This window comes from Pristis pectinata, chromosome 35, assembly GCF_009764475.1.
Source record: "Pristis pectinata isolate sPriPec2 chromosome 35, sPriPec2.1.pri, whole genome shotgun sequence".
In the NCBI taxonomy this organism is placed as follows: domain Eukaryota; kingdom Metazoa; phylum Chordata; class Chondrichthyes; order Rhinopristiformes; family Pristidae; genus Pristis; species Pristis pectinata.
The window spans coordinates 9,415,964-9,479,905 of NC_067439.1; the positions used below are offsets into that span (position 1 = coordinate 9,415,964).

General features: G+C 43.7%; 2 protein-coding genes across 2 annotated transcripts; both read right to left on the minus strand.

Annotated features, from left to right (window-relative positions):
• Positions 1-4,877: 4,877 nt before the first annotated feature.
• ech1 (enoyl CoA hydratase 1, peroxisomal) lies at positions 4,878-32,205 on the minus strand. The gene is made up of 10 exons (XM_052044171.1): positions 32,100-32,205; positions 25,384-25,558; positions 23,758-23,846; positions 21,835-21,962; positions 16,597-16,645; positions 13,494-13,558; positions 11,484-11,554; positions 8,030-8,101; positions 6,604-6,754; positions 4,878-5,128 (listed from the first exon to the last, which is right to left on the minus strand). Exons 1-10 carry the CDS (start codon positions 32,134-32,136, stop codon positions 5,024-5,026), a joined length of 942 nt encoding a protein of 313 aa, XP_051900131.1. The 5' UTR covers positions 32,137-32,205; the 3' UTR covers positions 4,878-5,023.
• Positions 32,206-39,755: 7,550 nt separating this feature from the next.
• Positions 39,756-53,410, minus strand: LOC127586462 (heterogeneous nuclear ribonucleoprotein L-like). The gene is given in 14 exon segments (XM_052044444.1): positions 39,756-40,732; positions 41,726-41,821; positions 42,702-42,759; positions 43,200-43,401; positions 44,066-44,187; positions 44,412-44,638; positions 44,641-44,697; positions 45,467-45,526; positions 50,589-50,661; positions 51,054-51,080; positions 51,082-51,151; positions 52,147-52,192; positions 52,195-52,230; positions 53,169-53,410. Coding segments are annotated over 14 exon segments (1,365 nt in total). The 5' UTR covers positions 53,401-53,410; the 3' UTR covers positions 39,756-40,673.
• Between the last annotated feature and the right edge of the window lie 10,532 nt (positions 53,411-63,942).

The following is a 63,942-nucleotide window of genomic DNA, read 5'->3' on the forward strand; positions in this document are numbered from 1 at the left end:
TGCAGATACTAAAGAATGTCATGTGGAAGGGAAATAATAGAAACAAGAATTTTATCACTTCTTGCAAAGTGTGGAGCAATGCCGCGTTCAGTAAAAGATTGCTATCAGATACATTCATTATCACACAATATACAAGAGAAACAAAGGACTGCGGATGCTGGAATCGAGATGAAAAACACAATGATGCTGGAGGAACTCAGCGGGCCAGGCAGCATCCATGGAGAAAAGCAGGCGGTCAATGTTTCAGATCAGGACCCTTCTTCAGGACTGAAGAAAGGAAAAGGGGAAGCCCAATATACAGGAGGGAAAAGCAGAGCAGTGATAGGTGGACAAAAGAGGGGAGGCGGGGTGGGCACAGGGTGGTGATAGGTAGATGCAGGTAAGGGATAGTGATAGGCAGCTGAGGAGCGGAGAGCAGATCCACCCAGGGATCTTTTTTTCCATCTCTCTTCTTACCTTTTCCCTCCCGTATATCGGGCTTCCCCTTTCCCTATCTTCAGTCCTGAAGAAGGGTCCTGACCCGAAACGTTGACCACCTGCTTTTCTCCACGGATGCTGCCTGGCCTGCTGGGTTCTTCCAGCATCATCGTGTTTTTCGTCACACAACATACACATTGACATCTTTCAGAGACACCCCACGAGACAGACAACACCTACTTGAGCACAACCAAGCCAAGGAAAACAACGTGAAGCAAATACAGAGAAATTCAGATCTGCTCCATTAGATCCTGGGGATACAGTACTTGTGGAATGCAATTAGTTCATGGACAAGCAAACAATTGTATATGACATACAGCCATTTGAAGTGATCACCATGAAAGGATCATGGATCACGTATCACAGGGATTACAAAGCATTGAACTAATGCATCATCCTTCAAAACAGCCACTGCTGGTGAAACCCAAATGGATATGCTCAAGATAGCAGAAGAGCCTGAGCAACTCGGCTGATGGAACAGCCAATGCCCTCATGTTCAGAAGTCATTGAGCATCATGCAGTAAGTGTGCAGAAATCTCTCAGTTTGGTAACATGGATAAGCAGCCACTGATTACACTTGGATCAGCAGTGAATTTGTATAATTAATCGTAGGGGCTGTGCAACAATTAGTTGTTGCCTCACATCTCCACCTGACCATAGGTGGTGTGTGGAGCTCGTAACTTCTCCCTACGCATGTGCGGATTTCCCTTGGGATGCTTCAGTTTCCTCTCATATCCTGAAGACATGCTGGTGGTACTGCAAATTGCACCAGTATGTGTAGGTGGGTGACAGGAGAATTCGGGCGGCAAGCTGACGAATATGTTTGATAGGATACAGGGAAACGCATGGGGGATTGGATTCATGGAATTGCTCGGAGAGCTGGCATAAAATTTAATGCACTAAATGGCATTCTTTTATATTGTCAGGAAATAAGAGAAATATCTAAAAGACTTTATAACAAAGGGATGAAAAGACCAAGAAAATCATTTTTTTTAATTAGGAGGGAATGGAGATAGTATTGTTGTATAAATTTCCCCTTTGAAGCTGTGTCTAGTTCTGAGTATGCCCAATATCTCTGGTGTGGCATTAAAGAAAAAGCAACCATTGTTTCCACTATGATCAGCCGTGAGCGTGTCTTATCATAGAGGCAGGTGGCTACGTAACTGCAGTTTCCACGTTAGTTCCGCTCTGACAACACCAAAAAGATGATACCCAACTCATGTTAAAGTGATTTCAACAGCTTGATTTTGTAATGTTATCTCTGTGAGAGGATAGGAAAGTAACCCATTTTAATAAATTTCACTCTGAGAAATAAGCAATTGGTAACTAGATTAACACACTCAATTTCCTCATCAATCACATCCCTGTCAGCAGAAAGTATTGTACCTTTTAAGGGAAATAAGTAAAAGCAATATGCACCAAGATTGAACCATTCATGACATCAACAATCCCAACCCAAGAAATTCCTGTTTAACTGCATCATCGGAGTGTGCTCACCACAAGGACTGCTGTGGATCACCATCATTTCTCAAGGACTTTGAGAAATGGGACTTGCCAACACACCCACATCGCAAATTATAAAAGTGGCATTTCATTGCCATGGAGAGAGAGGATGTGGGATTAATTGGAAATTAATACAAGGCTATTGGGAAGGATTAGGACTGTGGAATTAGTTTGAAATTAAAACAGGGTACTAGTCATAAGAGCAGGGCAGGGCGATTATATGTTCAGCTGACATACAAAGAGCTCAGGATAACGGGATTAATATTGGATAAATACAGGTTATTGGAGAGAGAGTGAGATACATTTTAAATTAAAACAGGATAATGGGAGAGAGTGGGAAATTGAATTACTTGTACTCTGGCAAACATTTGGGTTAAATGATATTGTGCTCTAAACTTGCAAGGTTCTCTCTAACATAATTTTAACTACAGCTTTAAACATTGCAGAGCTGATTTTGGCAAAAACAATGAAGTGGAAGGTGAATGTTAGCACAATATGATATATTCAGTTATACATTAAGTTCAGGAGGTAGCTCTTTCACTTCGGTTTCATGTGCTACCCTGCTAAATGTGCCATTTACTAGATAAGATGTTAAACCAAGGCCCTGTCTTCTTCCCCAGTGGAAATTAAAGAAACCACAGAACCATTTCAAAGACGGCAGGAGAGTTATCCCTGGTGTCCTGACGATGTTTTTTCTATCAATCGAAATTGTTCATTCAAAAAACAAATTATCAACATCACATTACAGTTTGACACGGAAGGTATGAAAAAAAACAGAAGGAACATTTTTTTACAAAAAAACGTGACAAGTATACGGAACAGATTACTGACACAGTGGTGGAAAAGAACATTAGCTTCCGAGAAGGAATTCGATAGTTTCTCTCAATCAGTTCAAATTTAAGGTGTTTCATCTCTGAAGATACACTGCTGGTGGTGGACGGGATGGGCTGACGGTTGGGCCTTAGATATTCAGCCAGAGTTTCTCAAGTTCCTGCTCACAGCTGTTTGCCAATGGATAATAGGTTCCAATGACAGCAGGATGAAGCTTGTTTTTTGATGCCCACACTAATAATTAAAGAAACATTTAGTCCAATTCACCAAAAAAACACTTCCACAAGGTGGCACACTAGCATAGCCTGTGAGTTCAGGAAATAAAGTATTAAAACTGGGGCAAGAAGATGATAAAACATTACACTGGGGCTGCTAACCGTCCACATAGAACCATCAACATCGTCCCCAAAGACTAAATCCCCAAATAGGTCTCTAAACAAACTGGGTGATAAATGATGAGGCATTAAAAAGATTTGTGCATTTGCCCCATTCCAACATTACAACTACAATTCCAAAATACTTTATTGACTGTAAAATCAATTTAAGGTACTCTGATGTCCAAAGGTGCTCTGGGAATGAAGGAACATTTTAAACCAATTTAAGTAGGGCATAAAAAAAATGGGGATTATACAAAAAATTTATTCTATAAACATTTTCAAAGCAATAAATATGGAGACATTATTGGAACCAGGAAGCTGAAGAAACTTATTATGTTCTAAGGAATTTAAAACATGACTACTCTCAGAGTTAGTAACAAAGTTCCAAGGAGTAGCAATTAACTGGAACACATCCCCAAATGAGCCACACACACACACACACACACACACACACACACACACACACACACACACACATTACATCACTCCATTAGCTCAGGTGTATCATGTCTCTAATGAAGGGCAAAACGGCTCTTTGAGAATATGGGATATTTCCTGAGTGCCTTGTTAAAAGTTCCATAACACTGTATCCCCAGCTGTGTACATTTGGGAGAGCTCATCTTTCTCTGCCAAAGACACCAAAGTAAAATAGCAGGAACCGTAATCAACAGGAAGTCACATGACCAGCTCATCCAGCTGTTTCTGAGCAGGAATCCTTGTGTTCCTGAACAGAGTCTCTTAACTTGTCCCTGCCAGATGTTTCTGACTACAGGAGCCATTATGTTCTTTCTGCCAGCTGTGTCAGCTTCAATGACCCACTTCTCCCACTGCCAGACATGTTCCTGTTAAACGGATCCTCCTCCTTCAAGGACCCTTACACCTCTTTCCAGATGTTTCTCAGCTGCAGGAACCCTTGTGCTCCTCCTGCAGTTATTCTGGCCTGTAGGATCACTCATTCCTTCTGCTAGATGTTTGATGGTCAGCATGGACTCAGTGGGCAGAAGGGTCTGTTTCCATGCTATATAATTCCATGACATTGCTATGCTCTCTCCAAATGTTTCCCAGCTGCAGAAACCCCCGTGACGAAGTGTCCCGAACCTGAAAGTTCACTGCTTCTCTTTCCACAGATGCTGCCTAATCTGCTGAGCGTTTCCAGGACTTTCTGTTTGCAGGAACCCCCATGTTATTTTCACCAGGTTTTGACAGACTAGACTGGCCACAACCAGCAGCCAATTTTCTCCCATAATCAGAAGATAAAAGCCTTCACCTCACCCCACCTGATGCACAAAAGAGGCAAAACCATACACACCAATGACTGGTGTCGGGGTAGTATCTAACCTTTAACAACTGTTGTTGGTCAGAATATACTCAGCAAGCTCTTGCATTTCCACAGGGCTTTCATAAGCTCAGATCATCCCGAAACAACCAACAGCCAATTAAGTTTTTTGTTTGGAAAGTTGTAATATAGCAAAAGCCAACAGTCAGTCAGCACACAGCAAGTTCCACAAACTGCAAGCAAATAATAAGCAAATAAATATCAGCCAGGTCGTGGAGTGACAATGCTGATGGACTGCCAGGACTTAACGTTTACTTTGCTAAACAAACTGAGCTGTACAAAATCCCTGTGGTAGGTCAGTAAATCACAAGCTGAAAGCAGGTGACTGAGAAGGTCAAAGGATGCAAGAATGAGCCAATGTAATGTTTAATTACAGAAATATTTTTTGGTAAACAATTAGTTCTTTTCTTAAATAAAATTCATCAAAGTAGTAAGAGTATAGTACAGGATCTGGATGGGAGAAGGATTACAATTGGAAATATTCAGAGATTTGGTTCCATTAGAGTTTTGAGTAAGTTACATCTCTAGGAGACTTTTTCTCCATTGCAGCTTGAGCTGACTTTCCAATGTCCTCTGTTTGAAGCATTGACATGTTCCATGTGGCCTGAAGGAAAATAAGGAGAAGGTTTTCGTTAATCCTGTTTGATGTGTGTAGGTTGGGTGGTGGCCACAGAGGTTGTGAGGCATATTGACACATTGATTTATTTATCTAGCTTAGGGACTGACACCACACATGAATATCATGTAAAATGTGCACATAAGTATGTAACTTTTCTTCGTCTTATATCTGGTGACAATTGCCAAAAGACAAGCACATCAGAGGAAGGAAATGACCCAGAGGACTATGAATATAGATGAAGTGCATCTTGAGATAAAGGTAGTAGATTAGATGAAAAATAAAAAGTGGCTGAGAAGCCAATATTTTAGGATCGTTCTCTTTAAATATCTATTAATGTTTGAGAGTTTCTTTCACAATTCTGTCATTCTGCAACATTGAAGCCGTCAAAAAGGTGCACTTTTTATTTTAAAATGAGTTGTAGTTGAAAACTTGTGAGCACCTGAAAAATTCACGTTTAACTCACACAGCAATTGAACTCTGAGTGATCTCACAATCTACTTAAACCACTTCACAATGGGAGTGACTGAGCAATGGCCTTTAACAGATCAGCAGCTAAGCTGAACAACTATGGTCAAAACTCAGAAGTATTCATAAGCCAAGTCACAGAAGATCAGCTAACGGTGCTGACTGACATTAACATGCTGAAAATTGCCACTGTGCTCAAAATGTGTGAATGCTAGTTCGAGGGAGTACAGAATTTCCTGGTTCCATTAAAACCAGACAAACTTCACAGGTGTAACTTCACCAGGTTTATGAAGAAGGACTTGTATTGATGTTCTAACTCTCACAGTTACAAAGTGCTTTACAGCTGATAATAGATCTTTAAAGCATACTTGTTGTCATAATGCAGAAACACAGTAAGTTCCGGGTCTTGCAAACGACAAAGTGACAATGACTGAGTAAATCTGTTTTTTTTAGTGATGTGGGTTGAGGGAGAAGTTCTTCTTTAAAATAGTGGAATCCACCTCCACCAAACAGGGATCGTCGATGACTAACGGGGACTCACTTCACTAGAAATGAGTGAAGATGGGGAGAACAAACAACAAAGGGGATTCTCTCATCCCTCTAACACTAAAAGTTCACTGTGGTTTCAAAATATACACTGTGCATTTGTCCATGTAACTCAAACTATACAGCCAAGGAACTCTGCAGCTTTCTCTTGTTATAGAGGAGTTGGTTACAGTCACTGCATATATAATGGAGCACGGTCAGCCTTTACTCTGAGCCCCTTGCAGAGATTTTATCTAGCAACACTAATTATTGAGTAGAATTAACTAATTTATGATATTCAAGGCAACATACCTTTGATATTGGAGTGCCATTGTAATACTTAATGGCACAGACACTCTTGTCAAAGCAGATGTGGGGGGGGGGGGGGATGGGTAGGGGGTGGTGATGAGACATCAAGTTCTTTGCCCTGCAATTTGCCACATCAACCTCAAGCATGTACTCATACTCACAATGTAATTCAGGCCTTCCTTAACAGAGTGTTCCCGGGAGTAGATCATGTTCAGCTTGCTTCCCTGCACTGCCAAAGGGCTCTTGCTGGCGATCTCAGTTGCCATATCAAAGGCACCTTCCAACATGGTTTCCTTGTCTTTGAAGACACGACTTTGGACAAAAAGAGAGAAGTTAAGCTTGTCACGGTCGGCCTGGTTGTGGAGGGCAAGATCCAACAGCTCATGCCGATCCTCCGGTGCCCATTCTTATGTCAAGTGAGAGAGGGGGGTAATCAGTGCTGTCCAGCCTCAATCTCATTAGATACCCAGCCAGAAGGGAATAATGCGAGTCAGCTCTTGGTACCTGGTCAAAAAGGCCAGGCTGCCATTCTAACTCACTGGACACGTCCACCATTCCATCTCACTGTAGGTCCCCTGGCCCCTGTCTGCTGGGTGTAGATGGGGAAACCGGACCTATCACAGTCTACCAAGTTGTTGCTCTTCAAACATGAGGCAGACGAGCTACCAGTGAGCTAGATGTGATGATGCACATGGAATTTCAGCAAAATCTGAACACGTACACCCATACTGATCAGGAGTGCAAACCCTTTCCCAATATGGCTACTGAAGATATCTACAGTCCCAGCTGAAATCAAGTAGCCCAAGAAAGCAATGGCATACACTCTGGGATGGAAATCACAAGCAACCTGTTCACTGGCAGATGGACTATCAGGGTCCCCCAGTGATGTGCTACATTCACTCTTCACTCATCGTTCAGTCTGGGTGAGCCTTTTACTGCTCACCATCAGTCTGGAATGTGGACTGCATCCAACAGACAGAAAGAAGTAGCATTTGTTCAGTGACATTCCTGACTCCAGGACTCGGAAGCCCTTTCCTGTCAATAATGTACTTGTGGAGTTATCATTGTCAGTGGGAAATTCAGTGCCCTGTTTACACACAGCAAGATCCCACAAACAGCAATGTGACAATGAGCAGATAATCTGGCTGAGGGAAAGAATTTGGCCACAGGAACTCAGGTAGAACCCTCCTCACCTCTTCAAAACGGTGGAGAAGGATCTTCCACAGGAGCCTCTGCTCAACGACTCACCAGAAAGACGGCACTTCTGACAATGCAGCACTCCCCTAGTACTGCAGCCTAAGTGTTTCACTCAGGTCACTGGGGGAGGATCTTGAAGACCGAGTGAGAGAGCTGCCAGTGAGCCACATATAACAATAACATGGGTGGTGATTTGGTTCACCCTCCTGTCCTCATCGAGTAGGAACATGGGTACATCTGGGCTCTGGATTCAAGCAGTAGCAGTAACAGGCCTGTTAATATGGTCATGGTGAGATGAAGCGGCCTCTTCATCCCATAACTCAGTGCCTCAGTGACAAAGGAGTAATGGTTCTCAAGGAATCAGACGTAACATCAATGGAGAGCGATTACCTCACCAGGCCACACCTCATTGCTTCATCTGCCATCATCTTCCTTGCTGTGTAAACAAGCTCACTCACCAGGCTACAAAACACAAGCAGGAGAACACGGTGACACAAGAGATTCTTTCAGATGCTGAAATCTAGAGCAACGCACACAAAATGTTGGGGGAACTCAGCAGGTTCCTGATGAAGGGTCTCGGCCTGAAACATCGACTGTTTATTTCCCTCCATGGATGCTGCCTGACCTGCTGAGTTCCTCCAGCGTTTTGTGCGTGTTGCAGAACATGGTGAAGCCATTCTAAGATGCTATCAAGTTTCACAAACACCCTCAACCCTCCCACACAATATATATGCAGTTAAAAGTATTAATGAGCCATCAGATGATTCTGGAGTATAACGTCAGTCTGAGTCTCAGCTACACACTGATTAATGAGGCTAGCTGAATCTCAATCGAGTTCAGTCCCATCAACAGTTAGTTTGAGTGCAGGCACAGCACGGGGCATTTCTCTGGGGGCAAAGCAGTGGGGAATTATTGGAGAACCCAACAGGCAGCCTGCTGCACCCTACACCCTCTTTGACTTCAATGGTAAAGAATATCATGCCTGGTGTGCCTTTTGCTGGGGCTCTCGCCTTCAGTTGCAGTTGGGAAGATGAAAGAATGCTCAGAGATGCTTTCAACTCGGCCGATGTTCCCTCCACCTTGCCGTGCCTTGCTGAACCGATTAACATTTATTCACCAGAACTCATAGGTCCAGTCCAGACCACCTTGTTTCATAGAATCACAGGGCACGCAAACAGGCCCTTCGGCCCACTGAATCACAACCATTTACTTTAATCCCATTTTACTCTCCCCACATTCCCTTCAATTCTACCACTCACCTACACACCCGGACAACTTAAGTCACAATTAACCCACCAACCCGCACATCTTTGGGACGTGGGAGGAAACTGGTGCACCCGAAGGAAACCCACAGAGCAAACTTCCACACAGGTGGTACTGCAGGTCAGGATTGAACCAGGGCTGCTGGAGGTGAAAGGCAGCAGCTCTATTGGCTGCACCGCTCCTCCGCCCTTCAATTGCTCACCAGCCACAACCAGTTTTACTCTCTGTACCGCTCACACCCACGGTGCCGAGCTTGGAAACAGGTGCTCCGATGAGATAAGGTGGGCTGGTAAAATTACCAGATAAAGGAGAGGGGCAGTGGGATTCATACCATACCGTAGGGAGAGAGCAAGCTGGTAGGATTAGTTTGGGATTGATACAGAGTTATAAGTAGCAAACCGAGTAGTGTGATAAATCTGTGGTTATTTGAGCAAAGAAACAGCATGACCATTCACTGGTCACATCTGGAGAGTTTTAAGGGTAATAAAACTTGAAGTTGATTGGATTAATCTATACAGGAAAGAGGGTTCTGATGAAACTGGGATCTAGTAAATGTTTAAACCTTACCAGGTTTAAAGTAACTTTAAAAGTAAGGTTAAAAGTAACTTTTCAATCCTTAACGTAAACCGTGGAAGCAAAGTTTTCTCAAGCGAGCATGCTCCGAATGGTAGATCTGTCCCACCGTTACCAATACAATTATAGTGTGGTGTTAGTTTGAAACCTGCTTCAGGTTTGTGGGAATTGGAGGAAGGTTGGGGAGGAGGGGGGGGGGGGGGGTGGTGGTGGCTGCCGTAATAAAAACCTGGATGCTTATAAATGTTAGTCACCAATACATCCTACAAGGGATTAAGGAACCACGTGTTGAGGATGTGGAACGGGAAGTGGGTGGAGGTTATAGCATTGATGCATTTACAAGGAAGCTTAATGAGCAATGAAGGAGAAAGGAATTGAAGGTTACACTGATAAAGTTAGAACAAAGGCTAGGAAGAGAGTTGTGTGGAGCAGAAACACCAGCACAGATGTTGGGCTGAATGTAAACTCAATGTAACTTCTATAACACTTTCACACAAATAAAAATGTGTAGTTTAAAACAAAATAAAGCTGGGCATTGACACGGGAGGCTGGGTATAGGAATGAGAGAGTCAAGAGGGCAGAGAAGGGAATTGGAATTGGTTTATTATTGTCACATGTACCGAGGTACAGTGAAAAACTTGTCTTATGTACCATTCATACAGATCAATTCATTACACAGTGTATTGAGGTAGTACAAGTCAGCAGAGTAAAGTGTAACAGCTACAGAGAAAGTGCAGTGCAGGTAGGCAATAAGGTGTAAGGTCATAACGAGGTAGATTGTGAGGTCAAGAGTCCATTTTATCATACTAGGGAACTGTTCAATAGTCTCATAATAGCGGGATAGAAGCCTGGTAGCCTGGTGTACATGCTTTCAGGCTTTTGTATATTCTGTCCGATGGGAAAGGGGAGAAGAGAGAATGTACAGGGTGGGTGGGGTCTTTGATTATGCTGGCTGCTTTAATAAGCATTTAATAAGCATGCAAGAAATATAGACAGAGTCCATAGAGGGGAGACTGGTTTCCGTGACCTGCTGAGCTGTGTCCACAACTCTCTGAAGTTTCTTGCAGTCATGGGCAGAACTGTTCCCATACCAAGCCATGATGCATCCAGGTAGGATGCTTTCTATGGTGCATCAATAAAAATTGGTGAGGGCTGACAGGGACATGCTAAATTTCTTTAGCATCCTGAGGAAGTAGAGGCACTGGTGAGCTTTCTTGGAAGTGGGAGCTTTCTTGAGAGCACAGTGACAATGGTGCACAAAGGAGGGTGAGCACACAGTAAAAGGCAGGACAGCACCGTGGAAAGTCTGGACTGAGAACACTGAAAGTTGCCTCACAGGTGGATAGAGCAGTTAAGAAGGCCTATGGGATGTTAGCTTTCATAAATCGTGGGATTGAGTTTAAGAGCCACGAAGTGATGATGCAGCTTTACAAAACTCTAGTTAGACCACACTTAGAGTACTGAGTTCAGTTTTGGTCGCCGCATTATAGGAAGGATGTGGAGGAGTTGGAGAGGGTGCAGAGGAGATTTACCAGGATGCTGCCTGGATTAGAGCATATGGAATATGAGCACAGGCTTAAGGTGCCAGGGCTTTATTCACTGGAAAGGAGGAGGATGAGAGGAGACATGATAGAGGTATATAAAATATTGAGAGGGATAGATAGAGTAGACAGCCAGTGCCTCCTTCCCAGGGCACCAATGCTCAAGACGAGAGGGCATGGCTTTAAGGTTATGGGTGGGAGGTTCAGGGGAGATGTCAGCGGGAGGTTTTTCACCCAGAGAGTGGTTGGTGCATGGAATGCACTGCCTGGGGTGGTGGTGGAGGCAGATACATTGGACAGGTTCAAGAGTTTGTTGGATAGGCACATGGAGGAATGTGAGACAGAGGGATATGCGGGAGGAAAGGGTTAGATAGTGTGAGGGTGGTTTGATGGACGGCACAACATGGTGGGCCGAAGGGCCTGTTTTGTGCTGTATGGTTCTATGGTTGCCGATGGCAAAAGACTACCTGGCATTTCCCATTACTTTGGGAAGTCGCTGCAAAGTTCCCACATCGGCTGCCATTCCGATATCCACCTCCTGGGCAGAAACAGAAGGATTATGTTTGAATGCACACTGATCTATTTTACAAAGTTCTGGCAGACTAAACTTTAAACAACAGCTCACAACAAATCCCAAGTAGGGGTGTATCCCAAAAACTGATCAACATTCAAAATTTTAACTTCTGTCACATCTTTCCACTCCCAAACTCACTCACAACCAATGAAGTGCATCTGTCATTACTGCTGTAATAAAGGAAACACAGCCACCCATTTGTACAACAAGGTCCCACAACAGCAATATGACAATAGCCTGGTAGTCTGGTTCAGTGACATGGATTGAGAAATTAATATTAGCCAGAACACCAAGGATATTTCCAGTCATTTCTTCAAAATATTGCCATGAGGTATTTCCATGCGCTATTAGAGGAGGACAGACAGGGTCTCAATTTAACATCTCACCAAAACTCTACCAGAACTGGACAAGTGTTAGGCCACATTACACAGGTATACTTTTGGAGTGAGGCTTAAACCCAAACCTTCCAGCTCAGAAGCCAATCAGATACCAGGCACAGTAGTGTAGTGGTTAACGTTTCCTCCGGGTGCTCCGGTTTCCTCCCACATTCCAAAGACATACGGGTTAGGAAGTTGTGGGCATGCTATGTTGGCACCGGAAGCGTGGCGACACTTGCGGGCTGCCACCAGAACACTCTACACAAAAGATGTATTTCACTGTGTGTTTCAATGTACATGTGACTAATAAGGAAATCTTATCTTAAAAAATTGAAGGACATTGAAGGAGTATCTATCCTCACAACCGACGGTCATGGTAAGTTCTCTCCTTCAGGAAGTTCTAGTGAATGATTTTGATGAAGCATTCTGACAACCGTGTTTAGTATTGAGAAAAAATTTCAGAGTTGGTCCTGAAGATGAAACTGAGATCTAGTAAATGCTTAAACCTTACCAAACAGATTGCTTTAAAAAGGTGTATAAGATTATGAGAGGCATAGATAGACAGCCAGCACCTTTTCCCCAGGGCAGCAATGGCCAATACCAGAGGACATCAGTTTAAGGTGAGTGGAGGAAAGTTTAGGGGAGATGTCAGAGGTAGATTTTTTACACAGAGTGTGGTGGGTGCCTGAAACGCACTGTCGGGGGTGGTGGTAGAGGCTGTTACAATAGGGACATTTATAAGGCTTAGATAAGTACATGGATGTAAGAAAAATGAAGGGTTATGGGCTGTGTATGAGGGAAGGGTCAGATTGATCGTGGAGTGAGTTTATATAGGTCGGCACAACATTGTGGGCAGAAGAGCCTGTACTGTGCTGTCCTGTTCTATGTTCTATGACCTTGGTCCTTGTTTGGAACTCCATGCTCTCCCAGGTACCCTTCAATGGAGATACAGTTTATTATGGACTTAACCATATTTTCAGATGCTGTCTCCATGAGTCTTGAACATGAAGACACACGATCAAACGTGCTGTGCCACAGTGGTTGGGGAAGAAACACAGTTGGAAAATGTTACCCGGAAACCATAACTGAGACACATGGTCCTTTATTGAGGCTAAGGCAGCTGTTAAATGACTAGGTATAGTAATGGCCTAGTGGTGGCACCCTTGCCTCTCTGTCAGAATACAGTGAGTTCAAGTCCCTCTCCAGGAACTGTAATACAAACTGCAGGCTGACACTCTCATTGCAGTACTGAGCAAATGTTCTACTGTCAGAGATGCCATCTTTCAAGGCTCCTGTTTCCTGGTACCTGTGCGAGTGGAAATAACCCACTGTACCCACATTGATCAGTGATTCCTGTGAAGAGACTGTTGCTGAGATAATGTATGGGGTGTCACTTAAAAAAATCACCTCTCACTGTGACCCAGTCTCTCTCTCTGTGTACGGGATGTAAGCGTAAAAGTCCCTCTCCCAGTCTCCACATCACAGAAAGCTGCTGAGAATGTAATTCATTAAACAGAAACCCTCACCTTCACTTGGAACCAGGCATCTTGTGAACACAGTCGAACATCACAGGCTGTAATCAGATCCATACCTGGGAGGGAGGGAGGGAGGGAGGGAGAGAAAGAAAAAGGAAGGGAGAGAGAAAGAGGGAGAGAAAGAGAGATCACACATCTCACTGCGTGCAAGATTGTATTTCTGGAATGGCCTGCAATGGGCACCAGACGGCTCCTTGAACCGGTACAGATTTGGAAGAACAATTAGCCTGCTGTATCACTAGTCACTGAGACACTCCTGAGGCATTGGCAGGGCAGATATTGAGAGGTCGTTTCCGTGGACTGCAGAGTCTAGAACTAGTGAGGCCTGTGTCAGGATAAGGGGCTGGCCATTTAGGGTGGAGATAAAGAAATTCTGCCTCATTTAGAGGGTTGTAAGCCTTTGTAATTCATTACCTCAAGGTGCATGGGGGAGCTATCACCTGAGCTCACCCCGTCACCCCAAAGTCACACACTGCAATTTGCACAGCCCCTCTTACAAAATCAGGATTTACTGCCAATGAAGTACTTCTTTGTGGTTTCTTTTTATTATGGTGTTGGATCACAGTATCAACTTGCGCACAGTAATATCCCACAAGATATCCATGGCTTTTCTTCAAAATAATGCTGTGGAATCTTTTATCTCCAACTGGGAGGATAGATGGGGATCAGCTTAATGCCGCGTCTGAAAGAAGCCAGCTCCAACAGTGCCCCACTCCCTCAGTGCTCTCACTGGGAGTGTCACATTCCTTACATTTTCTTACAACGTGGAAGGCGGCCATTTGACCATTGAGTCCACCTAGAACTTGTGCTCGGGCTTCCAGAGCAGGATCGTGACCAGGAACATGTCCACACAATAAAGAGAGTCACCAGCTTTACACCTACACCCCCTAAAAATCGAGTTTACCAACAATGCCCGCACCCTGAGAATGAAGATTAAGCTGGAAATTGAGCAACGGCCTTGGTAAACTGATGCTTGAACTCAGGAGTCTGCATTAAAGCCTCTGAGGGGGACCCACAGGTATAGGTGACCCCTAAAGCTCACTCCTTTAAAAACCACAGGAGCAGAGAGGTGCTCATGTGACTGGAATTGGAATTGGAATTGGTTTATTATTGCAACATGTATCGAGATACAGAGAAACATTATTGTCTGAGTGCCATCCAGACAGACCATTCCATACATTAAGTACATTGAGGTAGTAAAAAGGAAAAAAGAATGCAAAATATATGTGACAGTTACAGAGAAAGTGCAGTGCGGGTAGTCAAATAAAGTGCAAGGGCCATGACGAGGTAGATTGGTTGATCAAGAGTTCATCTTTTAGCATATAAGAGGTCCAATTCAAGAGTCTGATAACAGCAGGATAGAAGCTGTCCTTGAGTCTAGTGGTACGTGCTCTCGAGCTGTTATATCTTCTCCCCGATGAGAGGGGGGAGAAAGAGAATGACCGGGGTGGGAGGGGTCCTTGATTATGAGGGATTTAGTCCCTGTGTAATGAAATGTTGCTTGTTGGAATTCTTAGTGGAGATAGTGTAGATGACAGCTACAAGACACTGCTGGTGCAGGAGAATTATAGTTATTAGGAGAGACTGGCTAGACTGGAGTAGTTTTCTTTGGTACAAAGGAGACTAGAGGAAGTTAACTAAGGTTATGAGAGGTCCAGACAGGGATAATAAGGAGGGACTCATTTCCCTTGGTAAAGCAATTAATAACTTGGGGATAAAGATTTAAGTTAAGGTTAAAGATTTAAGCTTTAGAGAGGGTGCAGAGGAGATGCTGGCTGGATTGGACAGCATGCCTTATGAGGATAGGATGAGTGAGCTAGGGCTTTTCTCTTTGGAGAGGAGGATGAGAGGTGACTTGATAGAGGTGTACAAGATGATGAGGCATAAACCGAGTGGACAGTCAGAGACTTTTTCCCAGGGCAACAACGGCTAACACGAGGGGACATAATTTTAAGGTGATTGGATGAAGGTATAAGGGGGATGTCAAGGGTAAGTTTTTTTTACACAGAGAGTGGTGGGTGCGTGGAACGCACTGCCGGCAGAGGTTGTGGGGGCAGATACATTAGGGACATTTAAGAGACTTCGATAGACACATGAATGATATAGAAATGGGGGGCTATGTGGGAGGGAAGGGTTAGATAGATCTCAGAGCAGGATAAAATGTCGGCACAATATTGTGGGCTGAAGGGCCTGTACTGTGCTGTAGTGTTCTATGATTAATTGCTGGAAGTATTAGGGAAAGGGGAAAACTAATTTCCCCAAACAGTGGTGGGTGTCTGGAACTCACAGCTGAAAGGGTCACGAGGCAGAGAGATGGAAAGTGGGAGTGACCTAAAGAATCTAATTTTTCGTTGGAATTGAGATGATGGGCCGAATGAACCTCTTCTGACATGTATATTTAGAGTCACACAGCACGGAAACAGGCCCTCCGGCCCAACTGGCCCATTCTGACCAAGACACCCATCCAAGCTTGTCCCATTTGCCCACGTTTGGCCCATATCCCTCTAAACCTTTCCTATCCATTTAGCTGTCCAAATACCTTTTAAATGTTGTTATTGTACCTGCCTCAACCACTTCTTCTGGCAGCTCATTCCATATTACAACCACCCTCTGGGTGAAAAAGTTGCCCCTCAGGTTCCTAGTAAATCTCTTTCCCCTCTCACCTTAAACCTATGCCCTCTGGTTCTTGATTCCCCAACCCTGGGAAAAAGTGTGCATTCACTCTATCTATGCCCCTCATGATTTTATACACCTCTATAAGATCACCCCTCATTCTCCTACGCTCCAATGAATAAAGTCCCAGCCTGCTCAACCTCTATCCATAAGCTAGTCCCTTGAATCCCAGCAATATCCTTGTAATTCTCCTCTGCACTCTTTCCAGCTTAATGGCATCCTTTCCTATATCAGGGCGACCAAAACTGAACACAATATTCCAAATGCAGCTTCACCAACATCTTGAACAAATGTAACACAACATCCCAACTTCTATACTGAATGCCCTGATTGATGGAGGCCAGCGTGCCAAAAGCCTTTCTCACTACCCTGTCCCTGAGTTCTACGATTCTCTGATGATTAAAGTGAATGGAGCACTCACCTCCCCCGATGCAGGCACTGTGAATCGCTGCAATGACGGGCTTCGGGCACTGCAACAGAACACAAGGTAAAACTACACTCAGTGGGTGGGAAGGAGCAGATGTTCCCACGCCGTCGGGAGGAGCTACTATCCGTACTTCCCGGCAGACATGACAGAATTCTCCTGTGGTCTGAAGAGGGACCAGAGTAGGAGAACAGCTCCTGCACTGATCTGTGAGCAGCACTAGTCCAGGAACAGCAGCCAGAGCAATAGAGCAGAAAAACAACAAGAATAACAGAATTACAAATATCACTTCAAAGGTGCAACACTGCACTCCAAAAGGAGGTTGGACATTTTCTTTTAGACCAAGTGGCAACAATTTATAACTGAGCAGTTTGCTAGGTTTAACAGCGACGCGGGACTGGAGTCACCGCAGGGCCAGGCCGGTGGTCTGTTCTCTCCGGAGGGAATCAGTTAGGTTTTCCATTCAGTTTTGTGATTTGCCATGTTGGGATGTGACCTCCGGGTTGCTGGTGCAAGGTCATAAGAACACTAATGTCAATCGCACGTCGATGTCACAACATCACGGGGAAGAGGCCATTTGGGCCATCAAGTCCATGTCAGCCGTATGTAAAAGCAGACTGGGCAGACCCACCCCTGTACCCTCCCTGTGGTCCCGCAGTTTTTCACGTTCTCCAGTTCCCTTTTGATTTGTAGGTTGAACCTCCTTCCACTACATACCTGGCGGTTCACTTCACACTCGAGTCAGACACTGTGTTTACTGGTCATCTTCATTCCTTGTCTCTCAGTTAATAACCCTAACACCAATGGGGGCAGTCTCTCAATCCCCTCTCTCTCCACCCTTCATAGTTTTAAGTACTTCTATCGTTAGACCTCTCTCAACCTTCTTTCCAATGAAGAACCCCAGCTCCTCCAGTCTAACCAAGTAACCAAAGTGTCTCAGCCCTGGAACTTTTCTTTAGAGTATAGAGTAATACAGCACAGAAACAGGTCCCCCTTTGGCCCAACTCCAAGATGCCTTCCTGAGCTGGTCACATTTGACTGTGTTTGGCCCATATCCCTCTAAACCTTTCCTATCCATGTACTTCTCCAAATGTCTTTTAAATGTTGTAGTTGTATCCGCCTCTACCACTTCCTCTGGCAGCTCGTTCCATATACTCACCACCCTCTGTGTGAAGAAGTTGCCCCTCAGGTCTCCTCACCTTTAACCTATCCCTTCTCACCTTAAATCTATGCCCTTAGACTCCCATACCCTGGGCAAAAGACTGTGACCATCCAACTTATCTATACACCTCAAGATTTTATAAACTTCTATAAGGTCCCTCCTCAGCCTCCTCCACTCCAGGGAAAACAGTCCCAGCCTATCCAGTCTCTCCTTATAACTCAGACCCTCCAGTCTCGGCAACATCCTTATGAATCCTTTCACCCCTTCCAGCTTAATGACATCGTTCCTATTGCACGGTGACCAGAACTGCACACAATATTCCAGGTGCGGTCTCACCAATGTCTTGCACAGCTGTAACATTATGTCCCAATTCTTGTACTCAATGCCCTGACCAATGAAGGCAAACACGCCAAATGCCTTCTTCACCACCCTGTCTACCTGTGTCTCCACTTTCAGGGAACTATGTACATGTATCCCTCGATCCCACTGTTCTACAGCAGCCCCCAGGGCCCTGTCATTCACTGTGTAATTACATAAGAATATAAGAAACAGGAGCTGGAGGAGGCCATCTGGCCCGTCGAGCCTGTACCACCATTCAATAAGATCATGGCTGATCTGGCCGTGGACTCAGCTTCACCTATCTGCCTTTTCCCCATAACCCTTAATTCCCCTATGATGCAAAAATCTATCTGAGTTTTAAATATATTTGATGAGGTAGCCTCTACTGCTTCCCTGGGCAGAGAATTCCACAGATTCACTACTCTCTGGGAAAAGCAATTTCTCTTCATCTCCGTCCTAAATCTATTCCCCCAAATCTTGAGGCTACGTCCCCTGGTTCTAGTCTCACCTACCAGTGGAAACAACTTTCCTGCCTCTATCTTATCTACCCCTTTCATAATTTGATATGTTTCTATAAGATCCTCTCTCATTCTTCTGAATTCCAGGGAGTATATTCCCAGGCGACTCAATCTCTCCTCATAGGCAAACCCAGTCATCTTTGGAATCAACCTGGTGAACCTCCTCTGCACCGCCTCCAAAGCCAGTATATCTTTTCTCAAGTAAGGAGACCAGAACTGCACGCAGTACTCCAGGTGCGGCCTCACCAGTACCCTGTACAGTTGCAGCATAACCTCCCTGCTCTTAAATTCAATCCCTCCAGCGATGAAGGCCAGCATTCCATTTGCCTTCTTGATAACCTGTTGCACCTGCAAACCAACCTTCTGCGATTTGTACACAAGAACTTCAGTAAATCATTTCTGCACCCCAAGGCTTTGACATCTTTCCTACAGCATATTGCCCAGTGCTGGACAAACCAGTGCCACATAACCAGTATTTTATAAATGATCAGCTTGGCCTCCTTGCTCTTTCTCTCTGACACTGTTTATAAAGCTCAGGATCTTGAATTTTTTTCATAACATAAAAGTAGGAGCAGCAGCATTCGCCCTTCGAGTCTGCTCTGCCATTCATGAAGATCATAGCTGATCTTCTACTTCTATCCCATTTTCCAGCCTCAGATCCCTCTTTTCCCTTAATATCCTGGATTTCCAATAAGCCATCCTACCACAGAGTCACACAGCATGGACACAGGTCCCTCAACCCACCAAGTCAACACTAACTATCAAGCACCTGCTTACACACATCTGACATTAATCCCATTTTATTCTCCTCAAATTCCCATTAATTCCCCTCAGATTCTACCAGTTACTGAAATATTTACAGGGAATTTACGGCAGCCAATTAACCTACCAAACCACATGCCCTGGGAGTGTGGGAGGAAACGGGAGCACCCAGGGAAAACCCATGTGGAGAAGATGCAAACTCCACACAGACAGCACCCAAGGTCATGAGGCAGCAGCTCTACCAGCTTCACCACTGTATTGCCCCTGATTAAGCACATTTATCCCAGATTTCTGTTACATTGCCACACCTAATTCTTCCTACCAGATCGTGGCATTTCGTGTTTGTCTGTGTTAAACTTAACCTGCCAGCTGATCACCTGTTCCACAAGCTCACAGTTCACAACAATTCCAAGTTTTGTGTCATCTGCAAATTTAGAAATTGTGCTTCTACACTCAGGTCTGAGTAACTGATTTGTATTAAGAAAAACATTGTCCTGTTCTGACCCTGGGAAACACCACCGTACGCTTCCCTCCAGAATAAGACCCATTCACTATTGCTGTTTCCTACCACCAGACCAATTTTCCATTTTAATTTACATGGGCTTCATTCTTGATAAACCCAGCACAGTAAAACTCTGATAATCCGGCATGCTCAGGACTTGGTGGTGCCGGACTGGTGGATTTTTCAGATGATTGGATATTAATACCACAACACACTTTTAATGTTACACAGTAGTATAATAAATTTCTCATGGTACCTGGTGAGTTTAAAGGGAGTGCAGGAAGGGGGGGGGGGGGGGCCGTGGGTTTAAAGGGAGTTCAAGAAATCCGGTGAGCCAAATGCTGAGTTTTAATCAGATAGAGTAAAACTCCATGTGGCAACTTATCAAAGTCCACTGACATCACTTCACCCTCATCAACCCTCTCTGTTACCTCAACAAAGATCACCATCATGTCAGTTAAACACAATTTGCCTTTCACAAGCCATACTAACTTTCCTAAATCAATCCACATATTCAATGACTGCTAATTCTGTTGCTGATTATCATTTTAACTTTGGCCCCCAACACAGTTAAACTGACTGGGCTGTAGTTGCTGGATTTATCCTTAAACTCTATTTTGAACAAGGACATAATATAATTAATCTCCAGTTCTCAGGCACTGCTCATCCATGTTTGTTGGGAAGATTATCACCAATACTTCCACAACTTCTCTCTCCCTGTCTTTGCAGCACAGAAACAGACACTTTGGCCCATGTCCATGCTGACCGTAAACTACATTTCTATTCTAATCCCATTGACTAGCACTTGATCCATAGCCTACCATGCCTCGCCAATTCAAGTGCTCACCCAGTGACAGTAGCTGCCTCCACCTTCTCAGGCAGGGTGTTCCAGATTGCAACCACCCTCTGGTTCTTTAGACTCTCAGATCCTCTCTAAACCTTTTACTCTGTCTAGCAATCTCCCTCAGCAGTCTAGATGCATCTTATCTGGACTGGGCAGTTACTCCACATTAAGCACATCTCCTTATCAATGTTTAACCCATTTATCAGCTCAGCTTCCTTCACTGTGACTTCCAACAGCTTCCTCCTCTACTGTAAGTTCTCATTAAAACATCAGCTGCACTCTCTGCTTCCATGAACAACCTTCTTCTTAGTCTCAAATTGGCTCCAACTCTCCTCTTATAACCTGCTTCCATCCCCCAGAAGAATTTTGGATTCCCCTTTACAATCCTGCCAGTTTTGTCTCATACTCCCTCTGTGCCACTTTTCCTTATTTCCCCTTCAAATATTCTATAATCAAAGTGAAAATCCTTGCAGTCAATGAACTGAAGAATTTCATTTCTAACTCTTTCCAATTCTGATTAAAGGTCTTCAACCTGAAACATTAACTCAGTTTCTCCCTCCGCAGATGCTGCCTGACCTGCTGAATGTTTCCACCATTTTCTGTTTTTATTTCAGATTTCAGCGTCTGTAGTATTTTACTTTTGGATTTCACTTTACATTCCCTTTCTGGGTCACTGCGGGTTAGAAAGTAAGTAAGTAAGTAAGTAAGTGTGTGTGTGTGTGTGTGTGTGTGTGTGTGTGTGTGTGTGTGTGTGTGCGCGCGCGCGCACGCGCGCACGCACGCACGCGCGCCAGTACTTGCATGTATGGAAGTCGTGTCAGTACATAGGTGTGGACTTTGCATGCCACTATGCAAATGCACAGCGTGTAAACATGTGTGCCTGTGTAAATGTTTTCAACTGTGTGTAATGTGCACATGTGTATAAGGATGTGGAGTGACACAACCGGTTTACTGCACTTGCCAGTGTGGCTTGTGCTGTTTTCCAAAGGCACCTCTAGTTACCTGAACTGTTGACATTATGAGCCCTCTTCCCACTGTTCACTGTGACTCAGCTGTCAGGGAGAGTGGGTCAGGAAGGATCCTTATTAATGGCGATCAAAGGTCCTACCTTTTCTATCACATTGAAGCTCTCCTGGTATTGGAGGATTTTGTTCCGCAAGTGCCATGCCTTTCGGGCTGCGTCAGCAGTGTCTTCCAACTGCAACACATCTCCGGCCATGTCCATCAGGTCAATTCCTGCACAACATTCACACAATTACTGACTCTGATCTGCTGGGCTTCATTAACCAGTCATCTCCCTAGCCCCACAGCCCAACTCTCAGCCCCTCCAACATCGGAGGTGAGAAGGGGAACGTTTAAAGGAGATGTGAGAGGCAAGATTTTTACACAGAGAGTGGTAGGTGCCTGGAACACTATGCGGGGGGGGGAGGGGGGGAGGGGGGATGGGGCGGGTGCAGGCAGAGGCAGATTCAACAGAGATTCAACAGCAACGTTTAAGATCCACTTAGACATATGAACAGGCAGGGAATGGAGGGATACGGACCATGTGCAGGCAAGATTAGTTAGACTGGCATCACATGGTTGGCACAGACATGGTGGGCCAAAGGGCCTGTTCCTATGCTGTACTGTAGTAATTTTTATCACTCCACAGTCATTCAGCACAGAGACAGGCACTTTGCCATGTCGAGTCTGTGCTGAACATCAATCACTGGCAGAAGTGACATTTTTCAACTGGAACATTAACAGAAAGCAACAAACAATCTGCTGGAGGAACTCAATGGGTCGAGCAGCATCTGTGGGGTGGGGGGAATCATCCACATTTCGGGTTGAAACCCTGCATTAATTCCTCTCCCCCTACAGATGCTGCTCGACCTGCTGAGTTCCTCCAGCAGATTGCTTGTTGCTCCAGATTCCAGCGTCTGTGGTCTCTTGTGTCTCCATTAACAGAAAGCATCCATCTGTTCTCACAAGAGAACCCAATGACCCAGCAGCACTACCGTAAAAAAAAAGTGGGGCCTTCTCCTCCCTCTCCTGGCCAGTATTTGGCACCACCATGAAGATTATTTGAACTTTGATCACATTGCTCTGGGTGCTGGCTTGTGCAAATTGTGATTAGATTTCATTAGTTAGAAAGCCCGGGATTGTGAAATATGCAGTTTAAATTTTCTTTTCTAACTGCGGCCTTTCAAACACCGTAAGGAATTTGTCACCTGCTCTCCTGGTTAAACCCCATTCCTCTTGTGCCCCACTGGAGTTCTGCCAGTGTTTTAATTCAAAAACATGGGAGTCTCCTTAAAAGGTCCCAAAACCTCTCCAAAGAGAAAGAAAATCCATATATACAGAAAAAAACCCTCTCAACCAACCAGTTCACCCATACTATAATACAGAGACTGTATACTTGAAATAGGAGGCTGCTCAAGCCATCAAATCTATCTAAAGCAATCCCCTTCCCCCACATTTCCCTGTAACCTATTCTCTTTCAAATGCCCATCAAATCCACCCTGACTCTCCCACTCTCCTACACCACATCATTGGGACGTGGGAGGAAACTAGAGTGCCCAGGGGGAACCCACATGGTCACAGGGAGAATGTGCCAACTCCACACAGACAGCACCCGAGGTCAGGATTGAACGCGGGGTGGCTGGAGCTGTGGCAACAACACTGAACCTGCAGGAACCTCGGGGTTCTGGGCTCTGCCGTCACAGCTCCTCTGGGGCAAAGCTCTCGTTGGCAAGTGGATGACATACCTTTCTTTACACAACACACAAAAAATTTACATCAGGCAATAAAATCATATTCTGCAACTTGGGTTAGCAGGGTGTTAACAGAGACTGAATTAGCCATTTAGTTACAAACAAACTACGATGTACAAAGGCCACTCAGCCCATCAATCTGTGCGTACCTTCTGTGGAAAACCAGAGGATTAATTAAAACCAGTTACCATGATTAATGTATGCCACAATAAGCATGAACTTTCACACATTCCTCAGTGGTCTCATGTGTCTTGTGCAGCTTTTGAGGCCACACTTACCTGCAGTAAACATTTTTCCAGCTCCCGATATCACCACGACTCTGAAGTCGCTGTCCTGGGCTATTCTGTTAAAGCATTCCACCATCTCTCTGTTGGATCAAGACAGTGTTGTTATTGCTGTGTTGAATTTCACTCCAATCCACTGAGAGGAAAGACACTGAGTGATTTAAAACAATTACAGTGAATGTCTTGGGATTCTCCTCTGCTGAAGGTTACAGGTACAGAATCTTAGCAATCCCTGGAGCAGCAGAGTTTATCCCGCAGTAAATCACTCTTGTCATCAAATTATAGGGCAGGTTAAAGTGTAAAGGATTAAACTACCTTTGCAAGGGCATGCGACACACACAGACACAGATACAGACAGACAGACAGACAGACAGACACACACACACACACACACACACACACACACACACACAGAGAATATCTTCTCACTCAGTGAGTAGTGTACATGGTGAGTGATAAATATTAAGTTTTTATCCCAAACTCAGGTCAAATTTCAAAACCCTTCTTTTAACATTGCGATGCCCTCAGAGTGAACTTCCAACAGTTATGGGAACCACATCAAAACAAAATCCTGCAGATGCTTAAAATATGGAATAAAAACATAAAACGATGGAAATGTTCAGCAGGTCAGGCGGCAGCTGTGTAGAAAGACATAGTTAATGCTTCTGGTCAATGAACTCTCATCAGAAATGGGAAATGGTAGACATATAAAAGGTTAAGAGTCTCAGGTGGGGATCAGTCTGATCTTTCCCGCCCCACACTGTGTGTTGTGACACTGACTATGACCCTCGTACAGCCGGTCCGGGTTAGAACAGTCGGCTGGACACAGGATCAAACCTACTGCTCAGTGCAATTTCATCTTATGTCCAGAAGTCCCTTTAACCTGCATGTAACCAGCACAGTGCTATAGCTCTCTTCAAACAGCAGGTAATCTGTGCTGCACCGAGGTTCCTTTAACCAGTGATTCACTGAGTGCCCTTTACACAGCAAATAATTAGGTAGACCATGAGGTCTCTTTTAAGTAGTGAGTGATTAGTGTTACACCAATTAAACAGCAAATAATCAGCATTATGCCACACTGCTGATGACAGTGAAGGCCAGTGTTACATGTTACAGTTTAAACAACAGATAATCAACACTACATCAAGGTTCCTGTAAGCAGTGGGAGGTCAGTTCCATCAGCACTATACTGAGGATCTATAAACAGTGGGTGGTCAGTGCTACACTGAGGTCACTTTACACAGGACTAAATTATGAGGAGGAATATCTTCAGCCAGAGGGTGGTGAATCTGTGGAATTCATTGCCACAGAGGGCTGTGGAACCCAAGTCATTGGGTGTACTTAAGGCAGGTTCTTGATGGGTAAGGGGTTATGGGTTACAGGGAGAAGGCAGGAGAATGAGGTTGAAAAAAATCAGCCATGATTGAATGGCGGAGCAGATTCAATGGGCTGAATAGCCTAATTCTGCTCCTATATCTTATGGACTATACTGAGGTCACTTTAAACAGTGCTATGCTGAGGTTCTATAAGCAGTGGGTGGTCAGTACTACACTGAGGTGCTCTAAGCAGCAGGTAACCAGATTCTTTTCCTCAAACACTGAACAATAGACAGAAGGTGACCTCCAAAGGGTTTTGTTCATCGCGTTCCTCTTCTCCGGCCTGTTCAGTTCCACGTGCAGCACGCTGTCTCTCACTCCTGTCACACGCAGGCTCTCGAACCTGTACGAGGGCGCTGCATTCTGAGCCTCCGCAGACATGCTCCGTGTCAGTACATGAAACGCTCGCAACAGTCGGCCTTCGGGTTAAAGGACAGAGAAAGCAGAATGAGGTGAGAGGGCAGCAACCCAAGTCCACAGGACAGACCAGGGACTGGGATTGGGGGTGGGTGCAGTGCAGGGGGGGTAGGGGTGGGTACCCCAGGTGATGGAAGTGGGGGTCTCACTGCCCAAGGTCACCCCACCCCTTACCTTCCCAGACATTGTATTTCCACGTTGCAGTCAGTTACCAGATGAGCAGTTACCAGGAGGCGCTGCCTCAAGAAGGCAACATCCATCATCAAAGATCCCCACCATCCGGGCCATGCCATCTTCTCACAGCTACTGTCAGGCAGGAGGTACAGAAGCCTGAAGTCCCACACCGCCAGGTTCAGGAACAGCTACTGTACTTCCCTTCAACCATTTGGTTCTTGAACTGCCTTGCACAACCCTAATCACTACCTCAGCAACAGAACACTACAGACCACCTCGTGAACTACCATGGACTTGTCTCTGATTGTGTCTTTTTCACTAATGTCTTCTTTTAAACAGTTTTTTTTCACCGTCAAAGTCGAGTTTATTGTCATATGCATAAGCACATGTGTGCACAGGTGCAGTGAAAAACTTGCAGCAGCAGCATCACATGCACAGAGCATCAAATACACAACATTCACAAGAAAAACATAAATTATACACAATTTTTACAAGAAAGAGCACCATTAGAACAAAAAGAAAACAGTCCATTGTAGTGCAAAGTGATCAAAGTGGTCATAGTGTTGCTAAACTGTAGTGATTAGGGTTGTGCAGGTTGGTTGAAGAACCAAATGGTTGAAGGGAAGTAGCTGGTCTTGAACCTGGTGGTGTGGGACTTCAGGCTTCTGTACCTCCTGCCCGATGGTAGCTGCGAGAATATGCCATGGCCCGGATGGTGGGGATCTTTGATGATGGATGTTGCCACCTTGAGGCAGCGCCTCCCGTAGATGCTCTCGATGGTGGGGAGGGATGTGCCCGTGACGTACTGGGCAGAGTCCACTGCTCTCTGCAGCTTCTTACATTCCTGCACATTCGAATTGCCGTACCAGACCATGATGCAACCAGTCAGGACACTTCCAACAGTACATCTGTAGAAGTTTGTTAGAGTGTTCAGTGACAAACCAAACCTCCTTTACCATCTAAGAAAGTAAAGACACTGGCGCGCCTTCCTTGTGATTGCATCTATGTGCTGAGCCCAGGACAGGTCATCTGATATGTTAACACCAAGAATTTAAAGCTGCTGACTCTCTCCACTGTCTGGTATAATTTATGCATAATTTATATTCTGTGTGTTGTCTGTACCTACGTGCCTGTGATGCTGCTGTAAGCAAGCTTTTCATTGTACCTGTACCTCACCATACTTGTGCACGTGACAATAAGCTCGAGTTGACTTGACCACTGTACCCGCTGGCTCCTCTGACTGGGTTGACAGAGCTCTCAGCTTCACCAGCAGATGGATCATGACAGTTCCCCATTTCTCACAGCTGGCAAAGGGCACTGGGCTGCCCTCCACACGTGCAGAGCATACCAGAGGTACAGGCACTCTCATCAGGAACACACTGACCCTCTTGCAAAAGGACCTATCCTGGATACACCTTCCTGCCCATCAGAATTCCCTAGAACTCCCACAGGAAGCAGACTAACTGATGGGAGCCCAGCACAAGCCACTCTTCACGTTACTAACATTGGGGAGGAGATACAGGAGCCTGAAGACCCACACTCATTGTTTCAGGAACAGCTTCTTCCCCTCCACCATCAGATTTCTGAACGGTCTGTGAGCCCATGAACACCACCTCGTTATTCCTCTTTTGCACTATTTATTTGTTTATTTATTTATTTTTGTACCTTATAGTAACTTTTATGTCTTTATGCCTTGCACTGTACTGCTGCCACAAAACAATAAATTTCGTGACATATGTCACTGATAATAAACCTGATTCTGATTCACTTGAAGATTAAACCTGGTAATTAAACACAACGCAGAAAGAGTAACCCCCTCTTCCAAAAGCCTCCCATTGAATCCAGAAGGCTTTGTCAACCGTTGGAGATTCAGGATTAAAAATGCTCCGGGGAATTGAGCTGAAGAGTCAGGATGGGCTGAAGGACTTCTGCCTGAATCCATGGCGTCCTGTGGGCACTCAGGAAGGTCACAGTCTGCTCCCCTTTCAGGCCCACTGCTCTTAGAACTGGTAGAATCTGAAGATTGCACAGAGTATTGTGTGGAGTCTGGTCACCCCATTACAGGAAGGATGTCGAGGCTCTGGAGAGAGTGCAGAAGAGGTTCAGCAGGATGCTGCCTGGATTAGAGGTCATGAACTACGAGGAGAGGTTGGACAAACTTGGGTTGTTTTCTCTGTAGCGTCAGAGGCTGAGGGGAGACCTGACAGAAGTTTATAAAATTATGAGAGGCAGAGATAGGGTAGACATTCAGTATCTTTTTTCCATGGGGAAAGTTCAAAGGAAATGTGTGGGGCAAGTTTTTTTTTACACAGAGAGTGGTGGGTGCCTGGAATGAGCTGCCAGGGGTGGTGGTGGAGGCAGATACGATAGTGGTGTTTAAGAGGCTCTTAGATAGACATACGAATGTGCAGAGAACGGAGGGATATGGATCAAGCACACTGGCCGTCATCAGTCAGGGCATTTAGTACAGGAGTTGGGATTTATGTTTAATTTATGTTTTTCTTGAGCTATGTGCCTATGATGCTGCTGCAAGTAAATTTTTCATTGCACCTGTGCATACGTGTACTTGTGTAAATGACAATAAACACGACTTTGAGGTTGCGTAGACTATTCCCTGGAACATAGAAGATTGAGGGGTGACCTGACAGAGGTGTATAAGATCATGACGGGCACAGACAGGGTGAAAGCGCACAGTCTTTTCCCCAGAGAGGAGGTGCTAAAAACAAGAGGGCACAGGTTTAAGATCAGAGGGGAGAGATTTAAAAGGGACATCGGGGCAGCTTCTTCACGCAAAGGGTGGTGCGTATTTGGAATGAGCTGCCAGAAATAGTGGTTGAGGTGGGCACATTAGCAACATTTAAAAGTCATGTAAATGTCCATGGATAGGAGAGGTTTAGAGGGCTATGGGCCAAACGTGGGCAGATGGGACGAGCTCGGCATGGACAAATTGGGCCAAAGGGATTAGTTTAATTGTGCAGGCAGCAGGGATTAGTTTAATTTGGCATTGTGGTTGGCACAGACATTGTGGGCCGAAGGGCCTGTTCCTGTGCTGTACTGTTCTATGCTCTGGGGTCATTGAATGATATCGCACAGTCTGGGGCTGAACTGAAGAATGCCTGCTTGTTTACTTGTCAGAGACGGTTCTCTGTGTGTTAATGGGCCCCCGTCTCCCATCTGTCTGTGTTTACGGAATCGACCGCTGTCCAGTGTTGTGTCACTCAGGCCATGGACTTTGTGTCATGTGATTAGACGTGGGGATGGGGGGAGCAGGTGGACTGTAGTGATGGAGTGAGTCCAGGCAAAGGACAGTGTAATGCAGTCGTTAACATTCTCAACATACGGGATGGCACCAGGGCCAGCATATTGCTCATCCTGAGTTGCCCTGGAGGAGGTGTGAATGAGCTGCCTTCTTGAACTGCAAGAACTGCTCCCCCAGTGCTGCTGGGGAGGGAGTTCCAGGCTTTAGACCCAGCGACGATATAGATCCAAATCAGGAGAAAGAGTAATTTGGAGGAGAATATACAGGCAGTGGCTGCGTTCCCCTGCACCTGCTGCCATTGCCCTTCTTGGTGGCACAGGTTGTGGGTGTGGGGAGGTGACTGTCTCTGGCCTGGGGAGTAACTGCAGTGTGGCCGGAGAGAATTAATGTTCCACATGACATTTTTTATTCAAATCTGGTTGGGAAAACTCTATCTTGCTCAGTTTAGCACCTACACCCGGACAGAACATAGAACAGTACAGCACAGGAACAGGCCCTTCAGTCCTTGATGTTGTGCTGAACTAATTAAGCTAATGACACCTAAACCCTTTGCCTGCATATGGTCCATCTCCCTCCGTTCTCTGCACATTCGTATGTCTATCTAAGAGCCTCTTAAACACCTCTATTGTATCTGCCTCCACCACCACCCCTGGCAGCGCATTCAGGCACCCACCACTCTCTGTGTAAGAAAAACCTGTCCCTCACATCTCCTTTGAACTTACCCCCTCTCACGTTAAATGCATGCCCTCTAGTATTATACATTTTGACCCTGGGAAAAAGATACCGACTGTCTACTCCATCTGTGCCTCTCATAATTTTATGAACTTCTTTCAGGTCTCCCCTCAGCCTCTGCCGCTCCAGAGAAAACACCCCAAGTCTGTCCAAACTCTCCTTATAGCTCAAACCCACTAATCCAGACAGCATCCTGGTAAACCCCTTCCGCACTCTCTCCAAAGCCTCCACATCCTTCCTGTAATGGGGCAAACCAGAATTGAATGCAATACTCCAGAGATAGCCTAACCAGAGTTTTATAAAGTTCCAGTTAAAAAATCCCAGCTGGATTAATTTACATCCATGATTTTACTACCAATATTTGCCCAGATATCTTCACCAGTTACAGTTGTTTATGCAAGGGAGCTGAGCCCGACTGTATCTTAAACCCAGAGGCCTATGCCAGCTGCAGCATTAAATACCCAGACTCTTATCCCAAATGGAAATGTTTATACCCCCAAACACTACAACTGCAGCAGTTTGTACCCTGGGGTTTACACCCGGTATTTACCCCAGACACAGTTTATACCCGGGGATTTACCCCAGATGCAGCTTATACCTGGGGATTTACCCCAGATGCAGGTTATACCCAGGATTTACCCAAGACGCAGGCTATACCTGGGGATTTACCCCAGGTGCAGTTTATACCTGGGAATTTAACCCAGATGCAGTTTATACCCAGGGATTTACCCCAGATGCAGTTTATAACCGGGGATTTACCCCAGATGCAGGTTATACCCGGGGATTTACCCAAGACGCAGGTTATACCCGGGGATTTACCCCGGGTGCAGTTTATACCCGGGGATTTACCCCGGGTGCAGTTTATACCCGGGGATTTACCCCGGGTGCAGTTTATACCCGGGGATTTACCCCAGACGCAGTTTATACCCGGGGATTTACCCCAGACGCAGGTTATAACCGGGGATTTACCCCAGACGCAGGTTATACCCGGGGATTTACCCCGGGTGCAGGTTATACCCGGGGATTTACCCCGGGTGCAGTTTATACCCGGGGATTTACCCCAGACGCAGTTTATAACCGGGGATTTACCCCAGACGCAGGTTATACCCAGGGATTTACCCCGGGTGCAGTTTATACCCGGGGATTTACCCCGGGTGCAGTTTATACCCGGGGATTTACCCCAGATGCAGGTTATACCCGGGGATTTACCCCGGGTGCAGTTTATAACCGGGGATTTACCCCAGACGCAGGTTATACCCAGGGATTTACCCCGGGTGCAGTAAATCCCCGGGTGCAGTTTATACCCGGGGATTTACCCCGGGTGCAGTTTATACCCAGGGATTTACCCCGGGTGCAGGTTATACCCGGGGATTTACCCCGGGTGCAGTTTATAACCGGGGATTTACCCCAGACGCAGGTTATACCCAGGGATTTACCCCGGGTGCAGTTTATACCCGGGGATTTACCCCGGGTGCAGTTTATACCCGGGGATTTACCCCAGACGCAGGTTATACCCGGGGATTTACCCCGGGTGCGGTTTATACCCGGGGATTTACCCCAGATGGTTTATACCCGGGGATTTACCCCGGGTGCAGTTTATACCCGGGGATTTACCCCGGGTGCAGTTTATACCCGGGGATTTACCCCGGGTGCAGGTTATACCCGGGGATTTACCCCAGACGCAGGTTATACCCGGGGATTTACCCCGGGTGCGGTTTATACCCGGGGATTTACCCCAGATGGTTTATACCCGGGGATTTACCCCGGGTGCAGTTTATACCCGGGGATTTACCCCGGGTGCAGTTTATAACCGGGGATTTACCCCAGACGCAGGTTATACCCGGGGATTTACCCCGGGTGCAGTTTATACCCGGGGATTTACCCCAGATGCAGTTTATAACCGGGGATTTACCCCAGACGCAGGTTATACCCAGGGATTTACCCCGGGTGCAGTTTATACCCGGGGATTTACCCCGGGTGCAGGTTATACCCGGGGATTTACCCCAGACGCAGGTTATACCCAGGGATTTACCCCGGGTGCAGTTTATACCCGGGGATTTACCCCAGATGCAGTTTATAACCGGGGATTTACCCCAGACGCAGGTTATACCCGGGGATTTACCCCGGGTGCAGGTTATACCCGGGGATTTAGGCTGTTTGGAGCATTTTTACCCGAGTGGGGGTCGGTCGTGTCCGGACCTTCCCCCAGCTGCAGCCCCCGCCCCGGGGGCTCTCGGTGCCTCTTCCGCCCGCTCCCGGGAGCAGCTCGGGGCCGCCCGGAGCCTGAGCCCGAGGCCGCCGCCAGGCCCCGGTCCCCGGACACCCACAGACCGCCCCCCCCCCGGTCCCCGGGTCCCCCCCGCCCCCCCGCCACTCACGGACGGCCTGCGCTCCCTCCGCGACCCGAGCGGCCATCGTTCCAGTGCCCGCCGCAGCGCCGCCCGCCGGCGACACCCCGACACTGCAGCCCGCGCGCGCCCCCCGGTGGCGACACCCGGTACCGCGGCTCAGTGCCGGCGCCCCGACTCCGCGGGGCAGCGCCGCCCAGTGACATCCTCTGGCTGATTCCCCCTCACTGTCACTGTACCACTGAAAACCACACCCCCCCCCCCCCCAACATCACTGAAGACCCCCCAACATCACTAAAGCCCCCCAGATCACTGAAACCCCCCCAACATCACTAAAGCCCCCCATGTCACTGAAATCCCCCCCCCCCCAACATCTTCTAACTGCACATTATCTCTGACAGACAGCAGGCGAAATCATCGCCAGGATCCTCATTAATCACTCCCTCCCACTGCTCCCTGAATTGCAGTGTTGATTCTGTCCATGTGGCAAGTCTAAAACCAATGCTAGGAACAACATCACACTATATTTGACCTTTTTCGACCTTACAAAAGCCCTTGATTCCAATCAGTCAAGAGGGACTGTGAAACATCCTTCTTAAATTTGGCTGCCCACAGCAATTCATCCCCATCTTAGTGTAAGTTCATGAGACCGTGAACAGCAAACCTTAACCGAAGGGTTAACAACGGATCCAATCTCAGTACAATTACTAACAAGCAACACACAGTCCTTCTCACCACATTGCTGCACCTCACTTCCAACAAGCTTCCAACTGGAGTGAGGCTCATCTACAGGACACCAGAATGAAGGTCACTCCAACTTCAGTCATCAAACTGATGTTAGAGATAGAAGAGACTACAGATGCTGACATGAAGCAACAAACAATCTGCTGGAGGAACTCAGCGGGTCAAGCAGCGTCACCCTGATGCAGGGTCTCAACCTGAAACATCCACAATTTCTTTCTCCGCACAGATGCTGCTCGACCCACTAGTTCCTCCAACAGATTGTTGGTTGCAACAAACTGGTGTTAGTTATGTTTGAACATATTCAGACATTTACGGCAAATCATCATCAACTGGTTCACTGAAGTGTACAAGGGAATCCTTAACATCTGTAAAACAAAGGTCCTATGCAACAAAGCAAAAGATTCTATAAGTGTTCAGCAGGTCAGCCAGCATCCACGGAGAGAGAAATAGAGTTGACATTTTGAGTTTAGGACCTTTCCTTAGTACTGCACAAGTAAGAGGTCTACTTGTTTTAAGTTACAGAAGTGAGGAGGTGGAGAGAACAGGTAGGTGTTGGAGTTGCTGGGCTTATAATGGTAATTGGTTTATTGCTGTCACATGCACCGAGGTACAATAAAAGGGCCCAGATCAAAGTTATCAAGGTAAGAATTACTGTAAAAAGCAGCAGTTGGAGCAAAATGATAGGCACCTTGAAATATAACAAATAGCCACATCTGTGAAAGAAAGGGTTTATCCGAAACTCAATACTATGTCCCAAGAAGCCTAATCAGATCCCCAAGTTACGCCGGGCATGCTAGAAGCAATAGAGGAGGCAGAAGACAGAGAGGACAGAGTGGAAGTGTATTAGGCTGTTGGAGTGAGAGGAGACTGGAAGAACAGGGTCGCCTTTGCAAACTGAATGCAGGTGTTCCACAAAGCCATCACCCCAGTCTGTGGGCTCTCTGATGTAGAGGAAGCCACATTGCGAGCACCGATTGGAAAGTGGAAGGAGGGCAAGGGAACTGTTTGTGTCCCCGGATGTTGGGAATAGAAGAGGTAAAAAGGGTAAATGTTGCAGTTGAATTGCAAAGCGTCACGTGAAGGGGAATGGTTGGTGGAGATGCAAGTGCAAAGCACAAAGTTTTACAGGGAATGTCCTTGTGGAATCTGAAAGGCAGGGGGGAGTGCAGAAGGGAAGTGTGTCTGGTGTTCAGTTCCACTGGAAATGTGGACATTTTGGATGATTGTTGAACGTGGAGACTGGTGGGGTGGGTGGAAGGTGAGGGCAAGGGAACCCTTTTTTCTGGATAGGATGATAGGGAGTGAGAGCAGAAGTGCAAGAACTAGAAGAGACGTGGTTAAGACCCCAGTCAACAATGGCAGTGGGAATGCCAGGGATAGGGAAGAAGGAATAAATCATAAAGATTGTGGTAAGACTCATCAGAGCAAAGACAGAAACTGAGAATGGATAGATGCTTTATAGAAACCAGGGTGGAAAGAGATGTGTCTGAGATAGGTGTTAGAGTTGGTGGGCTTATAATGGTAATCGGTTTATTACTGTCACATGGACTGAGGTACAGTGAAAGACTTTGTTTTGTATGCCATCCAACAGTAGCACAAGGTAGTACAAGGGAAAAGCAATAAGAGACTCCAGAGTAAAGTGTTACAGTCACAGAGAAAGTGCAGTGCAGGCAGACAATAAGGTGTAAGGCCATGACGAGGTAGATTGCAAGGTCAAGAGTCCATCTTATCATACTAGGGAACTGTTCAATAGTCTTATAACCACGGGATAGAAGCTGTGCTTGAGCCTGGTGGTACTTGTTTTCAGGCTTTTGTATCTTCTGCCCGATGGTGGGGGGGGGGGGGGCGCACGGGAAGAAGAGATAATGTCTGGGGTGGGTGGAGTCTTTGATTATGCTGGCTGCTTTTCCAAGTCAGTGAGAAGTGTAGAGAGAGTCAATGGAGGGGAGGCTGATCTCCATGATGTGCTGAGCTGTGTCCCCAACTCTCTGCAGTATAATGGATATTGGTAGCTAACATTGTGCTTGAGATGGTTATGAAAAGTGTTAAGAAAGGGAAGGTTCAGTTGTGGACCAGAAAAAAGTGAGGGCAGGGTGGAAGTGGGCAGCAAAGGTAATGCAACTTTTGAGCTCTGTGTGAGTGCAGGAAGTGGCATCAATAGTCAGCAATGTAGCAGAAGAAGGGTTGGGGAAGGGGGACTGAAACAAGAATGTGCTACGTATCCAACAAAGAGATGTGCCCAAGGTGTGCCCTGGCTACACCTTTGACTTGGAGAAAGTGAGTGGATTGAAGAAGTTGTTCAATGCACAACGTTCGGCCTGGTGGAAGGGAACGGTGGTGGGAGGAGAACTGGTTGGGCTTCTGTACAAGGAAGTGAAAGAACCTCAGACCATCCTAGTGTGGGATGGAGAGATCGAACGTCTATTGTGAAGGTAAGCTGGGTAAGACCAGAAAACTAACGGAGGATGTCAGGGGTGTGACAGATGGGGACTGGACAAAGGAAAAAGAATTAAGTCAAAGTGGAAAGAAGTAAGTTCTGGGGGGCAAGAACAGGCTGAAACAGTGTGTCTACCAGAACAGTCAAGCTTCTGGACCTTGGGAGGAGGTAGAAGCAAGCTGTGTGGGGTTGTGGAACAATGAGGCTGGAGGCCGTGGAGGGAAGATCTCCTGAGGACATCTGACTGTCTGGGAGACAATGGCCTGATAATTCAGTGATGGGATTGTGGTTCAGTGAGTTGTCTGAGAACTGGTGTTCAGCTTTTGCGAGATAGAGATCAGTTCAAAGCACAACAGCACCATCCTGTCAGCAGATTTGATGACAATGTTTGGATTGGTTCTTAGTAGAGTGCTGCAGGTTCAGAGGGGAGTAGGTCGGAGTCATTAAGGACAGTGAGGTAAGGATTGAGACAGTCAATGTCACATCGATATTTAGTGATGAATAGATCTAGAGACGGTGAGAGGCCAGAAGGAGGGGGTGCATTGATCAGGAATTCTGGAGACTGAAGAAAGGGTCCACCATCTGAGGTGTAGACCACTGACTAAAGAAATGGGCATGGAAGTGAAGGAAAGGGAGTTCGATGTCACATCAGACTTGGAATTCGTTAAGGTGAAGCTGTGGGACTCTGTTGAGGATCGGTTGTTCAGAATCAGAGAGAGCACAACTGGGAAAGGGAGGGACAGGAGGGGAAGAGAAAGGGTCGGAGGAAAGTGAAGGGGAAAACGATCTGCAGGAGTATTTTCACTATTCAGGAGCTGTTACTGCAGCATCCCATTAGGAAGGCAAATGGCTGGAGGTTGGAATTTAGAAATAGAGAACTACTGCTGAGAAAGGATAGACTGGCATTGGAGGTAGTCCAGGAAAGATTCATTGGGCTAAATCCTGGGATGAGAGGGTTGTTTATCGTAAATAGGTTAAAAAAATATTAGATCTTTGGAGTTTGTATGCTTGAGGGATGATCCAGTGAAATTTACCAGATCCTCAGGGGGCATGGCAGGTTGATGTTGAGATATTTCCAGCAGTGGGAGAGATTCAAAACACGGTCACTGGAGCAGGGAGGCAGCAGTACTACCTGCCACACCACTGTACAGCCAACCATTGACCACAGTCTCAACACCTAAGAGTCTACCTGCAGTGCTGCACCCGGTAGTCAGAGCAGCTATCTATCCCATAGTGTGCTTTGAGAGAGCTTGCTGTACACAGGGTGGCACAGTGGCAGTGCTGCTGCCTCACAGCTCCAACGAGCCAAGCTTGATTCTGATCTCTGGTGGTGTGTGGTGTTTATCCACATTCCCCATGGGTCTTCCCACATCCCATTGCGGTTTCGTACGTTAACCGGCTACTAGATTATCCCTCGAGCTCAAGTTTGGTATTTACTGATCAATATGCAAATAGGATGGCAGGTCAGGGAAGGGTAAGGTGGTTATACAAAGAAACTCAGTTCCTTCACACTTGATGGCAATTGATAAAGCTCTTCAGTTATCATGAGCTGTCTTTTCTTTTCCCCTGGTGTCTGGTCTTATTCAGTGGTACAGAGCAATCCTTTTCATCATCTCCAGGACGTGGGCTGTGAAGGTAGTGGTCTGGAACTGCTGCTGTCATAGTGAGGTTAGTTTCAGTGCCAGGAGTTAGGCTCAGTGAAAGGAAATACATTTCCTTGCATAGGACAGTGTGATACTTGGAGAAACATGCAGGGGATTGTTTCAATATCCCTCCTTGGGTGGCAAGTAAGTAATGCTGCTGTCTCCTCACAGCTCCAACAGCCTGGGTTCGATCCCGACCTCGAGTGCTGTCTGAGCAGAGTTTGCAGGTTTTCCCTGTGACTGAGAGTTTCCTTCCACACCCCAAAGACACGCAGGGTGGAAGGCTAACTGGGTACTATAAATTACCCATGGTGTAGCCGGGTGGTGGGAAATTGGTTGTAGGGAAACAGTTGGCAGTAGGATCAATCCAAGAGCTGGCATAGACTCCACAGGCCGAATTCCCTCGCATGTTGTAAAATACAAATCCTCAACTTGACTAATACTATGCTCTAAAAGTAATCCCCCTGACTCGAGCAGATAAATGGTCTCCTGTTTCATTCTCCAGATACTGCCTGACTTGCTGAATACTTCCAGCAATTTGCATCGTATTTCCAACCTCCTATGCACAAGTTGCCTGGCCACTGCACAAGCTGGGTTGGACAAGAGGGGCTCAGGGATTGGACTGTTGTCGACATGGTAGGTACAGGCACAGGGGGTTGTTGAATGGCCTCATTCTGTATTTTAAGATTTGATGGAGCACTGCTGGACACCAAGTACTGGATTGATAATAAGCACCAACGAGGAAGGATGTTAGGAGAGGAAACAATAGGCTACACATTTCAATACATTATTTAATGCAAAATGGAAATCAGGCAGTGGCGAGAGAGTTGATTGGTTAGGAATAAAGATCATTGGGAAAAGATCTTTTTTATTTAGATGTGCACATGGTGTGGATGTCACTGTCAATGGTGATATTTACTGTTCGCCCTTCATTGGTGTTGAACTAAGGCAGCAGTTAACAGACAACCTACTGGTATCTCAGGAGTCACATATAGGCCAGACCAGGTAAGAATAGAGGTTTGCTTTCTGAACATCACTGAACCAGATGGACGTTTTAAACTTGTCAACATTGGGAACACTAGCTTTTTAGCTCTGATGGACCTACTCAAATTTTCATATACACCAGGCTACAGGTAACTCATAACTGAAGTAGGCTATTTACCTCATGGGCAAAAGTGATGCAGTAACCTCCACTAAGAATAACTGAGACAAGCCAGATGTACTTTAGGTGGTGTGACGGGGACCCCCTGTGTGGACCTCTGCCCATCTCCCTTCAACCTGTCACTTCCCCTTTTTCAGTATATTCATCCAGTCCTTCTCTAAATTGTTGCATCTGCTTCAACCACCCTTTCAGTTCAGGTCATAAAATTCTCAAATCACTGGCTTTCCCCTCAGTTATCACAACCAGTGCCCTCCTGGTCACTTGCTCCTCAGGCACGGGAAGGTTTCTCCTTTATCAAACCAACATCTTAAACCCTTTAAATTACACTGTTTACAGCTCTAGCCTTTGCTGTTGCACAATAACCCTATACTTATCCCTCTAAAGCCACCCTGCTCTTGCTAAAGCATGGAACCCCCGAACTAGACTCCAGCAGACCCGTGACGTAAAACACTACTTTTAAAACTATTTGTAAAGTTTTGTTTCAATTTAACAATTAAATATGACTTCACAACTTTATAGGCACCTACAAGGCGCTTGTACAGGATGCTGGTGAGGCTGAACTTTGGAGTATTGTGTTCAGTTTTGGGCTCCCTGCTACAGGAAGGATGTTGTTAAACTGGAAAGAGTGCAGAAAAGATTTACAAGGATGCGGCCAGGACTTGGGGGACTGAGTTATAGGGAGAGGTTGGACAGGCTGGGACTTTATTCCTTAGAGTGTAGGACACTGAGAGGTGATCTTATAGAGGTGTATAAAATCATGAGGGGCATAGAGAGGGTGAATACATTCAGTCTTTTACCCCAGAGTTGGGGTATCAAGAACCAAAGGGCATAGGTTTAAGGTGAGAGGGGAAAGATTTAAGAGTAACTTGAGGGGCAACTTTTTTTTTTAACATGAAGGGTGGTATCTAAGTGGAATCAGCTGCTAGAGGAAGTGGTTGAGGCAGGTACAACAACTTTTAAAAGACAGCTGGACAGGTACATGGATTGGAAAGGTTTAGAGGGATATGGGCCAAATGTTGGCAATGGGACTAGCTTGGATGGGGCATCTTAGTTGGCATGGACCAGTTGGCCAAAGGGCCCGTTTCTGTGCTGTATGACTATGGCCTATAGATTCCCCTTGTACCCCAATTCTACGCCTCCTTTAACATTGCCCCAGTTAGCTAGTGTTGCCATTATTTTATAAAAGCAAATGCATAGCTTCACATATCATTGAAGTGCATCTGCCCAATGCTCTCCCAAAGTTACTCACATCAATGCTTACAAGTCAAATCTTGAACCCAAGTGAAACTGTGAGATATTATGGAAGATTGTTATCGATGTGGCTGAAGACCCCTCATCTATTCATCCCACCATTTCTGTGGATAAATGCTGTAAAGTTGGTTTAATCTCATTGGCAAAAAGGCAACAAAAGGAGGTGGCCATGTGATGGCGCTGTGATCCATTCCATGAAATTAACCTCCCAGATAACCCAGGGAGAATGGTCATTGGTTTAAATATTAAACAGCTGAAGAGCACAGTTAATGAATATTCTGTAATGAAAATTCATATTTTCACCCGACCAACCAATTAAGTGACCACAACAGTTCTATAGTTTTAATCAAAGTTCTTTCCAGCTCCATACATTCTACACAAGCCTACTCCACACAATAAGGAGCAACAAATGTTAGTTTATATCCAGAATTGTACCCTGCTGTCATACTTCTGCCCAGGGCTGAAAACAAAAGCACACAACTGAGAAACTCAGTGCACAGAGATGTTGCACATATTGATTAAATTTACTGACCGTTTCCATTGATTGAAGATCAAACACCACATGCATTCTGAAGAGCAATCAAAATACTACAGCTGCCTCCACTTAAATCCAGATCCTGGCACCTACTCCAAGTGTGCTGCTGCCAGGACCCTGACTGGTCAAGTGTTCTGTCAGATCCCTTAACCTCCAGTAAATATTCAATATGCAGCTGGCCTCTGCCCCATGAGCAAGTCTGATACAAATGAATGAACCACAAGTTAACCCTTTTCCCAAGTAGCTGAGGTCATGCTTTCCACTGCATTAAATGGATCAGAAAATACATAACCTCCCATATCCAACTGCAAGACAATATACTCTGTAATAAAATGTAGAGCAATGATACACAATCACTCAACTCAAATCTCCCAGTTATTCAGCTATTCAATAGAACAGGAAGAACAAGGAACCACAAAGGAGGCAAATGCCAGTCAGCTTATCCAATGTGACCATCACAGAGCATTACTTGGAGAGATTCCCTTGTTCATAGTCCATAAAAAGTCCTTCAATTGTAGCCTAAAATAAAGAGGGTACAATTATGCCAGTTGAACTGTTTGTCCTTTATTGAATCATAGCACTGGGATCTCCATCATCTAATCACAGCTGATAAAATTGAAAGTTATTTCACTTCTACAATATGGATTTACTTTTTAAAAAAAAGTTAAACCAATAACTAAAAAATAAAAAAAAAACTGGAATACTCATTGCAAACTGTGGCTCATTACTTCTGTATGAATGAAAGGTTTACTGCACTTTAACAACAGCATAAAAATACTAAAATACAAGTCACAATAATAGAGTGGCTAGCAGTCCATATGTGTTCTGATCTTTATGCTGCATGTTGTACCGTGGAGAAACAGAGTTTCAGAGTGTAGGGATAAGGACCACCTACAGAGGAGTGAAGAAAAAGATGAATTAGTCTCATTAAAACAGGCACAGTAAACTGGCGACGCATGCTTACCCCTCACCCCCAGCTGGTCGTGAAGGCCCAGGTACATTAGCCTTAGATGAGTGAACATCCAGCTGTAGTCAGGTTAATTAAGTACTGCACAACAATGTGCCAGCACAGCACATGATTACCAACAGTCCCATTATAACCTGACAATATGATATGGAGCACACAGAATACATCACTGTCAAAAATCCACACCTATAATCCAATTTTATCCACAATCACAATACTGCTGAATCGCAAGTAATTCAGGAGATCTGCCAGAGTATTGTTATGTATTCAAATTATTAGTTTCTAGAAGCCCCTTTAATTAGTTAACTTTCAGTCTTTCTAAAAGAATTTTGTAGTGTATTTCTGTACTGTACAATTTTTAAGATAGACTAAAAATCAACCTCTAACTTGAATATTATGGGATCTCCCTTCAGAATTCCTTGGGACTTAGCAGTATTTAGATTGCAGATAAAATTGGATTATAGATGTCAATTTTTGATAATGTCTAATAGTGAGTTATTTTGCAAGTAACTTTTAAATGTTTTACGCTACAGTGAGACTACTGGTAATCATGTACAGGTTTGGAGTTTACATAGAGCTGACAATATACAAAGCATCAAGGCTTTGCATGCTGACACATCTAGCAAGCTGTTGTTCAAATGGTTGCATACAGATTTACACAAGCAATTTCAGCCAGGCACCATATTACGTTCTTCCCTTTGAACAAGTGCCTAAGAAATGCTCATAATTTTGCTTTTGCAACATTTGCAAAAGTCATTATACAACTGAACAGGCTGCATAGACCTAAATGCCATTCCATGCACTTGAAAACAGACAAGGAAAACAAGAATGTTTTAAGGGCCCTGAACACAAAACTAATGCAAACCAGTATTTTGTGATGAACAACCAACTCCAAGGTTTTATCCAGAAAAACATACTTGGGTTTTTCATTTGATAGTGATTCAGCAAGGACAGTGATTCCATGGCATCGTTCTTTGTGTCCCACTCAATCAGGCCGGAAGAACTTCTCTCACCTACAACGATAATAAAATTCAGTCAAACCATGAGCGCTGAAACAATGTGGCCAAGTGGACTTATCAAACTATTCAAACCTGACTGTGGTAACAACAGATGAAAATAGCTACGGCACTGGACAGAAATTATCTGCTGCTATTTAGCCTCTGGCTTATTTGTGGCCACTGAGAAAGGGCAGATAGATGATCACATCAGCACTGGAATGGAAACAGCAGCTAAGGGCAGGCTAGACTGCCTGCAACCTACAGCAAGTTCCACCAAGTTAAATGAATGGTAGCCGACTCTGTTGACAAACACTTTAAGACAAATTCATTGAGCAGTGTTTAAGGCACTAATTTATGCAGCTAATTACCAGCACCCTCCCAGATCCTGAATATTTGCAACGGTGTTTGGCAAAGTTGACAGCCCAGGACAATGATATAATTTTGGAGATCAACACAATTGTTTTAATTGGCATTTGACTGGCAGTGAATCACACATTGCTCTATCCTGATTAAAAACTTTTGATCCAGTTGGTCCATATTCCTGCACTAGCTGATGTATTACATTGGCAGAACAGTCAGAACACCCAAAATACCAAGTGAGCAAGAGACTGAAGTCACCAACTTACAAATTCTAAATATTATCACTATGGTTAGTGGAGCAACTGGACACATGAAATTCAAATACACACAAGATGCCAGAAGAACTCAGGTTAGGCAGCATCTGTACAGGGAAATGGACAATCGACGTTTTGGATTGAGACGCTTCATTTGGACACTTGTGATTTGATGGCAGAAGCTCAGAAACCTCATTCGTGATGTGCTTTCCAACAATCACCTAGGCACTTCACAACAGAATATAAGCCCTGCTCTACATCTACAAACATCAAGTACTTACTCTTTCCAGAAAATAACTTGAAAGCAGATGGTCTCTTCAAACCCAGCTCATCGCACACCTGAAACAAGAGCAGCAAATTTTCTGTTGAAGCTGGAGAAAGGCTTTTCAACTTATTTTTATGCTCTCAAGTCGCACATCCCCACCTTCCAAGCAAAGCATCACTTAACATTTAAACTACTGTTGAATCGATTCAGAGGGACACTTTTGTACTGCACACTGTTGCTTTCTCCATAAGCAGTGCTGATTGAGGGATACCAGTCACAACTTCATCTTTGCCAAGTCCCATAGAGTCTGTAATTCAGATGTATGGATCATTCGTTGCCAGAAGTTGCAAAAGTGGCCTCCTGCTTAGTCTCCAAGCAAAATCATACATGTCCAATACCTTATTCGAGAGAACAAGCTGAAAGCAGTGTGTTCTCTAAACAATGATCAAAAGTGTCGAGGCAAACTGGTAACCAAGGTTAACTACATAGTACTGAATAAAAACATTAACAGTACCTCACAGAAAGCATCTTCTGTCACCTCTGGAGGGGCATTGAAGTAATGCAACACATTGCTCGGGTGCTGGATTCGGTTCTTGCTAGCTTGCTCTGGAGTGGTGAAGCGATTGTTCCTTGAGCCAGAGAAATCTTTAAAGCTGCAAGTGCCATCTTCAAGTTCATATGATTGACCAGCCATTATAGCCTGTTGTTTGGATACACTGAATAAAAGAAAATACAGCATAAGCACACAATTATTTCTAAATGCACACCTCTAAGTGTACAAAAGACCTTCCTACGCATACCAAAAATGTTAAGTATTTACAGATTTTGATGACTGTAGCATGCAAGTATTTGTATTAAATGTTATACCGAGCCCAAATGGGCAGGAAGATACAATACTCTTCCCATAATACACATAGTCTTTGCAAAACAGGGATATTTACTGTTGTCAAATTTCCCAAAGGGGCCTTTTTTTTTGAAACCATAAATTAGGATACCAGCTTCAAAACAATCTTAATCTCAACCTAGTTGATAAGACTCCAGGTCCTCTCATCTGATGATTTCCCAGTGCTGATAAGCCTTCCTTCAGTAAAAGGAATTTGATCTGATTCCACCCAGGGTTCTGTAGCACTGATCTGATGCTCAGCTGTCCCTTCTATATAATAAAGCCAACTTTCCAAATTCAACAGCAATGCATCGATCCGAGAAGACCCAGCCCTAATCTATTGGGCAATGGCAGACATTTAACCAAGCACTTTATTTGGCCTTAAGAGGTACCAGTGAAACAACCACAGCATTGTGCAAAGTTTCGGTTTAATCCCAGCTACTTCCTTAAGTCTTGGGAAAAAAAAAATCAACTTTCCCCAAGTTCCTCACACATACCACACATTTAATTTCTGGTCAAACATGTAGGTATTATTTAAATGGCTGATGGCACGATCCACAGCAAATCCATCTCCCATCTCTACCATGGCAGCCCCTGGCTTACTCTTCATGAATTTCACCTGAAAAAGCAATGAAAAATACAAATTACTTTGAAAGCACAGAACTGAAACCATCTACCCTAATCAATATAATTTTCAATCAACCCTTTCTACTGAGATAAAATTGCAATGCCAAGACAAACTGTCATTAATGAAGATGTAACAAAGCATTTTTCATTCATCCAATGAAACGTGGTTAATTTATTCATAGATTTGAAACCCAGTTATATTCCTGCAACACTCACCTTCTCCACATTTCCATACAAGCAAAAGATGTTGAACACTCTGTCACAATTCATCCTGGAAGGCTCCAACCCATAAACCATCAGCACTGGACTTTCTGCTTGAGGCCCATATTCTGGTGGCGGTGGTGGTGGTGGAGGACCGTACTGAGGCCCATAACGTTGATTGGGTGGGCCTCGGTGAGGACCGCCCACTGGAGGTGGACCTCCCATCCTAACGGCGCTCATAATGGGGCCGGTGGGCCATAGTCATCATCTGGATAGTGACTATATCCTCCTTGTGGGGCTCCTTAGGAGGAAATCAAAGCAGATTTACATGACAAGTCTGTTCTGTTCAGGAGTTAACACAACTGAAAAAACTACTCAAAACAAACAAGAACATTACACTACAATGGACACCAGGTCCCTTCAGATTCTGTCTGAATATTCTGCCACAAGGCTAGGGCAAAGGACAGTTGATGAGAATTCTCTCAAAAAAAAAAATTCATTATACCAAAAGCATGGGTTCCAAGCAAAGTCACCTACCTCAGTTTCAAAAATCAGGGTGGGCTGACTTATCCACCCCACCCCGGACTCCATAAATCATGTCAGTGTGCTGGATTCCCTACTCAGTTGGACGATAACTGTCATACTATTACCATAATTAGTCTAGATGAAAAGCCGAAACATATGTGGTACCGTAGGGAAAATAAAATGGGGTTAGTGGAGGATTAGTGTAAAATGGGTCCTTGGTGTGTGGTGTGGACTGTGGGCTTGTGTGCTTTATGAATATGACATAAGTAAACTGATTGCCACTGAAATCACACCCACTGACAATGACTAAGCACCGCTGGAAGTGTTTGGTTATGTCCACACTAGATCTGGGTCATGTTTACTGGACCATTTACAACATACTCACTTGATCTGATAAAACAAATTATACCCCAGCACCCTAAAAAGGATGGAGGTGGAGGGTGCAATATCTTCCTGAAGGCTTTTCCAAAGGGAAGAAAATATAAGCATCAAAGTACTCAAGAAAGGCTTCACGGTCAACCACCTCACCAGCTCTGTATTCTTACCGTACTCAGAAGGATGATCTCCAAGCAATGCTGGTTGTCGCTGTCGCTTGTTGGGATCTCCTATAAAAAATGAAGGGAGGGGCGGGGAAAAAAGTTAAAATCAATTTCAGGTTGCCAATGGCACCCAAAATAATTGCAATAGAACAGTACAAGCAAAACATTTGAAGGGGGAAAAAAATCAGCAGAGTACATTAAGAGAACTACAATTTTTTTTCCACAGTACAGAGATACATATTTAAGACTTGGGCTTTGAATTTATACAACATTGTAGTCTAAAAGATCTAATGCCACAAAGGTTCAAGCATAAAAAGGTCTACTTACAGCCAGAGTTAGAGAACAACGTTCCATGTGCCACAAAATTTCTGCATTTTTTTCCTTACCACCCAATGCTTCAACAGCAACTTATTGCAGTTTGAAAGATGGCGCCCCAAACATATGCTTCAACCCTGCATTACACGTTTTACAGCAATGAATAGAAATTTTTTACAAAGGACAGTACTAGCTTCTAACAATTGCATCTAGCAACAATTTCTTAACGGTTCACAGTTCAGGTAAAAGATTCTTCACAGATGTCAAATGGTTCAGTAAAAAGTGGTGAATATGAAAACCCAGTGTTCCCTCCATGTCGCTCTCCTGAAGTAGTGTTGGATGTGTTGGTCTTGGGCTTTATGGTAGCAAGGCTTACTTGGGAAGGATCTGTGTACATCTCCCACATAGGTGTCCAAATGAAGTGGTGTACATTGGTAATGTATCATTTATGCAGCAAAATGGCTGTACTGATGTGCCTCACACAATGTGTCTCTTATCCCTCCTGTTGAAGCTGCATGTTGCCGAGTATCATCTGTTTATGGCAGATGTCTGAATGTTCTCTGAAATGTAGGAATGTAGAAAACTGGTGTTTCGACAAGTTGGGTTGACTGGTGGAAGGAATTCAGCATGTACTTCAAGAGCGTTGTATGAATGCACTTGTCTTGTGACGAAAACTCCTCTAAGCAAAGTGAGGGGAAACCCCTGAGACAATTCTGTATCAGTTCACATGAGGCAGTGTTTTTGACCTTTTCTGAAGAATTCTTGAAAATGAAACAGTTACGTCTCTGGCGAATATGCCTCATTTTGTCTGCCTCCATTACCTTCACTTCAGAAGTCTAGGAAAATGGTGGTTTGCCTCACAGTATGTAAGTCATGGCATGTCGTATCGCTGTGGCTGCAAGGTAATCTTGGGTCAATGTATGACACTCGATGTATTGGACCAGGATTTTGTTCTTGTTCAATAAGGAAAATTCTGCTTGCTTCTCCAGAAAGGTCTGCCTATTACTGTTGCACTGTGTGTGCCCTTACCCAGCAAATGGTTTGATTATATAATGCAAAAGCAGAGTTTAAAATTAACAGACTACCAGCACAATTCAGCATTTAACAACAAAATACATTTCCAAATTATTTTATTTTTGATCATACAAATAGCCACAGTTAAACATTTAAATTATCAAAGGCTCCTGATATGAGATTTAAGTTCAAAAAGTTATTTGCAAACTTTTTATATGCTGTTAATTTTAAGCTATGCATATTTGTTTCCCCAAATAGTGGGTCACACACACGCGCTCCCCATTTTTAAAGGCATTATATAATATTAATGCTGCATTAGATGTGTTCATTACAGGTGAGTAGTGCACCATGATTAGATTCAGGTAGTCTTCAATATACCCAAATCGAATTCCATAATGCATTAAATGAAGGAATTCCATGAAGTAATTATACAAAGCTGGTTAAACACATGCTATCACAATTTACAGTCATCATTTGGGCTGCCAAGATCTCAGGTTTGACTTTCCGCTTCTGTTCAATGCCATGATGAATTTCATCATGGCACATGTTATGACCACCTGTGACAAGACCCCAGCACATTACTACTTCTGTAAGCACACCATGGGCTCAGTTAAGAGGCCAACTAGCTCTTAATGTGATCTAGTATGATTACTTGCAAGACAAAATTAACAGCCCAGTTTCAAATGTCCATAAAGTATCACTGCCCTGGGATTAACATTGAATACCAATGGAAGTTGTGTAAGTCCATATCCAACCCTACATTAATTTTGATAAATTTCACACACAGAAAAATAAGATCAAATCTCAAATTCAAAGTCTCCCACCTCCCTCTGTAGAGTGGAGGGGAGGATCCCCAAATATTTAATTGTTATTAAATATTTAAAAGCAAGAGAAAGCTTTTACAAAAGAGATAGCAGAAAAAAAGTATAATGGTCAAGCTCTTCTTTAACACCTATTTACCAGGAACTGTGTGTGAAATCTACCTACAAGTTTCCAACCTCAGTGCCTACACTTCAGTGTAGAACGGCACTAGCACAATAAGAAATTGCCTGCAACCAGCACGTTTTCCTGTTCATGTGTGGTAAACTTTAGGTGCTAATGTCCAAATTCAAATAATTAATTCTATTTTATTACATACATGAATGGGCACAGTCTAAAGCATGTCAGTCAATGCAGACAATATAATAGCTATGTACCATCTCTGAACACCAAGCAGAAGAGACCTGCCAATCGCCAGGAAAGTCAAACCTAGTGGGGTGTGCAAAAGATGGAAAACTTCCAGCAACATTCTGCTTCGATACAAAACACAGTCACAGAGTAATGAAATTAAGAAAACACTTATCACACCGGCCCTTGCCCAGCAAGCACAGTAAATATTTTAAACTGCATTCCACCACAATTTAATTTGAAGCACTTACTGATATTTTTAAAACTCAGATTCCCCATTTTGGAAATCCCCAGAAACATTTGTGCATCTAAGCGACTTGCAGGAGTCATTATGCAGAACATCCAGGAGGCATAAAATGTAAATAATAATGGGTGCACAACTCCAAGTAGATCCTTAATTGGATATTTATAGCTCTGGAACACCATTCAGTCTACTAGCTGCTTAACACACCTGTGAAATGATCTTTTAGGTGATCAAGTCATCCTTTCAAAATATATTGGACAGAGGATTACAGCAAAGCACTCAAATCTGCACTGCATTAGTCTAGACCTCATTTGAATACAATGTCTTTTAGAAAGATTTGAAAATTTATTCATGAATAGAATGGAGATCAAGGCTTTGCTGAGAGTCGTTTGTTTTGCCACAAAGGTATACTTCATATACTAGTTTACAATTTTATTAGCTATCAGAAAATACTGTGCATTTGCAAAGATGAAAATCTAGATATTAAAAGGAGCTAATTCACACCACCATTGGGTCATATTGGTACAATTCTGTTCCAAAAAGTTATTTGCAATCAAATTCAAATTTTCAGGGCTGTTTATCAGGCACCTATTCAGTGTAAACGGACGAGCTTTAAATCTTGCTGTTTCGAAACAATTTTATAGGTTGCCATTCCTGGGATATGGTTAGGAGTACAAACTCTATTCTTTGGCCATTCAAAGTTGCCATCCTTTTCCAGCACCACAGCAAAACAGTAGACTGGGAGGATCCAAGATTTGGCCTTTACTGGCCTCCAGGCCACTGATTTCATCACATTTCCTTTTGTAGTTAACACTCAGTGATATTTTACAGAGCATCAGAAATTAAAACTTTCAATCCATTTACGGACTGCAATATAGAAATCTTAGTCCAAAATAATTCAGAATCATTCTGATTAAAAGGTTTAATCCTGGAACCAGCCACAGTACTGAGATTTAATGGAGAAACATTCAAGTTTCAATTTCATTTATTAATACACAAAAGTATCCTCAGGAATGTGTGGATTGCTTGGATAGTTAAAACTGACAGGGAACAAGCTCAGAGAAGGATTTAAACCTTAATCCAATGTTCAATCTTCAACTGTAATATTAGTTTATTTGAGAGCTTGAAGGAGAAGAAGAAATATGAACTTATTTGAAGCAACTGCTATGGCTTCAAGTGCAAACCACTAAGATCCAAATTTAGAAATCAGTGCCTCAAGTGAACTGTAACCATTTAATGCCTTGATGCAGTAATGAAGGGTAATATAGACACTCTACAGAAAGAACTTCACCTAAGATGAATAAATCTCCCTAATCTGTAATTATTTTGCATGGAATAAGCAGTCAGTAGAGCTCCATTAGAGAAAGTGAACACCAGCACTTATTGTAACAAGCTGTATGAACCAGAGCTTCTGCAAAATGATATAAAAATTCTGTAATCTCCACCCAAGCTTCAGAAACTTAATCAAAACACAATTGTTCAATTCTACATGCAAGGAATCCTGTAACCTTACTAAAAACGTTACACTGGAAGGTCCAGTATCTCTTGCTAATTAAACCCGAACCCCACAGTTGCACTTTGGTGACGTTGATATTATGCTTTGACAGTATGAAAAGCAGAAGCAGTTAGCTGGTACAAATATACCATTCTATAAATCACGATGCAGGTAGCTGCTGGGGATAAAAGCATGTTGTGAGTAAGCTCGACATCATCAAATTTAATTTAAGTAAATTAATTACACAAGCGGAGACAAAGTGGAGAAACTGAAATGCATGGGTTTAGAGCACCAGATCAAAATTGAGCTCTCGAGATAGATTTGTCCCCAAAAGTCTATAAAAGTTCAACAAAATGCCATGTTTGTAATATCAAAGCAAGACCTCCATTTTACTAAACAGTAAGCAAAAGCCTTCTGTCCCACTTCCAGTGAAATAAAAGAGCCTGTTATTTACAAGCAAAACCTGAAGCTCAATGCTAGATCAAAAATATCATTGGGGTAGTTTTATTGCATGGCATAATCACATCAAAGCTCGCCAGCAGTTCAAGAGGCTGTTAAGCTGGTTATCAATATACCCAGTCCTGCCCAAGTGCTTGCCTGTTAAGCTAATGTGAGCTTCCAGATCCATCCCATGATTAGAAATGAAAGCTATTCACCAAATAAGAACCCACCACCATAATACAGATTGGCCAGTTGTTAGAAGCCTAAAGGGTGCAGTATTCCAATGTTGCTGGAAGCTTTTCTGAATTCCAATAATTGACAGCACCAAAGTTATAACTGTAAACATGGTGTAGGGTTAAATGGAATGTAATTTGCAAGTGGTAATGTATAAAATTTACAAAATTCAAGAATTGCATGTAATTTTAAGTGCATATATACCAAATTTATATTACCTTGTCCTCCCAAATTAGGATTTGTATAGTCCCAAGTGTCCTGATCATTTTTGAAGACGTTCAAACGAGTAGGCTATAGAGTGGAATTCAAACTGTATTAGTTTAATGAGTTAATCTTGAACATCTGCCTTCCAGTTAACAACCACATTCAAGCCAAAAAAGTTGTGTCCTTATCCAATACAAACCAAGCTTTGTGCCAATCTGGAGCCTCATTGTACATGGTCCCGAGTGACAGATACCCAGCTCCAAAGAACTTCATGCTTACAATTATATTGATGTCATCTTAATCTTACCTCAAGATCATTTGGAAGTGGAAACATTACTTTCTATGGAAAATGTAGATATCCACTTGAGAACTCGGAAGTAGCATAACTGAAATTCAGCCTGAAATCGCGCTTCTACACAGATCAGCTCTCTCATTCATTAGTATATTAGCCAGCATGTCAATTTTAACAATCAACTTACTTTTGCATACTCAATCTTCAAAGTACAACCATCCAGAATAAATGTCTGCTCCATTGAGAGACGCTTTTGCTCTCTGAGCACTCTGTACAGAGTCAAATGTGTCCCAAGTTAAGATAAATAAGATTAGCGGAAGGCACATTAACTGCCTGATCACTTGTTGATAAAGATATCCACTAAAACAACCCATATGCAACCCTCAATATATCCCCTTAGCTACTTCAGTGAAGTGCTAGATTTTTCTAAGTAGTAACATCACAGGAAGTTCATCGTTGGAATTTATGACTTGCTGTACTTTGGGTTAAAAAAAATGGACAGATTGCTCCAAGGTCAATTTTGTGGGACCAACTTAGAGCGGACAACAGTGGTGCACAAAGACTGTGCGGCAGGCCAATTGTGAGCAGATGGGCAAAGGTAAGTGGCTGCCAACAGGACTGAATAACATTAGATATTAATGAACCAAAGCCAGTTAGGTTAGCATGACTATTTGAGGAATTTGGATTAGTTGGTTTAAGTAGTTTGGCCAATGGCAGAGGGACTAAAGTCAGGGAGTTCAAAGCTTACGGTCAAACATCAGACAAAGGTTGGTCAACAGGAATGAGTGCAGCGGGCTCTGAGAATAGGATAAGTCTTTGGTCCTGTCTGAAAAATGCCAATCAGTGTGACAAAGGGGCTAAGAGGTGATGGATAAGCAGAAAATTCAGCCCACATATGGAATCAGATGCTATTTGGATGTTGTCACCAGGGAACAACACGTGGATGAGTAAGGCTGGGGGCAGTGCGAAAGATAAAGAGGTCAAGATAAATCCAGAACTCTCCCACTTACTTTTCAGTCACCCACATAACTGAATTGCCTCAGTTCTATCCTAATCAGATGCTTAAGCTGCAACTTGCATCAATTCTAAAATGAACAATGGGTGCAGTCTCTGCTGCAAACAGTTCAGCTCATGCAGGATCCCAGAGATACCACTAATTCACATAAGAAGTTATGGAGTTGGCCAATGTCCCCATTAGGAAATATGTTCAAAATGTAAACTTGCTTCAAATCTTTCCTACATACACTCCTCCCAGTTTAACTTAGCAGTGAAAAGGATATTCCACCATTGCCTGCACTCCATTCTTTCGAAATATTACAATTCTTGTACAGGTCCACATGGATTGCACATTGTGTACAACACATCTGCAAAATAAAAATTGGTTTTGTTATAAATAGCCAGCAATTCTACATTTAGAGTTTTAGAAGGACAAGGAATACAAAGGTACACAGTGACAAAAGCTTATGCTGAGGGAGCATCCCACTTCCAATACATAGAGGAGAAAGGGCTCTTTGACCTACGAATCTGCGCCTGACTGTAAAGCACCCATTTTACACTAATCCCATTTTAATTTTTCTCCATATCCCCATCAACTGCCCACCAGATTTGAACACTAGCTACACACTAGGTGCAATTTACGGGGATTAATTAACCTACCAATGCACATATCTTTGGCACATGGAAGGAAAGTGGAAGCACCTGATAGGAAAACCGATGCAGTCACAGGAGAACATGCAAACTCTACAATGACAGCACTCGATTGAACCCCAATTGTTGGAGCAACAAGGCAGTAACTCCACCAGCTGCGCAACTGTACAGTAAAACTCCAATAATCCTGTATGCTTGGGATCCTGGAGCATGGAAACAGGGTTCCCAGTGAGGCAACAGTGCAAGCTTAGTTAAATCGGTAATTAGAGTCAGACGGCAGAGAAACGGGCTGTTCTACCCACTGACTTTCAAGCACCCATTTACAATCTTACATTAATCCTATTTCCCCCACATTCCTTCACACCCTCCCCTCCAAAGATTCTGCCATCCACCTACACACTAGGGGTATTTTACAGCAGCTGAATAACCTACCGACCCCCACATTTTTGGAATGTGGAAGGAAACCAGAACGAGCAAACTCCACCCAGACAACACCCAAGGTCAAGATTGAAATGGGGTCACTGGAGCTGTGAGGCAGCAGCACAACTGTGCCATCTTAATTCCTCAGGTTCTATTCTGACATTAACCTTCCACACACACTTCATCTTGCACCATGGTAGACACCACACACTAATGCAAAAACAAAATTGGTAACCCACCGTAGTAATTGGATAGATAGGGTTCATCACTGTGAAGAGCAGTATGTTGTTGACATTTCTGGAATCATCAGAGTCACCAGGCCTGGAAATTTTCTGACTTGTAGAGTAGTTAACAAAAGCAGGCTGTGCACCCACATAGATCTGGCTTTCAACTGCAAAGTTCACACAGGCACATGCACCATTCAGTTCCTCGAATTCCACTAATGCTTGTCTCTTCTTTGGCATCATCACCACATAGCTGTAACCCCAAAGAAACACTGGTATCAGCTTTCTATATAACGTGTGAACATAATCAAGTAATATTTGTACTGTAAACAACAGATTCCCAGCTTGCACTGTATTCCCAAAACTATTTCCAAAAAGCTCAAACACTTAGCTCAGCTTCTAAACCAAGTTCACAGCAATATGAATCCCTATAAAGGAGCAAGAGTTAGGATTTTGCCTTATGGGTGACACTGCTTATAATGAGAGAACACAACATAGAAAGAACAAAATATTTCTTCAATTAAATCACATCAGTTTGAAACAAAAATGCTCCGAGTATAAATTCCTTATTTTCTTGTTAGGTCACACATCCACACTGCAGACATTCAAATCAAATGTTAAAAACAAAGGGATCAACAGATACTTCAAAACAGATCTGGGCACAGTGCAAGAAACAGAAGACCCTAGTTTTCATAACTCAACGGTCAATTATGGGACTTCTTGCCAAATCTGAATACCTGGAATTCAAGGAGAATACTTTAGCTGACAAGCAAGTGCCTAGAATAGCCAGCAGTTAAAAGTGTCACCATGATTTCAGTGATATGCAGCCACATATGGTTCCAAGGAATTTACGTTTAGTATACAAGTAAGTGTTAATTTTGTTGTACATTGTTGAAATTCAACATGAAGAGGTCCAAGGCATAATGATCAATTGAGGTTGGTAGAATAATAAAACCTAAAACAGTACATTGACAACTTAGCATAGCTATGATACTTGCAATCTGACGAAATTAGATTTCTTCTTACATTTAACTTTTTTCCTTTAGCTGGCATCAGTGTTGTAGACCAGTAAGCCACGTCATAACACTTAAGTTTGCATAGCACTGGCAATTTCTGATCTCTTTCTTTGATGTCAACAGAAAAAAATCATCACTATGAGCTGATGTCTGTGCAAAATTTGTCCTACATCTTGCAGCAACCTAATGGACGAAAATCCTTCAGAACGAATACAGGCACTTCAAATACCAGCAAGTTTTGCACAAATTGCAACTCAATTTTGTGCTGATTACAAACCTAGCTTCTAGAAAACCGAATAACTTCCAATGAGTAACTGACATTGATTTTTTAAAATTTGTTTGACACTTAATCCTTTGCTTTTATATACTGCAAATCTACTCAGTTAATATTTGCCACAATCTGTGAACCAAACCACAGTCCAATCTGCTTTATTTGCAGATGTTTTTCCAGACAAATTAGGATGTCACATTACCAAGGTTAAATGTTTGCCTTTTAAATTTCACTGAAACTCGTGCTCTACTTGATTTCTTTGATCAATGTTACCTGACAAATGAAGCTAGGCACATCTGCCTCTGCCTTGAGGCAATTAGTTGGATTCACGTCAGTAAGCAGGACGTCAGCTCTAATTATAAACTTGAGGAAGCACATGGGCACCAGGATCTGAGAAACTAGGTCATGAATTTGTTAGTATAAGTTTAGGAGGGGCTGTTAGATTTAAGTAATAACCAGGATCTGAGCTTTGTAAATCGCATCCATTTTGAATAAGCCAAAAACATTACCTATCGAGAGGCAGTTATAAACATAGTATTTCCAACAGACAAGTTCCATCTAATGCGTCTTACCTGATGGCACCAAACTCTTGCAGTGCTTCTACAAGGTCTGCCTCCATCACTCCATCAGACAGTCCTCTGACATGAACCACAGGGGAGGGAGATGTTTATGAGGATCTTCAGATAGCTGCCATCCTGTTGCTCGCAAAAGAGAAGTGACCATTAGTGTGGTAGATTGTGCCATCTCCTTCACTCCCCCATTTGCCAGGGGAAAAGGAAATCTTCTAAATCATCCACAATACCTACATTAAGAATCTATCCACAATGAAATGAGATGACCCATTCCATTCATCTGTTAGTTTTCAGATAAACGTCACGTTCCCTCAGCTTGCTGCCAATTGGGTCTCCTTTTTAGGGCTAGGAATATACTTGCAGTCAAAAGAACAAAAAAATACAACCCAGGCACTATGCTGTAAATAAATCAAGAAAAGCAAATAGGAGCAACATTCAAAAACCACTTCAGAAATTATGTAGCATTGGGATAAGGTCAGTGTAAAACACATAGCGCTTCACCTCAGGAAGATGGGAAGCAAAATTCAGGATAATGGCCTAAAGGATAAACAGCTATGGATTACCCAGTTTGTGTCATAGATACCATACAATGCTTCATTCAATTAACTCCTGATGACCCAATGGATGGACAATCTCCAACACAAACTACCAGCAATTAAATCTCGTTGTTGTTGGTGGCCTCTTTGAACCCAAAAAGAATCATCTGTTACCTTTCGTTTTTTATTCCACTGTACCAAGCACATCAGCCGTTATTCTTTATTTCATTGTTTCCCCACATACATCCAACACAAATCCATTTCCTTCAAGGAAACTAATAGGTCTAGGACCAAATGGCAGGATCCCCTAGTTGCTCATCTTCATCAACACATTTCAAATGAATTGAGCCGCTTCCTCTTGCTTTCATAACCACACAACGTTACTGAGAAGACCAAGTGTTCCTACCATTTTTATTTTAGCTGTCACAGTAACATGCTTATGTAGCATTATCTTGCTGTTTTTCCTAATATCCATGTAGAGGTTAAAGTATTAAACGCTAACCAGAAATTTGCACGCAAAACTCTAAGACAGTAGTAATGTAGATTACGAGTCAAATCAAGTGCACGACTGTGAAAATTATTTAATAAATGGTTTAAACTGGAAAAAATGCAAGCATCTGGCAAATCTTATGACAAATAAAAATTAAGAGCATTATTAACCATAGGATTCAAATTATTCAATTACTAAACGGTAAGGTGGTAGTTTAAATAGTAGAAAATGGCTAAATGAATTTACACAAGAGCAGAAGGACAAAAACTGCAGTTTCCATTGCAAATCTCCAGAAACTAGTGGGCATCTTGATGTACATATCTAGGATCCCTAGACGCAGCAGCACAGGTAAATAAGATAGTTAAGGTGCATAGAGTATTTGCTAGTGGGTAAATTTGACCTGTGACTGGGAGAAGTGGGTGGAGTAGGATTAAAAAAGAGACCAAAAGGAAATGTATACTGCAAAAAATATATAAATTTAGGCAACAGATTAATAAATGCTGTAAAGGATCAGATTCAAGATGAAACATGGGAAAAAAATGACAAAGCAACAGCCTGAAATGAGGTACTATTATGCTGTCACATTCTTAAAGAATCACACAGCAGGGAAAGACGCCCACTGTAATTATGCCAATCAAGTGCCTACCTACTATACAAAAGCCATTTCCCAGTATTCAGCCCTAAGCCACCTACACCATGATGTTTCAAGTGCTCATCTAGACTTCAAACGTTACCTGTCTTCACTACCCCCTCAGCAGCGTGTTCCTGATTTCAAGCATATCCTAGGTTAAAAAAAAGTTGCCTCACAATCTTCTACCTCTTACATTAAACCTAGAGATCTGTATTAAGGGGAAAAAGCTTCCAACTATTCACACCACCCAGAATTTTGTTCATCTCAATGAGTCACTCCTCAGCCTTCTCTACTGTTTAAAACAGACCCAACCAATGCAGTCCATCCTCCCAATCCTGACAACATTATGGCAAAACGCCTCTCCACAGCAATCACATCCATCGTGTAGTGACAAGAACTGCACATAGTATTCAGCTGTGGCCTAACTAATGATTTATATCATACCACAACCTTTACCCAGCTAATGAAGGTAGCTACCCTATACACCTTCTTAATCATCTTATCTACTTGTGCTGCTGCATCTAGGGATCTTCAGACATGTACATTAAGGTACCTCTGTTCTTCAGTATGCTCTCGAGTCCTACCATAGTGTATATCCTGTATATAGTAGTTCTACCCCCCAAAAAAATCATCTCAGATTTTTCAGGATTAAATTTCATCTGCCATTTCTCTACCCATCTTACCAACTTAAATATAATTCTAATCAAGTCAACCCCCCCTCACCATCAACCAATTTTCATGTCATTTTTATAGGGTTCTGCTCTAAAACATTCCAAGAGACTTCCTCAGCTTACCTACACTTAAAAATAGCACAGTGGTTCTAGTGCATACTCATTTGAAGTAGCAAGGTATTACTATTGATTTTTTTCACTTCTGATACAAAATGCTCCAATGCAATTTGATATTACACCAGGACTCCAACTGTCCAATTGTAAGTGAGCAAATGGCAGTCAATGGAAATGATTAAGATCTCCAAGTACAATATAACAACTTTGTGCAGCTTATTAGTTTTTTTTTCTGACACAGAATTCATCAGATTAAGAATGCCGACTTATTTGTTAGTAAATGCAAAAATCAAACAGCAATAGAAGTATACAACGCCCAAAAGAGTTAAAGCTCAAATCCCATGATTGACAAAGGAGAAGCAGCAATGAGAGATAACTCAACCCAAATGTTCGTTTGAGGTCCTTCCTTTCTTTTGCTTAAGTATTGATGCACAAGTATACAAAAGTGTGGAACTAGAACCGAGTAGAACATCACTTCTGAAGTTTAGAGTGAAGCATAAAAAATTTTGATTAGTCTTTAGAAGGAGGTTGCTTCCCGACTTGCTAGTCGAACTATTAAGTCCCAAGACAAGGTGTCTGATATTTAGGACAGGTCAGGAGAGTTAACCACATCCCCAATTCAAGAGGTCTGCAAATCTTTGAAATTCTTTACACTTTCAGCTGCTGAGAGTATTCAAGAATGAGATACAGATTTTTGATCTCTTGGTTAATCAGGGGACACAGTTCCTTTAGAAACGCCAAGTATTATTTGAACAGCAAACCAGGCTCGATGGTCTTCTGGCCAACTCCTACCCATGTTCAAAATCCTTGAAGGCAATTACATACAACCAATGATGTCAATGCATCTGCCATGATAATGTACACAAACATTCATGGGTCCCAGAACAAGTCCATGCAGTACCACATTTGCCATAGCTTCTCAACTGGAAAATGAACAATTTATTCCTATTCTCTATTTCTATCTATTGGACTACAGAGCCCACAGTTTGTGCTCTAATTACATTCAAAAGCCCCATGCACAGCACCTTATCAAGGGCCCCGTGAAGGTCCAAATATACCAGGTCCACTGTATCCCCTCATCTACTCTGCCAATTACAATGTCAAAACTATAACAGTATTTAACTTTCATAAATCCACATTAACTTGCCAATTCTTTAAAAACAGATTCCAGCATTTTCACTCCCTGGAACCTTCCAGTAGCTATGGAACTTAGAGATGATAACCAATGCATCCACTACCTCCACAAGAACTCCTTCAAGACTGGGGTGCAGGTCATCAGGGTTTATCAGTTTTCAGTCCCATTATTTCTCCAATATTATATTGTTACTAATACTAATTTTGATCAGCTCTTTATTCTAGACCTGTTGTTCTATTTCCAGATTTCCTGCATCTTTTTTGTGAAGGCAAATAAAATATGTCAGATGTTTCTATTTCCTTATTCTCCAATTGCTCTCTTCCCATTAACATAACTACAGCTTTTAAGTTTTTTTTTGCTAGGTAACTCTTGTATTCTACCTTCCCTTTCTTTATCAATGTCCTCCTTTGCTGAAATCTGAAATTTCCTAATCCTCAGGTTTATTGCTCTTCCTCACAAAATTGTAAGATTATTTAAAAATCTAACATCATTAACTTCTCTCATCCATGACTGCACCACTATTCCTGGTGTTTTGTTTAAAGGGATATGTACTTGCTCTAATATTATGTATTAATCCTTTAAATGTTAACCACTGTGTTTGCTGTCCAAGAATAAACTTTTAATGTAGTTTCCAAAACTATCATAGACAGCTCACACACCATAATTTTGTAGTTGCTTTATAAACCGGCATTAGGCTACTTACAATCTTTATATAAAATTCTACATTATGATCACTTCCCCTAAAGACGCCTTACCTACCAGATTTACTTAATCCTATCACAGTGCACAATATTAGATCAAAATAGTCTGTTCTCCCAATAATGATCCAGAAAACTACCTCATATCCATTATCAATTTATCCACCACACTATTCATACTAATTTGGTTTGCCCATCCCTAAACAAATTGAAAGTCCTCACAAACCTTTTAATTTATTCACTGTTCAGGATCTGGGCGTTGCTGGATCAGTACTTATTGCCCATTCCTAATCACCCTTAAAAAGGTGACGACCCAGCTTCTTGAACTGCTCTCTGGTGAAGGTACTCCCAGTGTTGTTTGGCAGAGAGTTCCAGGATTTAGACTCAGTAACAATAAAGCAGGGATATATTATCCTTGTTATACGCACCTCTGATTCCCTGATTTATTTTATGATGTAGATTACTACTACTGGTTGGGGGGGCCTACAGACAAGTACTGCCAATATTTCTTGCTGCTTCTTAGTTCCATGCAAAGCAATTCTGCTTGATTTTCTATAATATAAACCCTTCTCTTTGCTGCCTTTATATCATAGTTACATTGGGGCTACCCTTCCCCTTTTCCACTTTGCCCATTGCTTCTGTTAGGGAACACTGAAATTTAATTCTGAACCTTGTTCATTTTGCAACCACGTCTGCAAACTATGGCTGTTATATGGTACCAGGATAGCTCAACATTACGCTCCATGAATTCAGACCAGGCATCAGAGACATTATGGCGTACTATATTCCAGGCAACCAAATTTGACCCCAAAGACTATACATCGGCTATAAGGCACTAACAAGGCAGAAATGTGACAGAGCACACGCTACATACCCAGATGAGAGCAACTCCAATAATGCACAAAGTGGGTCAACACCATCAACAATAAGTCAGCTAATAGGCACTCTATCACCCTAAATACTCACTACCTTCATCACCAGCAGACTACTCCAGCTGTGCTTTCTACAAAATATATTACCTGCCAAGCCAAAACCCACAGTAACTTCCCGAACCCAAAACATCTACCACCATGATTGGCAATGGCATTTTCTGTTTTTAAGTTCCATAATTTTTCTTCTAACAGGACGCCATTCAGTCCACTGAGTCTAGCCAAAGGTTTGAAGCAATCCATTGAATCCCATTCCTCCAATTACTTCTATCATATTTTCATACGTCCACCAACTTCACCCTGATACTCCTACCACTCACCCGCACTAGGGCCAATTTGCAAGGGCCAACTAATCTACAAAACCCCATATCTTCGGGATGTGAACCTGGAGGAAACCCATGAGTTGAGGCGAGAAAATGCTGCAGATCAGAATTGAACCCGGGTCGCCCGAGCCACGAGGCAGCAGCAATACCCACCGCGATAATGTGGCGTAAATTCCTCTCAAGGTCGCACACTACACAAAGTGAAAGAAATGTAAAGTCTTTCCTTCAATCTCACCAGGTCAAATTCCTGGAACCATAACAGCTCCTTCACCCCTACTTTAAATTGCGGGTGGGCAATAGATGCAGCTACATCCCACAGATAAGAAAGAGGATTATTCAATAACATGCCAGATGTCCTCCAACACAAAAATGCAGACGCGTGGACTTTAATATCCACAAAAACTGACAGCGCCCAATAGCTGAATTAATCAAACGTCATCGAGGATGAAGGAATCCACCACCCACCGTCATATTAAATTATGCGGCAGAGCCTGTTTTAGGTGAAGGCTGCGGCGACGTGGGTACGGGGGCTTCGCCGGCCACTCTGTGCCTCTGCTCTGTGGTCCGGAGTGGGAGAGGCGCGGCCGCGGCGGTATGGAGGACCTCGGGCCCAGCCGGCGGCCGCTGCCCCGCCGCCGCCCACGGGCGGGAAACCGCGCAGTTTATCCACCCCCATCCTCCCGCCCGCCGCGGACACCGGGCGGGAGCGGAACCCACCGGCACTCCCCTCCTCCGCCCCCGACCCTCCCGCTCACACTCACAGGCCGGAGCCCGTTCCGCCGACCCGCCCCGACTCGGCTGGCTGGCCGCGCCGCCATTTTCCGCCTCGGAGTGACCGATCGTCAGCTGCCCCACCCTGCCCCGCCCAGCCTCGCTGGCCTTTCTCTTACTCGGCTACCGTCGTTTTCAGTCCTCTGGCGCTTGGCCGCTCGGCCGTCGTACACCTGCTGCCTGGTCGCCATCTCGACACTCCGGCCCCGCCGCTTCCCTCACAAGCTGCTACAGGGAGACAACATGGCGCCCGCAGATAAATAGCCGCGCTCCCCAGCTGGCACCCGCCCCCCGCCCGCGCCTATTGGCGAATCGGCACCGAGCACCCGTCCTGTTTCCATTCCTATTGGCGCTCGGGAACAAAGTGCCCCGTCCTCCTTCGCAGTGATTGGCTGATCTTCGTGGAAACCCGCCTTCTCTAACGTCCGGTTGGTGGTTACCCTTCCCTCTCTGCGCGCCTATTGGTTGTCGGCATGTTTGTCAAATTGATATTCAGTAACAAAGGTTCCGCCTGTACTCCACGTGGACCTTGCAGGCAAGAACCGTCATTATAACAAAATCCTCAGTGCAATCAGGGGAGCCACTCCATTAGCCCCCCTGCCCTGTACTAATAAAAATATTCAAAACATTCAGCAGCCCAGGCTTTAGAAAGATCACAAGACAAAGGAGTAGAAGTAGGCCATTCGGCCCATCGAGTCTGCTCCACTACCTCATCATGAGCTAAACTATTCTCCCATCTAGCCCCAATTCCCGCCTTTTCCCCATATCCCTTGACTAATTAGATACCTCTCAATCTCCTCCTTAAGCACCCCCAATGATCGGGTCTCCACAGCTGTACATGGCAACGAATTCCATAAATCCACGACCCTCTGGCTAAAGAAATTTCTTCTCATTTCTGTTCTAAATGGGTACTGTCTAATTCTAAGACTGTGCCATCTAGTCCTGGACTCACCCACCAAGGGAAACAACTTAACCACGTCTACTCTGTCCAGTCCTTTCAACATTCGAAATGTTTATATGAGGTCCCTTCTCATTCTTCTGCACTCCGATGAGTAGTCCAAGAGCTGATAAGAGTCAACGTTTTAGGTCGAACGCTCATTCTGAAATCATTTCTCTTTCCATTTTCAGCACCTGCAATTTTTTGATTTTCATCCACTAAAAATATTCAAAGGAGCGTTTTCAGACGAAATAGAAAGCAAAGTTCTGCAATGCTAAGAACTTGGGGGAAAGAAAACAGTGCTCCAGATACAGGGCAGGGAGCTATTTTCAGGTCAACGGCCTTTCATTAGAGTAGAAAAGGTGAGAAAAACGTAGATTTTTAGGTGGTGGCTTTGTGAGGGATTTTAGGCCGTGGCACTTAGTGTTGTTGATACTGGACAGACCACACTGGAGGATTCTATATTTAAAAAATAAAGTAGAAAATGGTAGCAATGACTAGGGCAACGATCATCAAAATTTGAAAATATTAGAGATAAAATGAGTGCTAAGACCCAGCATTAAAAAGGAGGGGTGGATCATCAAAGGATGGTCTTCTGTTATTTGATCTCTTGCCTTACATTCTACCAGACTTACCTGTGCGTTCTTTGTGCCTGTCTAATAGTTAAGATGTTTATTTTAAATGTAATAAAAAGCAAATGCTACAAGTACTCAGCAGGTTAGACAGCATTTGCAAAAAGTGAAGCAAAGCTAACATTCAGCTTCTGACTACTGAAAGCAGTTAATCAAATTGGAAGTATGCAAGTAGGGCACTGCCTCATGTGGTAGGTAGGTTTGGGTTGCTGGGTAGTGGGAAGCAGTAAAAGTACAGGTGTTGCATCACTGCACAGGTATTCAGTTAACAGAATTAAATTACTACATTCTCTACCAGTTGTGGGTGAACTGGAGTGTTTTGTGAATCTGGAAATAGTAGTATCAGACTTCTTGAAGTAGAGTGAAACCTACAAAAGCCTTAATATATGCTTGCTGTTCCAGGAATAAACACAGAATTGAGTGACCAGTTTTCAACTCAAGTCATCAGAGCAGTCTGATGGATCACCAAACATCCTACCCACATAATTGGCACCTTTGAGTCTACAGAGATGACAGATGCATGGAAAATAAATACCTTCCCAAAATCATTGAACAGTGCTTCTTTTTCGCCCCTACACTCATTAAAAAAACTTCCAAACTTATTCACAGGAAATGCACATTGCTGTCAAGATCCATCAAATAATTGGCCCCAGGCCATCTAAGAATCAACTTGGTTGGTTGGTCTGGTGTTACAGATAGAGCAGACTTGATTATGAGTGGCAATTTCCTTCCCTGAAGGACATTCATGCCCATATTGCTCAGTGCGTAATGAAACTAAACTACCAAGTGCAGCAAATGGACTGCTCTGGAACTGCCCTACCTAAATCGAAAATAAAACCTCTCAGAAGTGTCTGTCAACTTCATCTGCACAACCAAAGTAGAAGAGCAGCACAGGTATTCTCAAAGCAAATATAAACATAACAGTAATTGAAATGCAAAAAATTGCAGATACAGGAAATCTAAAAAAGTCTGGAAATACTCAACAAGTCAGAAGTATCTGTGATGACAAAGAGTTAATGTTATATGTGAATGACCCTTCAAGAGAACTGTAAAAACTAT

Coding starts and splice junctions, on each gene's coding strand:
- ech1 (XM_052044171.1), bottom strand. CDS start 32,136: ATGGCCGCTCGGGTCGCGGAGGGAGCGCAGGCCGTCC. Junction 21,963..23,757: donor TGGAAAAATGTTTACTGCAG/GTAAGTGTGGCC, acceptor AATGTTGTGCAG/GAATTGACCTGATGGACATG. Junction 11,555..13,493: donor ATGCCTGGTTCCAAGTGAAG/GTGAGGGTTTCT, acceptor GTTTCTGCCCAG/GAGGTGGATATCGGAATGGC.